At 44.1% G+C, this 71,340-nt stretch overlaps 3 protein-coding genes, 3 long non-coding RNA genes and 1 pseudogene across 8 annotated transcripts; all 7 read right to left on the reverse strand.

The window, feature by feature from the left end:
• Positions 1-5,132: 5,132 nt before the first annotated feature.
• LOC133900912 (DEAD-box ATP-dependent RNA helicase 40-like) lies at positions 5,133-12,565 on the reverse strand. 2 transcript variants are annotated; one of them, XM_062342196.1, is made up of 9 exons: positions 12,417-12,565; positions 10,783-11,896; positions 10,337-10,686; positions 9,839-10,051; positions 9,076-9,144; positions 8,273-8,542; positions 7,407-7,757; positions 6,847-7,124; positions 5,133-6,703 (listed from the first exon to the last, which is right to left on the reverse strand). In XM_062342196.1, exons 2-9 carry the CDS (start codon positions 11,819-11,821, stop codon positions 5,362-5,364), a joined length of 3,912 nt encoding a protein of 1,303 aa, XP_062198180.1. In that variant the 5' UTR covers positions 11,822-11,896; positions 12,417-12,565; the 3' UTR covers positions 5,133-5,361. The 2 variants fall into 2 exon arrangements, with proteins under 2 accessions (XP_062198180.1, XP_062198179.1); XM_062342195.1 differs by having other exon boundaries at positions 10,337-11,896.
• A 4,742-nt stretch (positions 12,566-17,307) lies between these two features.
• On the reverse strand, positions 17,308-20,578 carry LOC133900865 (uncharacterized). The gene is made up of 4 exons (XR_009906602.1): positions 20,489-20,578; positions 19,521-20,299; positions 19,229-19,333; positions 17,308-18,401 (listed from the first exon to the last, which is right to left on the reverse strand). It is a non-coding gene; the product is annotated as an uncharacterized LOC133900865 (long non-coding RNA).
• Positions 20,579-21,227: 649 nt separating this feature from the next.
• LOC133900862 (putative disease resistance protein RGA3) lies at positions 21,228-25,860 on the reverse strand. The gene is made up of 2 exons (XM_062342124.1): positions 25,588-25,860; positions 21,228-23,432 (listed from the first exon to the last, which is right to left on the reverse strand). The coding sequence occupies exons 1-2, from the start codon at positions 25,801-25,803 to the stop codon at positions 21,369-21,371; spliced, it is 2,280 nt and encodes a 759-aa protein (XP_062198108.1). The 5' UTR covers positions 25,804-25,860; the 3' UTR covers positions 21,228-21,368.
• Positions 25,861-29,496: 3,636 nt separating this feature from the next.
• On the reverse strand, positions 29,497-37,404 carry LOC133900860 (disease resistance protein RGA2-like). 2 transcript variants are annotated; one of them, XM_062342120.1, is made up of 3 exons: positions 37,022-37,404; positions 35,820-36,781; positions 29,497-32,113 (listed from the first exon to the last, which is right to left on the reverse strand). In XM_062342120.1, the coding sequence occupies exons 2-3, from the start codon at positions 36,498-36,500 to the stop codon at positions 29,699-29,701; spliced, it is 3,096 nt and encodes a 1,031-aa protein (XP_062198104.1). In that variant the 5' UTR covers positions 36,501-36,781; positions 37,022-37,404; the 3' UTR covers positions 29,497-29,698. The 2 variants fall into 2 exon arrangements, with proteins under 2 accessions (XP_062198104.1, XP_062198105.1); XM_062342121.1 differs by lacking the exon at positions 37,022-37,404 and adding an exon at positions 36,868-37,013.
• A 16,660-nt stretch (positions 37,405-54,064) lies between these two features.
• LOC133900867 (uncharacterized) lies at positions 54,065-55,795 on the reverse strand. Its single transcript, XR_009906604.1, has 2 exons — positions 55,330-55,795; positions 54,065-54,300 (listed from the first exon to the last, which is right to left on the reverse strand). It is a non-coding gene; the product is annotated as an uncharacterized LOC133900867 (long non-coding RNA).
• Positions 55,796-67,396: 11,601 nt separating this feature from the next.
• Positions 67,397-69,142, reverse strand: LOC133900866 (uncharacterized). Its single transcript, XR_009906603.1, has 2 exons — positions 68,662-69,142; positions 67,397-67,632 (listed from the first exon to the last, which is right to left on the reverse strand). It is a non-coding gene; the product is annotated as an uncharacterized LOC133900866 (long non-coding RNA).
• Positions 69,143-70,582: 1,440 nt separating this feature from the next.
• LOC133900863 (disease resistance protein RGA5-like) overlaps positions 70,583-71,340 on the reverse strand; it is a 4,588-nt pseudogene continuing 3,830 nt past the window's right edge.

The following is a 71,340-nucleotide window of genomic DNA, read 5'->3' on the forward strand; positions in this document are numbered from 1 at the left end:
CTTTCGGGCCTCGACGCCTGTTCTTGGGCTTGGACTTGGAGCTGCCCTCACTGGCCTGCCTCTCCTTGGAGCGCGCGAGCCACTGCTCCTCCGTGAGGAGCAGCTTGCCGGCGGTGTCGACCTCTGGCGTGTCGGGGCCCCGAACTTCCGCCGCCTTTAGCCTACTGGTGATGTCGTCCACCGTGAGCTCAGAGATATCAAGCAGGGTCTCAATGGAGACGGCCACCTGGCGGAATCTCTTCGGCACGACGCGGAGGTACCTCTCCACCACCTTGTTCGGTGGCTCGGGGTCGCCGAGGACGGCGAGCTTCGTCACGAGCCCCTCCATCCTGACAGCGAAGTCGTCCACCTCCTCGCCGTCGCGGAAGCAGAGCTGCTCGAACTCCCTCCGCACGTTCTGCGCATTCGATTTGCGCGTGCGTTCGTCTCCGATCCGCACCTTCCGGATCGCCTCCCACGCCTCCTGCGCGGTTGGTTTCACGGCGATCGGCGCCTGCATCTCCAGCGGGAGCCCGAGCAGAATTGCTTCCAGGGCCATCCGATCCACCTGGTCGTCGCAGTCACCGAATTCCACGGCCTCCCATAGGCCGCGGGCTTGGAGCTTCACCTTTATCACCAAAGACCAGTCGCTGTAGTTCGCCTTGGTCAAGATTGGGAACGTTCCGGCGCCGCCAACCTCCTTGATCACCCTCTGCATGACGGAGCAGCGGCCGCCGCGTCTACGCCTGCTTGGAGAAGGAGATTGCGACCCTTTCCTCATCCTGGTGGGGGAGCGAGAGGGACGAGGGGTCGTCACCGGCGTCTTATCGCCGTTCACGCCCTTGTTCCCGTCGTCGCCGCCCTTGGCCGGAGGAGGAGGAGGCGTTACTACCATCTTGATTCGATCTACAAACCTAGCTCTGACTACCAATTGTTGGAACTGAAAACAGAAACAGGATTTTGGTGCTGCGGGAGCTGCAACTTTTCAGGTATGTATTAGCTAGTATTTATAGCCTAGTACAAACTAAATCAGGCCTTACTTGCCCGGCACACAAAGAAAACTAAAGATAGAAAATCTAAACTTGCTAAATCTTCTAACCGAACTAATCAAAGCTATCTGGTCCATCTAAACCAACCAAAAATAGGACACATGTGCAGGGATTTAGTAACAGATCCCTGCCAGTCTTCTTATCCTCCCGGCTCTCAGGTTTAGTTACAACCTTGTAGAAGTTGAAGTAGCGAGTACTTCTTTATCATGACCTTTAATTTCCAATTTGGATATTGACAAATTATCATAAGATGTTGTGTGGTTCTCTGCCGGTAGCATTTGCCTCAGATTCTGCAGGGGCAGCTCTTTGTATACAGGCTTATGGGCATGCCTCTCCATTCATTTCTTTTTGTTGGGACCACATTCTCCCAAACAATGCTCTGATTTCCAGATGGCTGAGTGGGAGCAGGTACTGCTGTGCAGTTCAGCCCGCCAGCATCAGACTGTTCTTTCTTGCTTGGCTCTTTAACTGGAGTGCACATGATACTGTCATTCCCATGGGGATCCTTGACACCATGCTGATTCTTTCCTGATTGCTTTGTCTGCTGAGGACTTGCACAACTATGTATTGTATCATGTACTTCCTTGGCCACTGTGTTCTCCTGATTCACAGATGCAAGTGAAGCATCTCCAAGCATTATACTCCCCACAGTAAAACCTCTAACAGAAGTAACCTGCGCTGGGATTATAGAATTGTTGATAACGACGCCTGATATACAGTTTTTACGCACATTTGAGGATTCTGTATTCTCAGTACAAAACACACGTGGTGATGCTGGTATCTTGTTGCTTTGGGTTGAGAGGTTCACATAAGGTTTAGCTTCAGCACTTCGCGTGTCCATAAGGATCCCAGCAACAACAACGTCTGTAATATATTCTGTACTTTCAGCAATGTTTGACCTATCTCTTAAAATTCTCTCCCGTGACTGAACTTGCCTTCGCCTATTCTCCATCAGCAAATGCTTTGGAGAACTGGTGTCATGAGACTGTGACGCACTTTTCTGGGCAGTGCGTTCCATCATGTTAATGTCAGTTTTCTTGGATGAAGGCATGACATTATGAACCAAAGGACCTCCGTCGACACCTGCAGTGTCTGACGCTGCAGTGGAGCTGATAGAAACTGTAGTATTCTTGACTCCATTCTCTGTCAAAGGCACATTGAGATTCTCAGCATAGACAATACAACATGTATCTGATGTTGAAGTTTCATGTTTAGTAGTGCCACTGCCTCCAGCTTTTTGTTTACGATGAATTTTGTCTGCTTCTATAGGTGCATCATTTGACCTCTTACTCTGTACAAATGAACGTCTGTTCAGTTCTTCCAGTTCTGCAATAGATTTTGCCTTTTGTTGAATTTCCCCCCTCTCCTCTTCCTGCAGTTGTTTTGCATGCTGGGCAGACGACTCTCTCCTTGAATGCTGAATGCACCAAATAAACACAAGTTAACAACAACAAATGAACAAATACAAGATTCATGGACACGAGACTTACTTAGCCCTTTTGCACTGCTTCTTGCACACTTTTAACATTTCATTTATGTACATGCGCAGAAGGATGCGCCTAAATAGAATGTATGTTAGAATCACACTGTACAGAGAAAGAGTGCAACTTTTGAATGATACGCATCTATCTTAACATGGATATAGATGAATTTATAGAGTAAACTCCATTCCTGGAATCAACAGAAACATCCCTTTATATTTTATGTTTGAGTACTAACTATGGCATCTCAATGTAAGTCGGTCTCGTAATTAACAAAACAGTTCAGTGATCTTGATAATGTTAGAGGAAAACAAGTCCTCCTGGTCATGTACAAGACATCATTTACTTGACATTGGCAGAAAATTACATTGCATCATACAAAATGGCAATCACGTACCTGAATTTCATAATCAGGAGACTTCAGCATATCATCAGCAGTCCTCTCATGCACCTGCTGAGAGCTGTTCCCAGGAAATGATTGATCTTGATGAGTATTTGTCATAACCGGCAAAGAGTCAACTGTAGAGTGCTCTTCCCATCCATGTCCACCAATATCAGATGGAATGTCCTTAGCAGAACTACCATGCCTGTTTCTTGAAGTATTCCCTCCTTCATATACATGATAATCAGCAGATTTACCAGGCTTTCTACCTTCACTGAATTCAGTAACATGTCCTTCTGACAGATCAACTATTGCACGATTAGCAGACACATTTGATGGACCATTAGGCACAAAATTACTACTTTCAGAAACAGAATTAGCCCTGTCAAAGGCAGAAGCAATATCACTGGTGATAGCACTGAAGGGAATATCCTTTGCCAACTGATCTGCTTTTACATCAATGTTGTTTGGGTGTTCAACCTTGGATTCCCTGCATGAAGATACTTCAGACACGTTATGGGCACAAAGATTTCTAGTTTTGATGTTTAAACACCTTATTTTCTCTAACAACACCACATCCTTCTTGATGATAGGTTGCTTCTCAAGTGTATCTGATTGGTTATCTTTGACCTTTACAAGTATGTGATGAGGTAGACTTATGCCACAAGCATCAGCAGGCACATAAGCATAACATGAATCCCTGTTTTCTGGGTGATAACCACCATGTACTGGACGATGCCTTGCTTCTCCCTCATGGTTAGATATCAGTTAACTGAAAATACAGACCTGTCCCAACAAGAAAAACGCTATCAGTTATCTGTTTTATTCCATATAACTTGGTGATGCACAAAATTATGAGTTTAGATATGTGACTGCATGAACACCTATAAATAAACCTTATGCAAAACAATGTGGTATTGCATGTAGTCACCTTGTTGACTGTTTGACTCTGAGTTCTTGGAAACAAGTGTTGGGAAATCTTCTGCGCTTAGGGTAAATCCCTTTCTGTGTGATGTGGGTCCCTGCATTGGCAAAATGAATTATTGGATTATACATATGTATTCAGTTACCAGCCAACTTAACTTATATAAAGAGTGCGTACCCTTTTGGCAGCAGTTCTTAGTGGTGCTTTGAGAACTTCGGAGGAGAAGTTTGAAAATGCGAAAATTGAAAGCTTCCTGATATTGACTCTGTGCTTTGATGACAACTTATCGCAGTTGTAGAATTATACGGCGGTAATACATCTGATGCTGACACTGGATGTGAATTTCCACCCCTATCAAGTGATGAGTCAAGCAAGTCACTTCCAGCTGTCCCTGACCTTGAGCTTCCTCCAGAAGGAGGTCGGTCAGTGATGTTGCTAAACGAACCAGAACATCCACCATTGTTGAGAGACAGAAGCGAAGACGAACCCCATACATTTGATGCTGGAGGCATCAGTTTGTTGCCCCTTCTGAAAGCGCCCCTAGCATCCATGCCAAGATCCCATCAGATAGCAATAAAAGAGAATTTTATAATCAAGATAATAATAACATCCCGGCCTCCTACGGCAATTCATAAGGCTAGATGATCATAAGCACAATTAACACTCGACCCAATTAAGGATTTTATCTGCAGATGCTCATCATTTAGGTTGGAAAAAAAAAGGTCACCTTTGGCTCGCAAGTTGGTGGATTTCAGGCCATCCTCGAAGGATCCGGATCCCCTGATGTCACGGTGACTTCGTCGCTAACATGCGTCAGCAACGACGTGCGACGTCAAGGGATCCTCGTCCGTCCCCAGAACTCCCACGCCTGCAACAACACGGGACACCTCTTGTCGGCGGTGAGCACGCACACCGCAGCCATGGCTTCCCGCTTCGGCGCTCTGAGCGGTAGCTGTGGATGGCGAATAGCACGCGTTGGGTATGGGTGGGTCACTGGAGACGGAGAAGGCGACAGAATGGAAGCATGGTCGACAGTGGGCCGGCGAAGAAACTAGGAAGGGGAGCGGAGCGGGGGAAGAGGAATTGCTTTGAGATTCAAATTCGAACAAATTTAAAACAGTATCTAATTCAAAATCAGAGTAATATCAAAACAATGTTGTTTCCTTCTAATTTGTCGTTACCAACAGTTCAACCAAGAACTAGTGCAACCATTCATGCCAGATTGGTTGCAGCGATGATAAGCTCAGAAAGTTTCAAACAGAATTTGATTGAATCGAAATAATAGAATTAAAAGAAACAAAATGGAAACCAAAAGATGAACCAAAGATTACGGTTGCCATAAACCACTTCCTTTTTCTTCTCAGCACAAACAAGACCATACAAAACCATGTCATCTCCAAGAGACCACAGAAAATGCAGCAAGGATTTAATCATCGAAAACAACCGGGATCTAACATGTTCGGCAGGAAACTCATTCTTTCTCCATCGTACACCGGATTAAAGAGGGGGTAAAAAAGGGCAGTACACTAGTGATTATTAATCCCATTATACATCAGGTGCTGCCTGCTGAACTGCCGCACCAGGGAATATTTCGGCTGCAGGAAAACTGGGCATTGCGGCGTCAATCCCTTGGAAAGGTTGGTCCGTCTGTGCACTGCCAAAGTTGCTGCCGTTCCCCGCCATTAACAGTGTAGCCTCCTGGACCAGGCCACCCGGCGACATTGGCGACATTGCTGATGTATCGGCAAGTGATTGTGCAGGTGCAAGTGCAGAAACAGGAGGCACGGCTGGTCCTGGTACAGGTACAGGTACAGGCACAGGGGCAGGGGCAGGTCCGGGTCCAGTTAAAGCAGGTCCTGCTCCAGTCGAAGGTGGAAGCACATCAAAACCGGATCTTGCCCGGGGCCTGCGTTCCGATCCCGTGCCATGGTCACGGCTCCTGCTCCTGCTGCGACTCCGGCTGCTGCTGCGACTCCTGCTACGTGACCAGCTCCTGCTGCAGCTTCTGCTCCTACTCAGGCTCCTACTATCACTTCTTCTGTCATAGCCTCGCGACCGGCCTCTATCTGGGCTACGGCTGTAGCTCCTATCCCTACCCTTGTCGCCAAATCCTCTACGGCCATCAAATCTTCCCCGTCCATCTGAGACGTACCGATCATGTGGGCCTCGGTCAGAACGTCCCCTCCCACCAAATCCACGCCCCCTCCCACCACGTCCACCAGAGAAATCTCCCCGACCTCGTCCACCAAAACCGGGAGAATCACCCCTGCCACGTCCACCAGAACCAGAGAAATCACCCCTGCCACGCCCACCAAAACCAGGAGAATCACCCCTGCCACCACGACCACCAAAGCCACCAGGGCTTGCTCCACCTCTCCCGCCAAAACCACCAGATCCTCGGGCCCCTCTTCCTCCAAAACCACTGGACCCAGGACCCTCCCGTCCACCAAAGCCACCTGGACCCTTCCTGCCACCGAAGCCACCAGGACCCTCCCGGCCACCAAAGCCATCAGGGCCATCCCGGCCACCAAACCCACCAGTGCTCTCCCGACCGCCAAAGCGCCCAGGGCCCTCCCTGATTCCACCATAATTAACAGGGCCACCAGCACCAGGTTCAAAACGACCACCACCAGCACCATCCCAGCGGCTCATTCCAGAAGCCTGGTTTCTTGGACCTCCAGGCGCACCTCGTGCAGCCATATCTAACAGCTGTGGAGGGACCTGCTGGTTAGCACCTTCCAAGACTTTCACCAAATCACCAGCATATTTCCAATCTTGTTCAGAGAAGAAAGTGTACGAGACTCCAGTTGCCCCAGCCCTTCCTGTGCGCCCTATGCGATGCACGTAGTCCTCTATCCCAGTTGGAAAGTCATAATTGATTACCACTCTGAAAAAGCACATTATGGTGTGGCAATGAGTAACGGAAAGACAATCGACAAAATAAGCAGATCATAAAGCAGTTGTGAGTGTTCAGCGAGATAATATTAAACACCAAAATATTTTAAACCTCTGGCAATCAGGCAGCCTAACCTGATATCTTTGATGTCAAGTCCACGAGCAGCAACATCTGTGGCAACTAATATTGGAGCCCTGCCAGTTCGAAACTGATTGAGAACATGATCTCTTTCAGCCTGCGATTTATCACCATGAATACTTGCAGCACCAAAACTGCGACCAATGCCACGAGCAAGCTGGTCGCACATTTTTTTGGTTGAGCAGAATATGATGACTTTTGAACCCCTTTCTTGGTTTCTAAGAATCTGCTCTAGGCGTCGCTGCTTGTCCAAAGGCAGAACCACCTCCACATACTGCATATATGCAGGGGGGGGGGGCTTAGAAATGGCCACATAGTACAACAGATAAAGGCCAAGACACTGAAATTAGGTGCTAAAGAATGCGATTTCCGAACTACTTAAACATTAAAAGAATTATGAACGCTAATCAGCAGTGCCACTTTAAGAGACAAGAGTAGAGCATTCTTAACGCCAAGAAGCAGTACCACTTTAAGAGACAAGACTAGAGCATCCTAAATGAAGGCAATCATCCAGTATGAAAAAGAAACAATCATATGATTTGACTAATATGAATACCTGTGTGATGGATTTGTTGGCAACAAGTTCATCAATGCTGCCAATGTTGACCTGGATGGGATCTCTCAGTAAATCCCCAGCTATTTTTGTAACCTCCTTTGGCCATGTGGCAGTGTACATCAGAGTCTGTCTACTAGGAGGAAGCTCATCCACAATCTTCCGTATCTGAGGCTCAAAACCCATATCAAGCATACGATCAGCTTCATCAAGCACAAGTAATGAAACTTGATGGAGGCTAATCTTCTTCATCTCTAGGATGTCATTAAGACGTCCTGGTGTTGCTACCACAATATCTGCTCCACGCTCAAGTTCTCTTAACTGGGGGCCCTTTGAAGCTCCACCATACAGGCACTGAGTAAAAAGAAATAAATGATGATTTCAATGTAAGAAATCCGGCATGTCATCACGTAACAGAATACAAGAAATAATGCACATATTCTGCAAGGCAATTAAATTTTTAAAAAATCTTATTTGATGCACAGGTTCATGCAAGGCCATTCCATGGACTTGCATTTATAGATTTTTGTTCTTCCAAGTTTCAAGTATGCTGAGTTGCTAACTAATTTTCCAAAAAGCGCTAGGTGATAGGCAGGCAGACAAGGCCAGCCTAGCGACTAGGTGACCGCCTAAGCCACACTGCCTTTTAGAAAGGTGAAACTAACATCAACTTTGTTAAGAACCAGACTTGAGTTTAACTGTGAAGCCAATAGCAAGCATTTTTATTTTTGTATTAAAAAATTATTGACTATGCATTTTCCTACAGTGTAAACATTACACACCTACAGAGCTGCGATTCAATGGTTTTTCTCTGCAAGACAAGCAAAAAGCAGATGCATTTGTATAAAAGAGAACAGGCCAGAACTTACTGTGCAGGAGACTCTAGATGATCGACCAAACTTCAATGCTTCATCTTGTATTTGTGAAGCAAGCTCACGAGTAGGGGCCAAAACCAACACTGTAGGGCCCAATATTGGATTGTTTTGGCATCTTCTAAGATGTATAAAAGCAGGAATTAGGTACCCCAGAGTCTTCCCAGACCCTGTCTTGGCAATAGCTACTATGTCCCGGTTTTGCAGCGCAACAGGCCATGTTTGAGCTTGAATTGGAGTGGGATTTAAGAAACCAGCTGCGCGGATCTGAAATGACAAAATGAATAAGCATCATAAGTGCATGCACATCTGCAGCAGATAATGCATAATTGGTAACCCACGCCAAGTAAAAAATCGGCTATCTACAATGAGAAAGATGCAAAATGCTACCCTAAGTGAATATGGCTGCTTACTTAAGCAACTCAAGGCATGAAGAAGGGGCTCTTTGTTGATTCACAGTGGCAGAGACAAGGATGAAGCCTCAGCCACATTTTATAATCTGAAAGAACATCAATCCTCCCAATACTTGTCAGCAGAAAATAGCCCCAAGTATATCATCACAATGCCCAGAAGATGAGAACTAGTCGTCAAATTAAGGCATGCAGCATCACAGCATGTCACATGTGCTACATAATGAGCAATACCACATGATGTGCTTACTACCAGAAAAGCTAACTTTGACTCCTAAGTCCTAAGAATTTTTTTTGGTGGCCCATGCTGACAAGAATTTCTAGGTGAAGAAACAACAATGTTGATGATGCGCCCACCAGTAGCAAAGTGCAACTGAAGAGAAAACATACCTCTTGCAGGATCTCAGGAGGGAATCCAGTGGCCTCAAATGTCATAAAAGGAGCAGGAACGTTCTCACCCTGGATTTTTAAAGAAATAGGAAGGTATGTGACAGCCTTATAGAAACTGATGGGGAAAAACATAAAACATTGGTACAGACGTTCAACTAGAAAAGAATCAATAGATGACAGCATAAATACAAAGCATGAACTTGTACACCCAAAGAGATATTTTGAGCTCCTCAGTCCTCACCTAGTCAACTTTACCAACTTGTGCATAAGGAATCATGTCACACTATGACACTAAACTATGAAGAATTGCAAATCCCATGTTTTACTGATACCGAGAAGTCAATCACAGCATTGAGCTTGCATCATTTCAAAAGTATTTCTCTATGCATAACAAATTAGAATATCTGGATAGGATTGGAAAAGTATTTCCTTCTCTTCCATTTTCTCTAGTGGCAATTTGGATGCTGTGATTAATCATAGATGTATGCATCACATATGAAATGTCAATCGTATGCGTGCTATAAAGATAATATCTCTCTCTTTTCTCGTAAATGTTATTCTTGTCTCGTAAATGTTATCAAACAGGAGCAGTGCGTCCACAATGCACTAAGTATTAAAAAATATGTTAAATCACATGTGGAACAGTTACTTAGAATCTTTAACAAGCAGCAGTACAATGAAAAACAGCATCTGGAGAATATTTGAAGTTGTCAACTGAGTTTTGGTTTTTTTACATAAAATAGCCATGCAATTAACTCCTTACCATGGCAGTGACTTCATGGTGTTGACGATATGCATCAGCTGAGGAGATGCTCGGGAAATCTTGGGGAGCAAACATTCTGGATGGCGGCCGCATTGAAGCTTCACTGGGAAATGGACCATGGTTATGTAAATTTGGTACTAAATGTGGAGGTGCCATGTTATAACCACCACCAAAATTGTCTGGCTGAGGATACGGTGGGCCATTACGCATGTCCTGCAGCACAATATTATAAGAAAAAGAGAGTGAATGGTAAGAACTTCAGAATTGAGGTAACCGGCGAGAGAACAGATAGAAAGCATTGAATACATTACAAAACAATACGATTATTTCCATTCAAATACCAGTCATAATAATATATTGGGGGAAATATAGTTTCCACGATGCCTCATAATGTAACAGGAAACTTTATAATTTACTGGTGAGATATGAACTTCAAGTAGCACAAAGAATGGAGTTGACTTCATTACGATTTAACATTACTGTATGATAGATTATTACCAGTGGATTTTGTGGAGGTGGGAGAACAGCGAGCTTTGGCTGCTGCTGGAGAGTATTTGTTCCATCAAACCTTCCATAAGAGTGAACCTCGTCTCTTTCAAACTGACCCTCACTATTACCCATCTCAAAACCAACTGGAGGTCTAACTGGTGATGGACCAATATGATTTGGAACTGCATGGCTGCTAACCAGTTGTTGCCGGTAGTTTGTATCAACTCCGCCTTGATGCATTTGTGCAGGCGAGCTCATGAAACTCATGTTATTAGACTCAGCAGGGGTTGATCCACCAAGAAGATGCTTTGCTGGATATGATGGCCCTCCAACTCCAGGTATATTTAGCTGAGTAGGAGCTGCAGGATGTTGATGACTAGAAGGTAACTGCTGGTTTGAAAGAGGGCCTTGACTGTGCTGCTGATCAAGTGGTAATGAAAAGCCAGTTTGCTTACCTTCCTGACCTGCGTCACCATCCTTCAACAATGAACCTTGTTGCCCATGTGACACTTGGCTTAGCTGGGCACCTGCATGACCATAATGTGGCTGTTTTCCATGCTGAGGGGTGAACTGCAAGCCATGCTGGAGTTGGCCTTGTTGAGGGGGCATTTGAAGTCCTTGAGATTGAGAAACTTGGGGCAGTTGTGAAGCCTGGGCAGGTTGGTGAAAGCTCGGTGATTGCTGAGGGTGTTGCACTTGACTCTGAGGGGTCCTTATTCCCGGTGGCTGCTGACCTTGATTGTAAGCACCATGTTGCATTTGTGGCTGCTGACCTTGATTGTAGGCTGACTGGGGAATTGCTGGCTTCTGACCTTGATTGTAGGAAGGTTGCGGCATCGGTGGCTGCTGACCTTGATTGTAGGAAGGTTGCGGCATCGGTGGCTGCTGACCTTGATTATAGGCAGCCTGCGGCATCTGTGGCTGCTGAACTTGATTGTAGGCAGTTTGCGGCATTTGTGGATGCAGGTTGGCCTGATACGAATATGGTGGGCCTTGCTGTTGTTGCTGGGGTTGCATGTAAGGAACATGCTGGTATGGCATTTGTCGAGAATGTGTGTTGGGGTATTGAGGTGGCTGCTGCGGGACCTGCTGCTGCTGATATGGCACCTGTTGTGATTGCTGAAAGGAAGATTGATGTTGAACTATGTGCTGAAACGGTGGTTGCTGTTGCCCGAGCTGGCCAACCTGAGGATAGCCTGTCTGTCCAGGACGTTCCTGGTGCGCCGTCTGCCCAAATTGCATGCTAGGCTGCGAAAAATCCCCTGGTGCCGATTCTAGAACCTGTGTAGGAGTCGTCGGCGGAGGACCCACCGGCAAGGGAGGTGCAGCTGCAGCCGCGGCCGGCTTCTCGTACTGGGTCACATTTGTCTCAGGGTTCCAGTAGTACAGCGTTGTGCCATCGATTAGCCCTTTCCAGGGCGCAGGGAGTGTTGGGTCATCAGGAGCAAACCGAGGACCTGATGAATCGGCGGCGGCAGCCTCTAGAGCCGCCATGTCCAGCAAGGGTCTTCTTCTTGACTCTCTTTCCCAATGCCTCCCTTCCTATGCCACGACCATAATGCGATTGTCCTGCATATAAGTAAAAGACTTTTGATTTATTTATGTATTACCTTGCCCGAAACAATAACACTGACCAAGATTTCTTCTTTGTACTTGCAACCAACAACAACAAAGTCTTTGTCCCAACCAAGTTGGGTATGCTAGAGATGAAACAATAAAGGTACTAGTAATAGTAATAACAGTAGAGGAAACTCGTGCATAAGTTATGGTTGTGGCACGTGGATTTTCTAACTTCCACGCGCTTCTTTACACTTGCAACAAAATCCGTAAAATCCTAAATCCAAAAGCGACTAAATTTCCTATCTGAATCGATACGCAGAAAAACCTACACCCCGAATCCGAACTAAAAGCCAACCCTAATCACAAGGCTACCGCACCAATGGTCAATCGAACTCACCAAAAACACCAAATCCAAACCTGTGCAGAACCGAAACCACCAAAACCCTCGAGAAAAATCGACAGATGCTCGAAAATCCCAACAAAAAAATCGCAGCCAAATACGCGGGCAAGAGATTGGGTCGAGGATTACCAGATTGATAGGCGGAATCGATGGGCCGCGGAGGGCAAAATCGACTCCGCCGGGAGCAGCGAGCGAGAGAGGGATAAAACCCTAGCAGCAGGGAGAAGTGAGAAGAATCGTTTCTGCTTGCCCACGATTTTTTCTTCTTCCCCTCTAGATCGTCCCTTTTGCTAATTACACCTTTACTTAGTTGTTTTTATGGTTCAGGTAAGGACTTGCCCGATTATTTACGAATAAGCCCTTGGGAGATTTCAAGCTCTCTACCTTTTTTTGGTATAATATAACGGGACTGGTTTGTGTCACACCGGTGCCCGCCGGCGGTGAACCGGGACGTGAGAAAATCGACGAGCTCACCGGGATAAACTTCGACACGAAGAAGACGTCCAAAAAAGAATAAGCTTTTACTTTTTTTCTTATCGTTTAGGATATCGATACAGTTTTTAACAAACACATTTGACCATTATTTTTTATAACTATATTTTAATAAAAATTAGTATTTTTTATAACAAATCCACTACTATTATTTTTATATACCAAATTCGAATAGCTTTGTATATATTAGTGATTAAAATTTAATAATTTAACTAGATATATTTTAAGATAATATCTATTTAAGAATAGACATAGTAACTTATTTCATTCCTACCTCCGTGCAAGGAGCTGGGCTCTATAATCCCAGCGGTTACACCGTCCAATGGGCCCCACACACCCCAACTAGCACTACACAGCCCAATCGGCATTTGAAAGCATCTTCCTTTGCTATTGCTTTGTCTCAGGCGATGCTGCTCCTACTGCGTGCGTTACATTTTAAAAATGGAGAGGACAGGTCATCCAATTCGTGTTTGATTCGAATATCCATAAAATAATTATTCATCGCATGCCTTGCACCGCTGCTAAATGCAGCAATATGTAAGGGAAAGAAACCGATGTCTTATCGCTTATTAGTGTTTTGTTTGTTGTCATCACTCCTTCCCAACCTATTTCTATCATATATGACATGTCTCGTTAGACTATCTCCAACTATATTCTCTCCATTTTGTTTCTTAAGAAATCAAGTTGTAATGTGCATTGATTTTTTTGTGATGAGTGATTGATATTGTTATTTATTTAGTTTGATGATCTTCGGTTTTGCATGAGTTTTGATGTGATTTGAATTGATTTGAGATTTTATTTTAGTATATTGATTATGGACTAATTGGAATTGGAGTTGGAGATATGTGTTTGCTTGTCTCATAGTGTGTAGGTGATGGATGCAACTTGGCGGTCGATGGCGGGATGATCGGGGCCAAACGGAATGCTTGGTGCCAGACGATCAAAGAGGCCAGGCGGAGTCAAGGGTGATCCTAGCTGAACACATGTAGGTCAAGCAAAGCATTGAAGGCGGATGGAGACAGCATGTCGACAAAGTGAAGAGAAAGGGATACCGATGCAAGTGACAAGGCGGCCTAGAGGATTGGGAGCGGGAGAGACTTTCCGGCGGTCAGGATCGCATAACGGAGTACACGCGTCGACATCGAAGCCCTTGCTTAAGGTGTAAGCAAGGCAGTGAGTCACGCTTTGAAAAGCGTGCAGGCGGTTTTGCGGTTTGGTCTCAAAATCGTAGGAGGACTGGAGGAGTATGTGGCACCATCGCGAAGCTTGCGTCGAGGCGAAGCTAAGTCGTGAAGGCGCCGCGGCCGTTCGATGAATAAAAAAGAAAATGGATCAAAATACCCTCGGTGGTAGGTAGAAGTGCACTACAAGAGAGGGGTATTTTGGGGAAACGCTAGAAAACTTAAGGGTCAAGTTTTCTAGGCCTATAAATAGAGGGGTAGGGTTAGAAAGAGCTTTGAACCAACCACTTGAGCCCCTTATGCCACTCATTTGAGAGCTTTAGAGTTAGATTTTTAAAGGAGAGAAGGATGAGTGCTTAGCCTATCTAATAGGTGAGAGTTTTGAGAAATAAATCTTTGTAATCCGCCTAAAATAGGGCTGATCTCTTTGAGTAATTTAGTTTATGTTTTTTGCATATGCTTGAATTCCCATTCTTCTAGTTTCCCTCTATTGGTTCCCTTGCAAGTTTGCATGTTTTTCGATTTTCAGTTTTGATTTTCGTTTTAGTTTTTGGGCTAAAATTTCAGCACCTTGTGAGATCATTCTTCTTGTTGCTAGAGGCTTAAAAACTCACATACAAGTGTATGCTCATGGGTCTTGAGTAATATTGCCTCTAGATCATCAACTTGGAGAGGTTTCTTACCCGATGATCTTTTTCTTTGAGCTGCAATATCTCACCTTTGCAGGGTTATTTTTCTTGATGTTAGTGGCTTAAACATTCACATACTCATATATTTGAGCGAATTTTGAGTCCCCTTACCACTAGACTATCATCTTGGAGGATAACCTTATCCGGTGTCCATCTTATCTAGTTTCTTTGGAAGTTGCGAGTTTTTTTAACACAAAGACACATGGAATGGTCCTGAATGAAACCTATGGTTCATATTCCATCTGTGGAGTTATGTTCCTATGGAAGTAGTCTTCTTGCTTTGTCTCTTTAATTATTTTGCTTTCGCTTGAGCGTTTTGAGGTGAGTTGGGTGAGAAATAGGAAAAAGTCATCTATTTCAAAAGAAATTTGTTGAGGCGCCTATTCACCCCCTCTAGTCGTCATTCTCGTTCCTACATTTCCTTTCTGATTTTCTTTCCCGTTCTTATTCCCTTTATTTCCTCTCATCTCCAACAGCTTCCCTTCGAGGGGAATCGCGAAGGGAAAGGAAAGAAAATCCCGTCTTAGAGAAAATGACACTGGGAATCCCTTCGTGACGGAAACCGTTGGAACGCTGAAAGGAAAAAATTCTCATCGTGAAAGAATTCTGGATAAAAAAAAATCGTTGGAGATGATCTTATGATAACATGTAATATTTAACTTTATATCTCTCGACAACATCCTACCCTGTGTACGTTTTTCCGCCCTCCCTAGTTGCCAACATGCCATTGATTTTCTAGTTGTGTACCTAGCAAATATAAACTCTAGGTTAAATCTCTAAACGTGACTTCTTTTTTGCGTACAGCTCCCCAGCTCTCTTTGGCAATTGATCCTCACGGAACTTGGAATTTTTAGTATTTTGTTCCTAACATTGGTGGACTTCTTGTTTTTTAAAGAAGGAACAAGCATTTGATATTTGGATGATAAGATTGAAAATAAAAGATTTTGCTTAACCTTACTCCAAAATACAAAACTCAATGATGTCGAGCTCAAGTCAATGCTAAAATACTGGCTTAAGCAGCTGAACAGGCTCTCATTGCAGCTAGCGCTCAGAAGCTCTCCAGGGCAGGGTTCACGTTACCGACCGGAGGTCGGTTACCGACCGGAGGCGGTAACCGAAAAACCACGGTAACCGCGATTATCGGTCAAAAATTCAAAAAAATTCGGAGAAAATTTATTCGGCAAATTTTGAATTTTTGCGAAAAAATCGTGTTTTTACCCTCTCGGTAACCGCTCGGTTTTGGTCGGTAACCGCTCGGTTTTGGTCGGTTACCGAGTGGTTTGGGTCGATTACCGAGCGATTTTCTCGCATTTTTTATTTGGTCGGTTATCGAGCGGTTTGGGTCGGTAACCATTTGGTTTTCTCGATTTATCGAGCGGTTTTATCGAATTTCAGCGCAGTTCAACAAAAAATCTAAAAAATGGTTCAATCTTGTAAAATCAATAACTAATTCATCTGAGCTTCAAATCAAGTGAAACAAATTTTGTTGGCTTCCTTGTAACATGATCTACATGATAAAAGTATTTATACTCATAAAAAAGTTCAAAATTTTCTGTGAGAAATTTTATTTGTTAAACCAAGGTAAATGCATAGTTTACTCTTTGCTAATCCAAAAATCATGAAACTAATTTTGTTAGTCTTATTACATGATCATATATCTTTTAAAAATATATGAACTCATGAATTAGTTATCGTAACATGCATGATTGTGTAAATGTGTTGCGACTAGATTAATTCATAACTGACCCATCACACCTCAAAAATTAGTGAAACCACTTTCATTAGCTTATTTATATTATGATTTACGTAGAAAAATAATATTAGACATGAAAAAGTTAATTATAGTGCTGTTTCTTAACATATTCACTTTATGCTTGTGAACTTTGTAAAAATAATAGAGAATTTAATAAAACTCTAAATAAAGTGAAATCAATTTTAAAGATTCTCTTAAAATATTTTTTATACAAAAAAATATGTGTTTGCATGTTACACTTTTCCTTAACGTGAGTTAATAATTGAGCCGCACGCTTCAATTTTTTTCATTTTTTTTAAAATTTCTCCCTATAGAATATGATGCAAACGACATTATTTTTGAATATTTTTTTTCATAGAAGATCTTAGAATTGTGTCTAGTTTTTTTTAAGATTTTTTTTGAATTTTTTGAATTTTTTGAATTTTTTTGAATTTTTTGAATTCAAATTTCGGTTACCGTTCGGTTTTTGAAACCGGACCGGACCGGGAAGGTCGGTAACCGCGATTTTTGGGCGGTTACCGACGGTTTTTTAACCCTGCTCCAGGGTTGGTGTTAACTAGTACTGCAAGTATAATTTGTGCCACCTCATCAAATGAAGTTCAGGTAACTTTTGAGGTGTAGCTTGACAGTCCCCAACTCCCCATGCCTCACTTGCCCTCTGTGCTGCCCTGTCCCTCTCCTAGCAACTGTCCTTTTTTCTTCTTCTTAAAATAAAATTTGGCATTTGCCCTTTTCGGTGAGTAGATTTTGGCATTTTTAACACACGTACTCGTAAAAATATATTCAAATAGAGATGATGATGTTTTCCTTGCACGATAGGTAACATAATCAACACTCTGGTTTTCTTATGTTGTCACAGCTGCTTCATTGTTTCTGCTTGCCAAGCCATGCATCCCTTGGGAACGAACAACAATTCATCACAATACATTAATAATCCCTGAATTTTAATACCATAAAACAATATGTTACAACCAAACAAAAAGGATTACAATGGTTTGAGAACCGACAACCGAACAAAAACTGTAACACCGTGATAGACCAGTCAAACATGACAGAAACACCAAAAAAAAAAAAGAGTCGACCACTTGTATTATTCCATTATTGAATGAATGGAAATGAAGTTGATTCAGATTCCCAAAAACAGTCAACGACCGCACTTGAGACAAGTTTACGCCTTTTGTTGAATTTCTGTGATTGGAACCACTGCTCTGCATGGAGAGTCGACGGACTTTATTGCTAGGCGCTGGCATCATCCAGTGGCCACCAACCACAGTAGTAATAAAATTTTCTTCGCTTGACTTGGACACGGTATATTCAAGAACCATGTCATGAACTTGAAAGGTTTTTACCTTTCCATTGCTGCTGTGCTCCACAGGGCGTACTATCTTCCTTCTCATGAGCTGATTAAAGTAAGTTTATGCGACATCCTCCTTTGTCAAACATTTCTTCTCACTAACAAAACCTTCAGCTATCCATCGCTTCTTGCTAATTTTCCAACCTTTTGGAAATATACTCATGTACAATGAGCAGGTCTTGAGATCTCCAGGCAAATCGTTGTAGCAACAGTCGAGTATCCTTGTAACCCCATCCAGAGTAAGACGATCTACTGGCTCAGGAAATAGCGATCTACAAACTTCACACCTGCTTGGATTGCAGGCAACAAATCCAGCTATGGTAACTATGGCCAAAGGCAGCCCCCCCCCCCCCCCCGGCGCATATTTTCCATATCTCCTCAGCGACTTGGTCACGTACTTTGTCACTATGTCTGCTGCTTCAGGATTCAGAAACACTTTGATCAAATAACCTCTTGGAGTCATCACCATTGAGAAAATCAATTGTATGCAGAAGATCAATTCTGTCTCCTTGGGAGCACGTCGCACCAACAGCTTGAAATCTTGTTGTCACAATTATTCTACTGCCTTTGTTATTCGCTGGCAAACAAATTCTGATACTCTCCCATGTTTTTGCAGACCACATGTCATCAATTAAGAGGAGATACCTAGCAAGAAAAAGGAGAGAAAATGCAGATGAGAAAAAATGAACACTGATCCAAGTTTATCTTCTGTGTGAGACATATCAATTGTTAGGTGAGACTCCTCTACCGGTAAGCTTATAAAGTTAAATCTATGAAGATGAATCCACATCAAACATATTAATATATTATACAATCAATAGTGTTAAGTGGTGGTGCCGTGTTGGTCTAAGAGGCTAGAAATCAACATATTAATCGGGAAAAAGAAAAAAAAGTTGCATCGCTTAGTAGGTGGTGGTTCTCCCCCATCAAACTGTGATTTGTTTTCCTTATGGATGTTCTTTATGCCCTGATCCTGTTTCACTTGACTCGCTTGCTGCTTCAACACAATGGGCATCAGTGACTAGTGAAATTGAAGTATAAAATGGAAAACTGAATACTGCAAGAGATAGGTGATTATATTTAACAAAGAGATACATGCCATCCCTTAATTAAAGCAATTAGCCACACTTATTAAAAAAATGCATATGGGTCGAGTAAATTTTCAAAGCAATAAGGGTCCATACAAATATGCAGGAAAAAAAAACATAATATACATTGAAAAAAAATATATCGATTTGCCTTTTCAGCATAGGTACTCTCATTAGCATGGGCAATTTCAACATGGTAACAATCATAAGAGAAGCAAGACCTAGATCTGCGATCCCCTCCCCTTGAACAAGTCCGTGAGCGAGAACGCTATTTGTATCACTGTGCTATGAGTATCGATTATTTAACATGGTGGAGGATTAATATGTCTATCGTATCTGAATACATAAATAATGGTGGATTATTCAGGACCTTCACTCTCATACCTTCTTGAACGAGAGCGAGACCTAGATCTGCAATCCCTTCCCCTTGAACGAGACCGTTAGCGAGAACGATGCCTCCAATGCCCATCTCTTTCGCAGTCTCTTCTCCTGTTTGTTGTTACGTACACCAAAGGTCAAAATTTGATACATAATATAAGCAAAATACATGCGAGTCTCTCACTAACAATCTGACATGTCCAGAACATAATTGAATAACTTCTGATGTACCCACAAGAACCAAGTTGCAAACAACACTTTTTCTGCAGTGTAATAAGGTGGATGTAAACAGACATACCTTTCAGAATTAAGGCCTCTGTAACGATCCTGATCATCAGGATGGTCTGTGTTCCTTTCTTCCACGGTGATGCCTACTGTGGCGATCCCGATCCCTGTCCCTTCCTCTATCTCTGTCACGGTCCCTGTGATGATCCCTGTCCTGGTCTTTTTCTCTATCTACGTCTCTATCCTTGGATTTTGACAACCCATTATCACGTGGATGTGTTTAGCATTTTGACCAAAAAAAAAAATGCAAAACACTACCAGCAAATCTTCGTCATGAGCAATCGAAATAGGAAAGGCCAGCGGTCAGTATTTCCATGCACATGAGTTTTTGGCACTGTCAAGTAACTTGGATGGTTGCATCAAGTGGGCAGGTGAACGGTTAAGGAAACATAGGTTCACATCTACAGCATATAATAAAGTTGCACTTCCCCATTCAGTTTTGAGTTTCAAAGCTCAATGTACCTTTATGACTTCATGTGTTAAGTCGTGCTATTTTGACACATTAAAAACTACAGATGAAATGAGTTTTCGCAAAGAAAACACTAATAACATAATCAGCACATCCCAAGTTATAAAAAGGAGCTAATCAAATACTGCCATTTCAAGCACTGCTATGGATCTATCAGCACCATTGAAAACCCTGCCTTGTCCGTAATCTCCACAACGCACAGTGGCTGCTCAGTCGTCACACCATTGAATACCACAGCAAGCGGAAGGTACCGGTCCGAAAGCAGCCACCCGCATCAAGATCGAAACCGACGAATCTGGAGGAATCCCCCAAGCGATTCGAGGCTACACCAAAGAGCTCCAATCAGGTCCACCGCTCGAATCCACGGAACCGCAACGCGTCGCCACCGAACTCCCCCAGCCCAAACACCACTCGAAACCCAACGAGGCTCGAGGCGCCAGCGCGGGCAGATGGAGCCGACGCGGAGATCGGGTTCCAACGCAGCAAGGAAGGAGGAGCCCCAAGATGCTCACCTCGGTGCGGTCTGCATCGCCGCCGACGTTGGGGTCGTCGGCCATGTCGCGTCGCTGGAGGTTCAGGTTGGAGGGTTTGGCGGCTTTTCTTACCCGACGGCCAAAATTGAAATTTGTTTTTTATTATTTATCATTAAAAAATTGAAGAGCATTGAAATACTGTATTTTTATTTTAACATATTGCCTAGTTCTGTATTTTTTTTTCTTCAAACGAACTTCTATTTTTATAATTTTTTAATTTTCGAAACATATATTAAAAAATCAGCGGAAAGAGGTTCAGAACCGTATGCATATTTATGGAGAAAAGATGTATGCAAATTTGTATTCGCGACATTATTGACCCAGAGTTAGTTCGCGATACACATAATATAGTATTATCTGTTTGGTTCATGGATCACGACAACAAATCATTTTAGTAATTATAAGATACACACAACGAAAGGCGTGCCATCGTCTTTCCGAATTAGCAAGGAAGAAAGAAAAGCACCCATCTACACTAACGTATCACAATTCACAACCATATGTCCATAACGGTCGTGATATTTTCCAACTGCCATTTTTGCTTACAGAACCTCCCCAGGTCGTCACCAGCATCAACGAGTCGAATGTGCTTAAGAAACTGGGGCAGTGTCGGAAGGACCTTGATATTAAGACAATCAATGATTTCCAATTCCTGGAGCGACGTGAGCCGCTCCAGATGATCAGGCAAGGCGTTCCAACCGCACTCAACAAGGCGGAGGGAACGCAGGTGATGGAAGAACACACTACCTTCGGGAATAGGTTCCAATTGGCTGCTGCATGTACAGAGCGCAAGTGTGTGTATGTTATTTGGGCCGCTGTGATGACCCCCCAACATCCAACTAGGATACCAGTTACCGCTCTAGTCCGAGATACACAGGTACTCAAGCTGGTTCGGTGGGCAAAGGCCCTCGAGAACCTGTGCTTGGACGACTTTTTCTTCTTCCGAGTACTCTGCTAAAACGTCAAAGAACAGTACCAGTGTTGTGATCAGCTTCTTGCCAGATACGTTGGCTTCAAGAGCCTCCTCTTTGCTTTCAACAGTTTCAAGACCTTTGATACGCAGGATGCCTCGAAGCTTGTTCAGGTGCTTCAGCTGTTTCAACTCGTACCCAGCTGGTTCCTTCCTTGTTCTGAAGAATGATTTCGTGTGGAGTGACGTCAGGTTGCCAATGCTGGGAATATCTCCAGGGATTTGCCGCAAATGGGTGAGGTTACTCAGATCTTCACGGGATAGTTTGCAAAATGGAACATCGATGATCTGCATATGATAAAGCTTGCTCAATGTGCTTGGAAATACCAGATCCACGTAGACGTTGTAATGGACCGCATCAAAACTAAGATAACGTAGATGCTTCATCTGGCCAATTGATTCTGGGACTGAGAACACTAGATCTTTGTTGGTTTTTACTCGTACTGTCAGCACCCGCAGTTTCCTCAGCTTCTTGAACATACCCTCAAAGACTTTTTCCTTAATCAGGTCGTGCCCTTCCTCGACGTCCCCTAGTGGTATACCAAGCATATCCTCAAACGACTTGTACTTCTCCTCAATGATCAAAGTGCGCAGATTTTCCAATTCCAAAATTTTCTCCGTGATCTCTGCTCTATTATAGGTCTCAATGAAAAGGTGGCGAACATCTGGTGGAATAACTTCTGTCGAGCCATTCACATCAATCCTAAAAAAGTGACTTCCAGCAACCCTCTCTGCTAACTCGTGCAGCATATCATGAATTGTAAGATAACCTGTTCTTTCTACTTGCAGAAATGAGCAATTCCGTAACTCGTGAATGTAGGACTGACCTAAATCTTCCGTGTCCTCTGTTGCATTACTATTTGTCTTTACAAACCCTTGGGCTATCCACATGCGAACCAACTTACATGGTTTCAACTTGTGTCCTCTGGGGAAAGTGCTGCAGTATTCAAAGCATCGCCTGATGTCCGCACCAAGTTGCTGATAGCTCCACCAAAGAGCTCCAATGGTCTCATTCAACACGTCAAGGTTCGCTGTTGTTCTCCAGAACTCGATATCTGGGTTCATCCCAAGCCGTCTTGCCACTGTCTCTGCTGCAATAGGCGATTTGTGAAGCTTTTCCGCAATCTCTCTCCCAATCCTTCCATATTCCAAATCACCACTTTTGCCTGCATAGTGCATGAACATTGAAAAGTACTCATCTGCTTCCAAATCAGATATTTTAATAGGTTCCTGAGCACCTAGAGCTATAACTGCTTCTTCTCTTTGAGCTGTCACCAGGATTCCGCTTCCACTCTCCCCAGCATCGAGTGTGCGAAGTAGAATGCGCCGTTCCTTTTCATTATCCTTATTGACCCAGAGATCATCCAGTACTAACAAAAAACGTCTGCCTTTCAATTTTTCCTTCAACTCATTGCATAGACTTTTGGTATCACGCAATTTTTCCTTTTCATTATCGGAGGTCTGGTCTTGCGAGGGCCGGTCTTGCGTCATCTGCTTCAACATATCAAGCAATATATCATCCAGTTGGAAAGTCTTAGACACTTGAATGAAGATGACAGGGTCAAAATATTTGTCTTCGTGATCTTTTTCATGGTCACAAACATATTGCGCCAGGGTACTCTTCCCGTAACCTGAAATGCCATATATGCCAACCACAGAATATGGTCTACTGGTACGGGAAGCATCTGTGCCCTTACGAAGCATACTACATATACGCTCACGCTCCTTCTCCCGACCAAATACGTCCCCTTTAATCCCGCTGAGCTGATGGTCAAAATCCTTCTGTTTGCTGCGGCTTTCCTTGTCAGAAAGTTCGTTGCTGCTGCTTCGCTGATTCAATAATAGATCTGATTTCTTCGAGTCAATGGCAATATGTTCTATGTTCTCTATTCTTTTCCTCAAGCTCTTTCCATCAATAGTAAGCAGGGGAAAATCTAATCCAATGCCGTCCTTCTGCAAGAAACAAGACTTAAATGATTATCCTAGCCACATATTCTGCTGGTACTCTATTCCTTAAAATGTAAATATGTTGTTGTAGAATGTGTGAATCAATTTTTTTACATGACAGCGAAATGCACACGATACTGGGAAAATTGACCAAATCGCAACAATGTAATCAACTAAAATTAGAACAAGAACAAGATGTCTCTTGGCTGGTTGGGAAGTTGGGAACCGTCTCTTGCCAAAAACCATCACTTCGAACGCACTCGTAGCTAAAGTTGTTAAAGTACCAGTGTGTTCTAACAACACACAAGTATCGAGTACCATGGCCTGACACGTTTCCATTCTCTTATATAGGTCAATATGGATTTTTGTCCACTTCCAGCGACCTGACTATTATGGATGTGCCCGTCGAATGTGCCTCCAAAACGATTTAAATGACCTCTGTGGATTGATATCTATTATATTATTATTTGAATGTAAAAAGAAACCACCAAGTTCTCTCTCAAGGTAACAAAATTGCCATGTTAATCGAAAAAAAAAAATCTAGATCACTCATTGTTGTGAATATATAACGGTCTAGATTAAAACAAAAACTACATATCAAATACGATTAATGAATAGCTAAATTCGGAAACCAAAAAGTACTTATCAAATACGATTAATAAATAGCTAAATTCGGAATAAAAATTATAGAAAGGTAGCAGTTCGATTTCCTTATGGTTTGGAAAGCAAAATATCTAAATAAAGAGTCCAAATAAAATAAAATAAATAATAAATGAAATTGGGGTCATAATAGAAAAAAAAGATCCATATCAAATATAGTCTTAGAAAAAAAAAATCAAATTATTATAAAAATCAAATACCTAAATAAAGAGTACATGTAAAATACAATTAATCAATAGCTAAAATTCGTAATAAAAAAAAATCTTACTAAGATACTCCAAAGTGTAATGAAGGAGGCAATGAAAATAGGAGGAGGAAATAACTTTAAGATTCCACGTATGAAGAAAGGGACCTAGAAAGACTGGGCACCTGCCTTTGCAGATAGGTTGCGAGTCATCAATTGTAGGCGAGGCTATGACCCAGCTTGCTGAATAATTTGACAAGAGAAAATAGTGTTTTGTTATTGATGCCAAAATGTACTGGTATGCAAGTATGCATGGAACCCTTTAATTTGAAGAGTGAATGTCGCAACCATTTTGCCACAGTGTGGTGCAACATTCATATGAGAAAAAAAAGTACACGAAACGGTGCAATAAGTAGAAACGGCGCGAAGCGATGGGAGCGACGCGCGAGCACTCTCTTTTCTCGTGCTCTTTTCTCCCGCTGAACGTTTTTGCATGTGAGTAAACATAGGGAGACTGAACGTTTTTGCAAAACGAAGAGCCTGCATGCCGCAGTAAATAAACAAGCATTAACAGCAGGGGTACGATAGTCCAAATGACCATCAAATAGCTAAAACGACTTCTTTTCACATGCAATCAATCAAAGCCCAAAATAACTACTTTTAAAGACTGGAGGGAATAATAGATTAAGAAGCACCGTATAGCTCAAGGACGTCGCATCAAGCAGGCAGTAGGTAAAGCACAACACGCAAGCAAGATAAATCTATTCTGATTTTGGTTGGACTGCTACACCTGATGCACGATTTTAACAGTTGATCAAAACATATACGAATCAAACAAATACATATGTACGTTTTGGGTCAAGTTTGGAGCATAAATAAATTTCTCTTCCACTAACATAATTTTTATCTCTTCTTCTAATTTTATGCATTTTATAACTAAATGACACTAACCTCATAAAAAAAAAGATAAAAAGACTAATTTGTAATCAAAGGTTACTGTGACAAAATATTGCAACGATACTAGCCACGCTATTTACGTGAGCCACTTGCTAGTTTGAAGCTATTTTTAGAGACAAAGACCGCTCAAAATTTTAATATTAAATAAAATGTTAAGAGTGAAAATATTCCAATAACAACACTCTTGACTATCTTAATGGACCGGAAAATTGGGGATCTTGATTTCATTAAGGCGGAGGGGGGGGGGGGGAAGGCTTATTTTGCGGAACAAAATGACAAGATAAACTTTACCAAGATCACAGTGCATGCACTGCTCCTAGAATGCTGCAGCTGGAATTCGACACGAGGATCAGACGGTACCTTGTTAACTTCGATGCCAACCACTTGATATGACCAGTCCCGGTAAGAACGGGCAACCGTATACGCATTGGCTAACCAGCTGCGTATGGATTGCCAATAGTTACTGATGTCGAGGTGCCTGCACCAGCCACGGAGCCTCTGGACTCCGGAAATGGAGGTTGCGCCGCCGGAAATCGGTAGTGGCGCACTGGCACCTCTGAAATTCTCCGGTACCATCTCTGCAATTCTCCGGTACCATCTCTGCGCTAATTGCTGGGTGGAGTCTACGCGTCGTCCAAACCAGGACGCCCTGCAGCGGCCAATGTCAAGATTTAGGCAGCTCCCCAACATTTGTCTCCCTTATGTCAAGAGTTTCAAAGTACTCGAGTTTCTCAATCTTCGAGGGGATTTTGGCAATCTCTGTTCATCATAGGCTGTGTCATGAGCTGCAGGAAATGTTGAAGCCATGGCTTGCGGGGGTGGTGCGTCGAATCCACTAACTCGCTTGCTGCTTCAACACAATGGGTATCAGTGACTAGTGAGAAACTGAAGTATAAAATGGAAAATTGAATACCGCAAGAGATAAGGGTCCATACAAATATGCAGAAAATTAAAGCAATTAGCCACACTTACTAAAAAATGCATATGGATCAAATAAATTTCAAAGCAATAAGGGTCCATACAAATATGCAGAAAATAAATAAATAAACATAATATACATCAAAAAAATATATCGATTTGCCTTTTCAGCATAGGTACTCTCATTAGCATGGGCAATTTCAACATGGTAACAATCATGAGAGCAACAAGACCTAGATCTGTGATCCCCTCCACTTGAACGAGACCGTGAGCGAGAACGCTATTTGTATCACTGTACTATGAGTAACGATTATTTAACATGGTGGAGGATTAATATGTCTATCGTATTTGAATACGTAAATGATGGATGATGGATGATGGATGATGGATTATTCAGGACCTTCGCTCTCATACGTTCTTGAATGAGAGCGAGACATAGATCTGTGATCCCTTCCCCTTGAACGAGACCGTTAGCGAGAACGATGCCTCCGATGCCCATCTCTTTCGCGGTCTCTTCTCATGTTTGTTGTTACGTACACCAAAGATCAAAATTTGATACAGAATATAAGCAAAATACATGCAAGTCTCTCACTAACAATCTGACACGTCCAGAACATAATTGAATAACTTCTGATGTACCCACAAGAACCAAGTTGCAAAAAACACTGTTTCTTTAGTGTAATAAGGTGCATGTAAATAGACTTCTGATGTACCCACAAGAACCAAGTTGCAAACAACACTGTTTCTGTAGAGTAATAAGGTGCATGCAAACAGACATACCTTTCAGAATCACTGCCTCTGTGATGATCCTGATCGTCAGGATGGTCTTTGTGTTCCTTTCTTTCATGGTGATACCTACTGTGGCGATCCCGATCCCTGTCTATGTCCCGATCCCTGCCCCTTCCTCTATCTCTGTCACGGTCCCTTGGATGATCCCTGCCCTGGTCTTTTTCTGTCTCTATCCTTGGATTTTGACAATCCATCATCACGTGGATCTGTGTCGCCATAGAGATAGGAGTATAGGACAATATTAGGTTGAGTTTACTGAAACAGAAACAAGACAAGAAAAAAAGAAAAGTAGATTTTTCTGAATGACAAGAGCATAAATCCAAAAAAAAAATGCAAAACACTCCCAGCAAATCTGCATCATGAGCAATCGAAATAGGAAGGGCCAGAGGTCAGTATTTCCATGCACATGAATTTTGGCACTGTCAAGTAACTTGGACGGTTGCATCAAGTGGGCAGGTGAACGGTTAAGGAAACATAGGTTCACATCTACAGATCAAAAACTACAGATGAAAAGCGTTTTTGCAAAGAAAACACTAATAACATAATCAGCACATCCCAAGTCATAAAAAAGGGGCTAATCAAAGACTGCCATTCAACCACTGCTATGGATCTATCAGCACCATTGAAAACCCTGCCCTGTCCATAATCTGCACAGTATCACTGGAACCAAATCAGGTCACCCCATCTATCTACTACACCCAAACCACAAGGCGATCAACATATCCACGAAGCAAAACCAAAACCATCGTTGCATGCACCAGCAATTAAACAACCCCGGCTGCTCAGTCCTCACACCAACCAAGTCAGCCAACGAATCTAGCACAGCAGACGAAAGCTACCAAAAGCAGCAGCCACCCGCACCGCATTCATCCCATCAGGATCGAAACCGACGAATCTGGAGGAAATCCCTCAAGCGATTCGATCCCGATCAGGTCCACCGCGTCTGCACCGCTCGAATCCACCGAACAAGTGATTGTTGAATTGATTTTTTTTAAAGCTAGATTATAGAATCATCTGCATCATACATTTTTTTTATGACTATTTCGATAGTATTTTGAATTTTAAGAGTATTGGAATGCTGTATTTTTATTTTAACATGTTGCCTAGTTCTGTAAAAAAAATTTCAAACAAACATCTATTTTTACATTTTTTTATTTTCGAAATATAAAAATAAAAAATTCGGCGGAATGAGATTCAGAACTGTATGCAGATTTATGAAGAAAAGATGCATGCAAATTTGCATTCACGACATTATTGATCCAGAGTTGGCGATACACATAGTACAGTATTATCCGTTTCGCTCACGGATCGCAACAACAAATCATTTTAGTAATTAAGGTACACACAGCGAAAGACGTGCCATCATGTTTCCGAATAAGGAAGGAAGAAAGAAAAGCACCGATCCACACTCACGAATCATAATTCACAACAATATGTCCATAACGGTCTTGATACTTTCCAACTGCCATTTTTGCTGACAGAACCTCCCTAGATCGTCACCAACGCGATTGAGTCGAATGTGCTTAAGAGACTGGGGCAGTGTTGGAAGGACCTTGATATTAGGACAATTAATGATTACCAATTTCTGGAGCGACGTGAGGTGCTCCAGATGATCAGGCAAGGCGTCCCAATCGCAGTCCCAAAAGCAGAGGGAACACAGGTGATGGAAGAACACACTGCCTTGAGGAATAGATTCCAATTGGCTGCTGCATCTAAAGAGCTCAAGTCGGTGTATGTTATTTAGGCCGCTGTGATGACCCCCCAACATCCAACTAGGATACCCGTTGCCGCAGTAGTAATAGATCCACAACACCTGCCGAGCAACCCTCGCCGAAGCACGATTCCGCCGCTGATTTGTCGAGGATCGCGTGAATCTGATACCACTTGTCACACCCGTTGCCACCGACGAGATCGCCGGGACGTGAGCTATACACGACTCTCAGATAGGGGAGGAAACTTGGAGAAGAAGAAGAAGAATTTGAGAACAGAGGGAATTGGTTCAATCCATTTTTGTCTTAGTGTTTCACCGAGTACACGGCTGGGTTATAAACCCCACAGCCAGACACTGGCCTCCGGGCCCCACGCACGCTATTTGACCACTCCCAACCCGACAACTCTTCAATTCAAACTCGCTTCGTTCCCACGTGCTCAGGTCGCCACCACATCTTGCGCTAGTTAAAGGCCGGCCTGACACGACGTTGGGGTCGTTGGCCATGTCGCGTCGCTGGAGGTTCAGGTCGGAGGGTTTGGGGGCTTTTCTTACACGAGGGCCAAAGTTGAAATTTGTTTTTTACTTATTTATCATTGTACAAATAATGGTTCGTGTTGATTTTTTTAAGTTAGATTATAGCATCCTTTACACCATATTTTTTTTATTTCGATACTGTTTTTGAATTTGAAGAGCATTGAATACTGTATTTTTATTTTAACATATTGCCTAGTTCTGTATTTTTTTTTCTTCAAACGAACTTCTATTTTTATAATTTTTTAATTTTTGAAACATATATTAAAAAATCAGCGGAAAGAGGTTCAGAGCCGTATGCATATTTATGGAGAAAAGATGCATGCAAATTTGCATTCGTGACATTATTGACCTAGAGTTAGTTCGCGATACACATAGTATAGTATTATCTGTTTGGTTCATGGATCACGACAACAAATCATTCTAGTAATTATAAGATACACACAACGAAAGACGTGCCATCGTCTTTCCAAATAAGCAAAGAAGAAAGAAAAGCACCCATCTACACTAACGTATCACAATTCACAACCATATGTCCATAACGGTCGTGATATTTTTCAACTGCCATTTTTGCTTACAGAACCTCTCCAGGTCGTCACCACCGTCAACGAGTCGAATGTGCTTAAGAGACTGAGGCAGTGTCGGAAGGACCTTGATATTAGGACAAACAATGATTACCAATTCCTGGAGCGACGTGAGGCGCTCTAGATGATCAGGCAAGGCGTCCCAACCGCACTTAAAAACGCAGAAGGAACGCAGGCGTTGGAAGAACGCACTACATTCAGGAATAGATTCCAATTGGCTGCTGCATCTAAAGAGCTCAAGTCGGTGTATGTTATTTAGGCCGCTGTGATGACCCCCCAACATCCAACTAGGATACCCGTTACCGCCGTAGTCCCAGATAGTCAGCTCTTCAAGTTGGTTCGGTGGGCAAAGGCCCTCGAGAACCTGTGATTGGACGACTTTTTTTTCTTCCGCTACGTTTCCAAAGTAAAGTTCCAGTGTTGTGATCCGCTTCTTGCCAGATACGTTGGCTTCAAGAGCCTCCTCTTTGCTTTCAACAGTTTCAAGACCTTTGATACGCAGGATGCCTCGAAGCTTGTTCAGGTGCTTCAGCTGCTTCAACTCGTACCCAGCTGGTTCCTTCCTTGTTCTGAACACTGGTATCGTTTGGAGTGACGTCAGCTTGCCAATGTTGGGAAGAAGATTTCCAGGGATTTGCCGCAAATGGGTGAGGTTTGTCAGATCTTCAGCACAAGATAATTTGCATTTTCGTACCTCTAGGATCTGCATATGGTAAAGCTTGCTCAATATGCTTGGAAGTACCAGCACCAAGGGCGAATTATAGGTCGTATGAAAACCAAGATAACGTAGATGCTTCATCTGGCCAATTGATTCTGGGACAGAGAACACTATATCTTTGTTGCATTTTACTCGTACTCTCAGCACCCGCAGTTTCCTCAGCTTCTTGAACATACCCACAAAGACTTTTTCCTTAATCAGGTCGTGCCTTTCCTCGACGCCCATACTATTCCCCTTGTACTTCTCCTTATTCGACTTGTACTTCTCCTCAATGATCAAAGTGCGCAGATTTTCCAATTCCAAAATTTTCTCCGTGATCTCTGCTCTATTATATGTCTCAATGAAAAGGTGGCGAACATCTGGTGGAATATCTTTTGTCGAGCCATTCACGTCAATCCTAAAAAATTCACTTCCAGTAACCCTCTCTGCTAACTCGTGCAGCATATCATGAATTGTAACAACACCGGTTCTTTTTACTTTAAGAAATGAGCAATTCCGTAACTCGTGAATGTAGGACTGGCCTATATCTTCCATGTCCTCTGTTGCATTACTACTTGTCTTTACAAACCCTTGTGCTATCCACATGCGAACCAACTTACGTGGTTTCAACTTGTATCCTCTGGGGAAAGTGCTGCAGTATTCAAAGCATCGCCTGATGTCCGCACCAAGTTGCTGATAGCTCCACCAAAGAGCTCCAATGGTCTCATTCAACACGTCAAGGTTCGCTGTTGTTCTCCAGAACTCGATATCTGGGTTCATCCCAAGCCGTCTTGCCACTGTTTCTGCTGCAAGAGGCGATTTGTGAAGCTTTTCCGCAATCTCTCTCCCAATCCTTCCATATGCAGAATCATCACTTTTGCCTGCATAGTGCATGAACATTGAAAAGTACTCATCTGCATCCAATTTAGGTATTTTAATAGGTTTCTCAGCACCTAGAGCTATAACTGCATCTTTCCTTTGAGCTGTCACCAGGATTCCGCTTCCACTCTTCCCAGCATCGAGTGTGCGAAGTAGAATGCGCCGTTCCTTTTCATTATCCTTATTGACCCAGAGATCATCCAGTACTAACAAGAAACGTCTGCCTTCCAATTTTTTCTTCAACTCATTGCATAGACTTTTGGTATTGGAGGGTTGGTCTTGCGAGGGCTGGTCTTGCGTCATCTGCTTCAACATATCACGTATTATATCATCCAGTTCGAAAGTCTTAGACACTTGAATGAAGATGACAGGATCAAAATGTTTGTCTTCTTGATATTTTTCATGGTCACAAACATATTGCGCCAGGGTACTCTTCCCGTAACCTGAAATGCCATATATGCCAACCACAGAATATGGTCTACTGGAACGGGAAGCATCTGGGCCCTTACGAAGCATACTACATATACGCTCACGTTCCTTCTCTCGACCAAATACCTTCCGTTCATTTATTCTGTCCAAGTCGTCTATATCCTTCTGTTTGCTGCGACTTTCCTTGTCAGTATCCTTGTCAGAAAGTTCGTTGCTGCTGCTTTGCTGATTCAATAATAGATGTGATTTCTTCGAGTCAGTGACCATATGTTCTATGTCCTCTATTCTTTTCCTCAAGCTCTTTCCATCAATAGTAAGCAGGGAAAAATCTAATCCAATGCCGTCCTTCTGCAAGAAACAAGACTTAAATGATTATCCTAGACACATATTCTGCTGGTACTCTATTCCTTAAAATGTAAATATGTTGTTGTAGAATGTGTGAATCAAACTTTTTAAACATGACAGCGAAATGCACACGATACTGGGAAAATTGACCAAATAGCAACAGTGTAATAAACTAAAATTAGAAGAAGAACAAGATGTCTCTTGGTTGGTTGGGAACCGTCTCTTGCCAAAAAAACATCACTTGGAATGCAGTAAAATTGTTAACGTACCAGAGTGTTACTAACAACACTCAAGTATCGAGTATCATGCCCTGACACTTCCATTCTATTATATAGGCCAATATGGATTTTTGTCCACTTCCAGCGACCTGACTATTATGGATGTTGTTGGAGAACGGATAGGCTACAATAACGCAAAATAAAATTTTCTATCACGTTTAACCAGGAAACCATACGAGTACGGGATCGTAGATTATTACCACTTGACGCGCAGTGTAGCGGAAGAAGAGTTGGAGTAGGCCGATCCAACATTATACACGTCAAAGTAGAGGAAGCAGACGAACTCAGTAGGGTTGTCGTAGACGATCGACCTTTTAGTCGGGATCAACCTCTGGGTTCGACTTCCTTGTTAGGATCGTTCCGACTACCTAGTCTAGAGTGTTCCGACTAGTCATGGCCGCCTTGTCGGGAGCGACGTTGAGCCGATCAACGCCGCACTAGCAGCAGCGTCTCTATGATATCCACACGTCTTGAGCTAGAACGTCGAACGCCGGTGTGTTAACACCACACGTATAACTAGGGTTTCAAGAGGTCGGGTGGAGAGGACGCAACTAGGGTTTCGGAGTGGCTCAATTGTGCGCCCCCCTCCCCACGCTTCCCTTTATATAGATCCTGGTATGGGCTCCCACAGTGGACTCACATTAGGACTCTAGTCCCTCATGGATCACAATCCGTTTAAACCCTCTTATGGATCCAATCCACATGTCATGTTCTAACTCATTAAGTGTGTGATCCGTTAGGTTCATGTACAAACGGCTACGACTCGAAAATCACTTTCCGAATTGAAATCAACAGTGGTCCCTAACAGGGCATATTGACTCCCGAGTATACATAAAGATCATATTAGCTGAACCTTGATATACACATGCACCAATCTCTTTACCTCACGATATCAGTCAAGCTCAAGGCGAGACACGTGTCATCCTTGTGATAGCTTGACCATTCACTCAATCTTATAGCAAAATACTCAACTCGTGATTAACTCTTTAATCACATTAGCGTGGCCATGCACTTTCTAATCTAGCCACATTGAGGGGTCCAAAAATATCTCTCCTATTATATAGGAGAGACAAATTTCATCTTGATCGATCACACCCCATGACATGTTTCATGTCAAACTCGAAAGTTACCTTTATGACTACCCAGTTACGAAGTAGTGTTTGACAGCCCTTAAATATGCCATTACAAATTCTGTGAATCAATGACAATTTCATGTCTAAGAATCCTATTGATACACCATTTGAGATTACAACTGATGTCACATTATATAATAATCCCAGCAGTATCTCAATTCGAACGCAAGTTTCGAATCCGCGAAACACGTATATTTTGCTAGAATTGAATAGCATCTTTATCACCCTAAGATTTTAATCTTTCACAATTGCTTTAGAGGGTTAGTGTACTAGTTGAGCCTAGCATATTTAGGTTTTTTACTTGTGCAAAATTTGTTGGTTTATTTCCGTTGAAAGTTAAGGCCAACTATTGAATAATGGGGCGAAGTTTTTAAAATGCCTATTCACCCCCTCTAGGTGACATCAAGGTCCTTTTAGTTGGTCTTTTAATCAACTAGTCTTGAAGTGCTTCTCGACATCAAAGATCTGAAGGTGTGGCTTGCTTGTGTTTCGATTTGCTCAATGTAAGAATCGATGGTTTGGTTGCTTGATGCCTGGAACGTACTCCTCTCCCCACGTTATATAGTCAGGGTAACCCCATGTGTGATCCTACTCAGATACCTCAGGCATATTCGACTCTAATTGTGGAACTTCTGAATATTTAGGATTTCTTGCTGAGCAAGAGATAGTTCCCTAATTTAGAATCACCAGCTTCCTTGTATTTTATCTCTATACCTTACACGTGGCAGTTATGATTAGCCCCTTATCGGGTAAGATACATATGATCTGTCGTACTAGTTGAGCCCCCAATGCATTCTATTGAAAGACCACTTTGGCCTACCGACTTGGAAGTCGATCTGTCGTACGTTCCCTTCGGAGATAGGCTAATTTTTGGTAATTCTTCCAGTCGGGCGTATATATCAGAGCCAAAGTCATCAAAAGACTCAAGATCCGAATACTCCATAGCGGGTCGGGCGATAACTTCAGATATCGACTTTTTTGCTTGTATCCCCACAGATGGCGCCAATTATCGAGAATTTGATACTCAGTCGTATATTGTTGTAGTATTGAAAGTAGGAATACATGCGAAGTTGACAAAGTGTACTGCAAACAGAGATGCATAATTATAAATGTTCATGTTCCTAAGTTGGATAATAACCCTATGTCATATCCTGCCTTAATTATTCTTCATATCACAAAGTGCAATGTAGATCTGGATGAGTCTAGTCCTAAGAACTAGTTAAATTTGGATGTGTCTAAGTCTTAAGATCTAGTCGACTAGGGGTTTGCTCCTACAATGGATCTTCAATGGGTGCTGGTCTTCTACTCGACTAGTCTTGAAGGGTTCCATGACTTCGAAGATCTGAATGCATGGTTTGTGATTGTGGACTATGATTGTCTGATTGCCTTGCGATTAGCTTGAGATCTGATGATGATGTCTTGGACGTGCCCCTTTCCCTGCCTTATATAGGCTGTGTTTGGTTGGGCTTTTGCTGGCTTCTACTTGTTAGAAGCTAGAAGCCCAACCAAATAGATGGTTGTTGAGTTGGCTTTTGAAAAGCTAAAAAGCTAGTTTCTAAGGGAATGAACTAAAAACTAAGAAGCAAGCTGAGTGGAACTTTTCTATCTTTTGGTGTGCTGAGAAGCTAAAAAATTGTTACAAAAGCCAAAAGCCATATTTTCAGGCCAAAAGCTAAAAGCATTAGCCCAACTAAATAGGCTCATAGTTGAGGGAACCCAGTAACTTGTTTGAGTCTTACTCGAATTGTTGGGCTCCGGCAGATCTAGGAATACTTCTCGAGTAGGGGATATCTTTCATATCCAAAATAAGTAGTTTGCAAGTATATCCTTGGCATACCTTACTCTGTAATGGCCACGACTAGCCCTGTATCGAGTAAGATATATTCGATCATCATATACCTTTTTATAGATATACGAAATATATAGAATATATAATATTAATTATATATCATCGTCGATGAGATATTGAACCTCTTCTACGATATTACGGAAAATGTTATGAGTGAAAGTACAATAACAACACTCTTTACTATCTTAATGGACCGGAAAATTGAGGATCTTGATTTCAATAATGCACTAGCATCGTGAAATAAAATGCGCTTCCTAAGAAAACGGGCTTATCCTTAAAAAAAGGGTCTTATTTTGCGTAACAAAATGACAACAAGATAAACTTTACCAAGATAAAAAAAGGGGGGGCTTGCTACGAAAAAGGAGCTTATTTTGCGCTTCCTAAGAAAATGCGCATGCACTGCTCCTAGAATGCTGCAGCTGGAATTCGACACGAGGATCAGACGGTACCTTGTTAACTTCGATGCCAACCACTTGATATGACCAGTCCCGGTAAGAACGGGCAACCGTATACGCATTGGCTAACCAGCTGCGTATGGATTGCCAATAGTTACTGATGTCGAGGTGCCTGCACCAGCCACGGAGCCTCTGGACTCCGGAAATGGAGGTTGCGCCGCCGGAAATCGGTAGTGGCGCACTGGCACCTCTGAAATTCTCCGGTACCATCTCTGCAATTCTCCGGTACCATCTCTGCGCTAATTGCTGGGTGGAGTCTACGCGTCGTCCAAACCAGGACGCCCTGCAGCGGCCAATGAAAGCGCTAATTGCTGCACCCAGCTGGTAGCCCCTTATAACTTCCTTCTCGATCTTGTGATAATCGATAAGGTCCAGGATGTCTTCCGCTTCATACAAGGCAGACCTGAGATCCTTGGTCAGTTTGTCGAGTATCTTCAAATCATATTCACTCCCCCCGTCGTCCGCTGCTTTCAGCACCTTCCGCTCCGTTGCACGGCTCAGCGTCTGCTTCAGTGCTGGGATAGTGTGGATCTCCAGCTCCCGGAGCTTCCGTGATACGTCAACGCTGAGGTAGGAAAAGAACTTGTTCACGAGGAAGACGAAGATGGGTGACAGCAGCCAACCTATTGCCGTCAAGCTCCAGGTCATCCCTGCAATTCTCCATGGATCTGCCATGGAATGATTTTCGGAATGGAGAGTTGGGGCTGAGGGAAGTAGGAAGGATCGATGGATCTAGCCTTGGTAGCTCTCAGAAATATGCCAACATGCTGCCTAATGAGAACTCGGTGCCGTGTAAGACTTCAACAGGAAGCTTGTTCGACGCAATTTCTGATGAACCATTACTTATCGGTGCGAGCTATAATGATGCCACAAGTAACCATGCAACTTGCGACTTAACAACGCGGAGAGACGAGAATCGAGATCCCGGAACCGAAATTCCTCTTTCTCGATGGAACCTGCAAGAAGAGTAATCGGGCCGCTTATTAGATTCCACTCCTAGTCTAGATAAATCGCAACAGATGAAGGCAAGAACCGAATTTACTTTCAAGAAAGAAGCAGAAGAAGAAGGCAAGAACGGAAGAAAACAATATACTCCTATAAAGCAGCAGCTAAAGCTTAAACAAACAGTGGTTGGATGGGGAAGCGAAGGCCCAAGCAGAGGAAGAGGATAAGGGAGGAGGAGGAGGAGGTGGTACCAGCGAGAGGACGGCGGCGATGGGGATCGGGCGGCGGCGGAAGGGGAGGTTTCTTCGGGAAGCTGCCTTCCTCCTTGTTTAGCTTTCTTCTTCTTTTTTTGAGCGCGTGACAAAGAATTCTTTGCATGGCAAAGGAAATTGCAGTGATCCTTTTGCATCGGCTAGTTGCTGATTAGGTGTTGACGGGTTAACGCTGTAGGTGTTGAGGAAGAAGGGAGGCCGTGCAGGTTGTCGATCAACAGAGGGGTAAAATGGCGATTACAGTAAAAAACTGGCGATTACAAAGGGGTAAAGCATATATTAAAAAAGTAAATAGGTCTGAATTATTGGATCTGTGCAGCATCTTTGTTCTTTGGTACAATTGTTATTATTCTGAACCAATAGTTGTGGAAGCAGACCTTCCGATGCAACGAATGTCGCCGACAAATTAAAGCTTATGCTCCTTCGGAGAAGGAATCGATCACATTCATGCCGTCAAATCGGGGACCACTTTGGATGCGCGTGATTGTCAAGCAGTAGGCGTGTATGCATGTGTATGTTAGACTTTATAACAGGAATCGATCATGCATGCCGTCAGCTAATAATCGATCGGAGACTGCTTTGGATGTATGAATGTGCGTGATTGTTAAGGGTCTGATTGATTGCGCATGAGAGTAATCTGAATGCGTATAGTTTTATTTAAAAATAGGTTTAATTGATCGTATGCATTATTCCACTTTAATCCAATAAATACAAATTTACATCCACAATCTGGCATGAAAAACAGTGCTGCACAGTACGCCCGATGGCCTCCGACCTCCAAATCCGTCCATGTTAATATGCACTCCCTCGTCTCATAATACATGACGTTTTAAATTTTTTAATTTTGTTCAAAATATATAAAGTTCTACAATTTTAAGATAACCTTATATTTTCCAGTCTCACCCCTCCATTAAGTCTCTTATTCCCAATATAAATATTATTTTTCAGTCATGCTACATCATTATTACTTATAATTTAATGTGTAATAAAAAAGAGTAAGATGGTCATTTTACCTTTTATTTAATATCTATATCTAAGTCTAAAACATTATATATTATAAGACAGAGGAAGTAGTATATATGTACTAATGGATTGAGGTGCGTTTTCTGTCGATGCACGTGGAGAGAGAGAGCGCGAGGTCAAATATCAAGACAAATTAATTAAGGTAGATCGATTACGTGCAAACTATGCTATCAGAGAGCGTTAATATTTACGGAAGTCAAATTCAAATTTTAATTTATATTAATAAAAAGCTTAATTTAATCTCGTATTTAGTTCAGTACAGACTGTTATCACATCATTTTATAGAAAAATCTAATTGTACGATTGCCCTCAAATTTTAATAGTAGAAACTAGATAATGCTATAAAATTATTCTGATAAGAATCAAGTCGATCGGATATCTGGATCAAAAGTTATGATCTTCACAAACAAATTGTGATAAATGGTGACGAAAATAAATTAAACCTTAATTTTGTGATTATGCAAGAATCACAAAAATTAAACCAATCACTTTTCATAACTTTATCTTGATGCTAGGGTTCCCTTCCCCCTTGTGTTCAACCTTAATTTTTCCTTCCCTTTTGTTCAAGCTTAATTTTTCCGACAAGTGTGACCGTAATTACTTGTGTTCCTTTCCCCCTTTACATACTATTCGTATTTTTTTAACATTTTAATATCTATGCGTTGGGATCAATTTAGGTTAATCTTACTGTTTGTTTAAGAAAGAAAAGTGTTCACTTCTGGTCACATGCATATTAATTTACTTGCTCATTACAAATTAAGTGATCGCATCGCTATGCTGCCTATGGAAGTTAGTTCAATTTGCTTATTCCCACATGGGCATTGGAAAATTTCGCGTCGAGTCAGAGCAAGCCCCTTACTATCTGCTTCTCAATTTCTCCTCCTTGCTAAAACCAGTGCATCTTTAGATATTGCTTAGAATCCTTCAGCAACGCGCGGTGTATCTTCTAGTTAACTTATAAGATGAAAAATTCAATCTATTTTTTTAATCAGGACCCCTTTTATCCGGCCTTCATTGTAGGCCTTACAGGGGAATGTGTGGGACGGAGTATCTATCTCCGGCCGGCTCTGCTCCCATCTCGCAGTTTTGCCACTGGGCTCCTTGCCTGTCCGTAGATATGTGTTAGATATCTGTCATCATCTCGATTACTGTAACAATGCTACACAGATGGTTGAAAAAAACAAACTAAAGTGACGGCACATTGTTTGTGAAAACAAAAAGTAGACAGAGAACAACTTATATGCGCGGAACATGTATTTCATTAATTCCTTTTGAATATACAAAATACATGACTTCATATGAATCTGTCTATTCTGTCTTTTGCGTTGATGCTTATGGAAATTATCTGACTAGAGAGATTACGTAGTTCGTCAATTCTCGGGGTCTAGTTAAGCGCATCCAATTAATTACATATGTAGTGCAAGCCTACAGAAAACCTTCGATTAAACTACGCTTTTGGTCGTCCTCATATAGAATATTGCTCATCCATATGCAGAGTATGTTGTAATTGTAGGTACAGGTGGCTTTCGCTTCACCGATGCTCGATCACGACTATGCCATTGCCACGTCAATTTGTGAACGAAAAGTGTTGATGAAAAGGATGACTTTTGCCTCGTCGGTGCTCAGACATGTGTACGCCTGCCTTCATCAAGTGTGGACGGATGTGTCGCCTTCGCCTCGTCGGTGCCTGGCAATGGAGTGTCCGATCCCGTAAACTTGGGACGTGTCGATAAAATAGTAACCTCGCCTCATCGGCACTAGGTCAGAGTTTCGCCTAGCCTCGTTGGTACTAGACATGGGATGATTATGATATGGAAATGTGCGCTGCAGTTAGCAATGTCAATATGATGTTTGGACGATGCTTGCTTGATGGAAATTTTGACAGCATTTTACTCCTCGTGCGTTTACCATGGCGAGGGTGCCTTCTTGATGCAGAATTAATCAATTTGTCGGTGCTTCCATAAGTTGTGGCCGTCCCATCGCATTGGACGGACGGCTTAATCTTGCACCAACGGGGATAATCGTCTACACCACTATTGATCGTAGACGTCTCATCGCATTGGCGGATGGCTTCATCTTGCACCAACAGGGATAATCGTCTGTGCCACTATTGGTCGCAGCCGTCCCATCACATTGGGCGGGTGGCTTGATCCTGCACCAACGGGGATAATCGTCTGCGTCACTATTGGTCACAGCCGTCTCATCACATTAGGTTGATGACTTGATCTTGTACCAACGAGGATAATCATTAGCGTCAGTATTAGTCGCAGCCGTCCCATCGTATTGGACGGATAACTTGATCTTGCACCAATAGGGATATTGGTTTGCACCACTATTTTAGTTGCAGCCGTCCCATCGTATTGGGCGGATAGCTTGACCTTGCACCAACAGGGATCACGCCTGCATAGGTCGTGGCCATCTCATCCATTGGGCAAAACTATACGTAGATTGATCGTCGAATCGCTCAGAGCTTCGCTTTGTTTATTCTGCTTCTTCTATCTCTGATGGGTTAGGCGTCATGGCAAGCATTATGTGCTGATCTCCTTCGCATGGCGATGAGTCGACCGGCAAGCCAATCTCTTTTCATGGCAACATGTAGATCGGCAAGCCAATGATTGATTCGAGTCCACAAGTGGCTTGATCGGCGTACCAATCTAGCAACCGAGAAGGAGGAAGGAGAGATGCAAGAGTCAGCGTGGAACCTCACCATTCAGTGACGCGGCCATGGCGAACTCCGGCGGACAGCGACGACCTCCGGCCGATGAACTCGTGCGGATCTTTCTATCAATATGTATGTGCTTCTCTCAGATAGATGGATGTACGTGTTGTGTATGGCGTGAGGGAGAGGATGTGCGTGAGCGCGTATAGATGGGAAAGGCCAGCAGGGCCTCCGGCGGCTGTTCTGGTTGTGTGCGTCTGGGCGTCGGCGTCGGCGTGCGTGGATGAGAAAGGCAGCAGGGCGGAGGCTAGGATGATTGTGTGCGTCCGTCCCTTGAGCCAGATCTCGGTGGCCTTATATAGGCAGGGCAAGTCGGTGGATATAGATATGCAGGGACGTTTAAATTTATCCAGGCTCCATCGACAAATCCTTCTTGGACTCTCTATCTCCAGCAGACCATCCCGAGCAATCCAACCGGCGTATTTGCATGGGCTGTGCTGAATTTTGTATTCACAAAACACTATACGTACCCGCGTGGACTGTACTCAACATTGGAAGGAATCTCAATGTCTCATTGACCAGGACTTCGTGCAACAATCTGGTGCAAATCTACACGTATGTACGTTTATTTCGTTGAGCCCAATATGCAAGCTATGTTCCGCTCGTATGTGTTTTGTTTTCGGTATTTTTTTTTCGGTATTTCACTACGTTCCCTCGTGTAGGCCCACGTCTTGCTCCTGTGCGCTACCACGTGCTCTTGCATGGACCTGCCTGTATTGCACGCTCTTGCGCACACTCCCCCATGGATCCGTCTGCTGCACGCTCGCTCCCGTGCGGGCCTGCACAGGCCTACTTTCTATGCGTGGCCGCACGTTACGTATGAAGCATACGCATGTAACTAGTTTATCTCTAATCTGCATGGGCCTTTCTATCTCGAACCAAGTTTTCGATTCGAGATCAAATTGAATCGTGCTACGTGCTCTTTTCCAAGAAAGCTACTCTTAGTCTTATATCAGATTAATTCAGGACCTTCTAGAAACATTTGAGGATGTGGGGCCCATACATCATGGACTCTGCCACAATATAATTATGTGAGCAGATTTGAATTAACATGCTTTGACAAAATATTGTCCTGAACGTTATTCCAATCTCATTTGTTTATAAAAATATTCACCACACAAAATGCCCCTTTTATGGATTCAGGGGTGGACCCACATATAAGATGCACAGTATACCAGATAATTTTCGTTTTCCAATGATCAATGATATGTACCAAACCTATATGACATCTTTTAACTTGATAAGTGAGACATTCGGATCTCTAGCTCAACAAGTGAGAGACCTGATTATTCTTATTTTGGATCCACCACTGCATGGCCATGCGATCTGGATCCCTTTACAAGACCATCACCACCGCAGTGCGTTCCTTGATTTCATTTGGAATACCAGATGTGATTTTCATTATGGAGACCGCAGTGCAAGGAAAATGCAACAATGCTTTAATCACATGTGTTTCCAATCATTAGTATTAGAGCAACTACAACTGTCTTTCCAAATCTAGTTGTAACCTGGTCATAGTTGATGATATCTGGCATTGGGAGGACTGGGAAATAATCGGAAAGGCTCTTCCAAAGAATAATCTGGGCAGTAGAATAATCATCACGACTCGCATTAATGCTATAGCTGAGAAATGCGGCCGTGAAAAGATGCATTTATCTACAAAATTTCGGGTATCGCTGTTGATGCTGTCACATTATCAGTCGCAATAGTAAGGAGGTCTGTCGCTCTGGCATGAGAATTGGATTTGGCAATGATAAACCTTGCCATGATATTGTGCGAATGTGCCGTGGTATGCAGCTAGGGCTAATTTGCATGTCATCAGCATTGGCAGAGAAACTGCTGGTGCAAGATGATTATGAAGAGTGGGCTTCCTTGTGGTCTGTGAGCTACGTGCTGGATGGGTTCCTGATTATCCCATCCTTGAAACCACTGGTACAGAGTTTATGCCTTGGCTACAACGATCTTCCTATTCATCTGACGACTTGCTTGTTATACTGTAGTATATACCCTGACGGCCACAAGATTGAAAGGCATCATTTGGTCAGGAAATGGATCGCTGAAGGGTTTGTTTATCAAAAGGAAGCAGCAGAAGCTTACTTTGAAGGAAGAGCAGAAGATGCCTACTGACAGGGAAAAGATACAACTTAAAACTCGAGAAGTCATCAATGTCAGGCAAAGTGAGAGGATACAGAGCCAGTCTCAAAACAACTTGGGGGTGGCAGAGAAAGCTTCTCTGTTAGCTCAGAAGAAAAACTTGGAAGGTACTTTTTTAACTGATTCTAATTCTTTTGCTGCCTTTAATAATTTCGAATTGATGACTAGATCTAGGAAAATGGGTGTTGATGTTTCTGTGAAGGATATGAATAAGTTTGATGTGATTAAGGAGTTTGAGGAAGCAAGACAAAATCTGCAGGCTACGAATGAGATGGAGGTTCAAGAAAGTGTGGTGAATGAACAAATTGAACAAAACACTCTCCCCTTTGAGGAGAAGTTAGCTCTAAACTTAGTCTCTGATGACTCAGACAATGAAGGTTTCCAACCTGTCTCATCATGCAAGAAAAAGAAAAAGCAAAGAAACTTAAGTAAACAGAAAGTGGCTAAAAGTTCCAGACAAGTGAAAAGCCAACCTTGTGATGGTGAAATCACCTCTGAAGGAGAGACATCCACGATTTGTTCTGGGTGGAATCTCAGAAAAAGGCCTACTAATAGATCAAAGTATAAAAAAATGATAGGTGTCTTTTGGAATTGTAGAGGGGTCTCCAAGAAAGGAATGGGGACTTTCCTGAGGGACTTGATTCAAGATCAGCAAGCCGATTTCATAGGGTTGCAAGAAACCATGAGAAAAAGCTTTGGTAATAAATTTTTTAGAAAAATTGACAGTAAAAAGTCTTATGCTTGGCACTGGCTGCCCTCCTCTGGCAAGTCAGGTGGGATCTTATGTGGAGTTAACATGGATATTTTTGATGTGGATTCTTTCTCATATGGAAAATTCCACATCCTTGCTAATGTAACGAACAAAACAACTAACAAGAAATGGAAGATGACCTCTGTCTATGGCCCTGCTCAGGAAGAGGATAAAGATCAGTTCCTCCTTGAACTATCTAGCATATGTCAGACTCAAAACATTCCCCTGTTGATTGGAGGGGACTTCAACATCTTGAGATTCAGCACTGAAAAGAATAAAAGGTTCCAAGAGAATAGAGTCTCTGACATGTTTAATGCCATTATCAACTCTTATGAACTAAGAGAATTATTTCTGTCTGGTGGCAGATTTACATGGACTAATAATAGATCAAATCCAACTTTGGAAAAACTTGATAGGGTCCTCATGAGTAAAGATTGGGAGCAGATGTTCCCCTTAACAACTCTGAAAAAAATTCCTAGATATACTTCTGATCATAACCCTCTTGTTTTAAACACTGGGGCTGAATCTACCAGGAACCCTAAAACTTTTTGCTTTGAGTTGTCTTGGCTTTCACATCCTGACTTCAAAGCAAAAATTGATGAGATTTGGAGTAAACCAGTGAAAGCTAGGTCTAACCTGGATATCTGGTCCATTAAGGAAAAAAGGGTGAAAAATTTTCTAAAAGGTTGGGGGGATAACATCAAGGGGGAGACTAGAAGGAAGAAAAAGGAGCTCAGTGATGAGCTCCTGATCCTTGAAAACCTTGAGGAAGAGGACATGCTAAATGAGGTCCAACTGAGAAGGAAAAGTGAGATTCAACTTGAACTAATGCATATTCTAGAAGACGAAGAGATTTATTGGAATAAGAGAGCCACCTCCAAATGGATCCTAAAAGGGGACAACAATACTGAGTTCTTTCACAGAGTAGCAAATGGCAAAAAAAGGAAAAACACCATCTTCTGCCTCCAGCAGGATGATAGGATCATTGAAGGGGATGCCAACTTACTGCTGCATGCTACTGATTACTATAAAAAATCTTTTTGGCCCTGGAGAGAAACCCCTTTTCTAACTTGATGCTAGCTGTTGGAGGGATGAGGAGAAAATTTCTATCAATGAAAACATTGAGTTAACTATGCCGTTTACAGCAGAGGAGGTGAAAAGTGCAGTATGTTCAATGAAAAAAAACACAGCACCTGGGCCAGATCATTTACCTATTGAGTTCTACCAATGCTGTTGGGAGACCATTGGCCCTGATCTTTTGAGTTTATTTAAAGATTTCTATGAACATGATTTGGATATAGGGAGACTGAACTATGGAACTATCACCCTACTTTCCAAGTCAAAAGAAGCAAATAAGATACAGCAATACAGGCCTATATGCCTTCTTAACGTCAGTTACAAAATATTCACATAAGTGCTGACTTTGAGGCTTGAAAAACATATGCATAAATTGATTGATAGGTGTCAGAACGCTTTCATCAAGGATAGAAATATAATGGATGGAATAATGTGCCTCCACGAAATAATACATGACACTAGAGTTAAAAAAAAGAAGGGCCTGGTTTTGAAACTCGACTTTGAAAAAGCGTATGACAAGGTTAGTTGGGATTTCCTGTGTAATTGCTTGGAGCAAAGGGGTTTCAGTCAGAAGTGGTGTAATTGGATGAGGGCTGTGGTAACTGGAGGCACCCTAAGTGTGAAGGTCAATGGGAAGACTGGTCCTTACTTCTAAAGTAAAAAAGGGGTAAGACAAGGGGACCCTCTGTCTCCCTTCCTTTTCAATATTGTTGCTAACACGCTTGCAAAAATGGTTGAGATGGCTAAACAAAATGATCTAATCGAGGGATTGATCCCTGAGTATATAGAAAATGGGGTTGCTATCCTGCAATATGCAGATGACACTATAATGCTTCTTAAGGATTGTGAAGAGAGAGCTGTAAATTTGAAACTGCTCCTTTATAACTATGAAGCCATGTCTGGCCTTAAAATAAATTTTTAAAAAAGTGAAGCCCTCATGATAGGGCATGAGGAAGGGAAAAAATAGGTTTCTGTTGAGATGTTCAATTGTGCCACTGGAGATTGGCCAATCAAGTACTTGGGAGTGCCTGTTGCTAGCAATAGGCTCCTGGTTGCTCATTGGTTACCTCTGGATGAAAAATTATTGAAAAGGTTAGATGGTTGGCAGGGCAGCTCTCTGTCCCTTGGTGGCAGATCCACTCTGATAAACTCTAGCTTGAGCAGCATGCCCATCTACCACATGTCAATGTACCTACTCCCCAAAACCATCCATGACAAAATGGATAGAACCAGGAAAAAATTCTTTTGGCAAGGAGGTAAAGCTAGAAAAAAATATCATCTAGTCAAATGGGATAAGGTGTGTAGACCAAAAAGAAAAGGGGGTCTGGGTATTCAGAATCTCAGGAAACTTAATCTAAGCTTGCTTTGCAAATGGTGGTGGAGATTGGAAAGTGAAAAGGGTATGTGGCAGCAGATTGTTGAAGAAAAATATGTCAGAGGTACATGTGTTTCCCAGCTAAAGTCAAGGACTAACTGCTCCCCTGTGTGGAAGGACTTGCTAAAGGTGAAAAATCATTATCTAGCTGGCAGGAAAATGAGAATTGGAAATGGGGAAAAAACTGACTTTTGGAGGGATGCCTGGTGTGGTCAAGTGACTTTCAGGGACAAGTTCAAGGACCTCTTTGAAATTTGCAATGAACAAAATCTGACAGTAGCTGAGGTTGCGGCCAAGCAATGGAACCTATCTTATAAGAGATGGCTGAATGAAGACCTCCAAAACCAGCTGAGGAAGATGAGAGATGTACTTATGACTTTTGTGCTGTCTCCTGAGCAAGACAAGCCGGTTTGGCAATGGGGGAAGACTGGGAATTTTACTGTCAAGACAATGTACAAACACTTGTGTAGAACCCAAGATGGCCTGCCTCACAATATTATCTGGAAGGCTAAAATTCCTTTAAAAATCAAAATCTTCATGTGGCTGATGAAACAAAATGCAATTCTTACTAAAGATACCCTTAAAAGAAGAAATTGGAAAGGAGACACCAATTGTGTTTTCTGTTGTGAGGCTGAGACTATTGAACATCTGTTCTTCACTTGCACGATGGCTAAATATGTGTGGAGCCTGATTGGGCTGGTTATTGGTGCCGATTGTAGGCATGAAAACATGGAACAATACTTTGTTTGGGTGCAACATTTCCTCCCTACTGGGGGCGCATGCTATATGGCGGGTTTAGCTGCTGTTATATGGGCTATTTGGACAATGAGAAATAGGGTAGTTTTTGACAAAAAACAGGTTAGATCTCCTACTGAGATTGTGTGTTCTGCTTGCTCTTTTCTTCGATATTGGGCAGGTCTCCTCGACGGTCAGCACAGAGACTCCCTGGAAGCTGGAGCTCAGACGCTGCAAGAAACAGCTCTCCTCTTCCATCCCAAGAAACAAGCTGAAGGCACGATGATGCTCGCCAAAGGCCAAGGAGCTGATGGTGTTCCAAGTTGAAGCAATCATCAATGGAGTGCAGTTGCTGTTTCAGTGCTGTTGGCACTCGGTCCGGAGATGGTTTTTGTATCTGAAACTTGGTGTGGTAGATACCGGTCTAATAAGTTAGGAGTCGTTATACTTGGATTGTGGTTTTTGGCCTTGGACGTACGGTCTATTTTGGCTAATCGGTAGCCCTCGGTGCTGCTCCTCAGACGTCAGATGTATAGATCCTTCTGTTTGCGCACGCTTTTGTTGTAAGTATTACGAACTGATTGATGGGGATGATTGTAATTTTGTTACATTCGTGTAATGAAATCAGGGGTTAATCCAGTTCTGGAAAAAAAGAAGCTTACTTTGACGAGCTTGTTTCTAGGAATTTGTTGCATCCGGCGGAAGAGAGCAAATACGCAGTCCACCCCTTGATGCTAGCCTTCCTTGTATGCAAATCAAAAGAAGCTAATTTTGTCACTTATGGGTCGCGCGTCTTATGGTGGTCATAAATCATCGTCTGATAATCAACGGATCCGTCGGCTGTCTCTTCAGTACCGGAATACTGTGGAGTTTTCAGGAATGGATGAATCCCACACTCACTCCCTTGTTCTTTTTGATGTTGCACGGAAGATCCCCTTCAAGAAGTTGGAACGCCTGCGCGTGCTGGACCTTGAATACAGCAGGGGCCTAGCTGAAGAATGCTGATCTGGTGGATATATGTGAGCTGCTCTGTCTGAGGTACCTGGCTCTCAAGGGGACGCCGATCACTGAGCTTCCACGGGAGGTTGGGAGACTACAGAATCTTGAGATCGTGGACGTGAGAAACACAGGGGTCAGAGAACTTCCCTTGGAGGTTGGTCAGCTTCCGAAACTGGGGTGTGTGCTTGCTGGTAAGGGGGTGAAGTTGCCCAAGAGCCTAGTGGTGTCAGCCGTAACAAGTAAGAAGGGTGTTCATTCGTCTCAGGCCTCTGGGCTAGCAGAGCGCAGCATGGTGACCTGTGATAAGGTCGGTTTGATAACGGAGCCTCTGCTTGGAAGACTCGACGTTGCCGGAAGGCATGTGCACGTCCCGCGGTATTCGGCCGGGCCGTGCGGCAGTTGAAGCAGGCCGGCCGGGGCACCGAGGCCCAAGTCGGTTGACGTATTGGAGTCGGTCACGGTACACGAGCCCGGCGGATAAAAAGCTACAGGAGATCGAGAGAACAGTATCGAGGGTTTTAGAAAATAGATTAGAGAGAGTTTAATCTAGCGAGGGAAATTTTTAGGGATATTTTGTAATACATCTTGTAAATTTATTCATGCAATTAAGATTAAATTTCAGTAAGTTTTTCTTTGTGTTTATTGCTTTCGTCGTTTCGTGATGATTTTCGCTGGATTGTTTATTCGTTATGATTTTTATTAATTTGATTCATCCAAAATCATCATAGGATGTCAAGTACCTCTCTGGTAGATTTGTTGGTTGAATTTTAATAATTCTTATGTTATTTATGTTTGATCTATTTTAGTCACAATCTGTCATAGTTTATTTGTAATTTACATATCTTTAAAACCAGAGATCCGATTGACTTGATTTTTTGAAATAATTTCGTATGATTGTCTAAGTTTCTACAGAAAAAAAATTGAGGGTAATCTAACGGTTGGTTTTTTTTCTTCTGTACATCGCTTTCAATGATATGATAGATGTTCGTCTCGAACTGAATTTCGTGACTAAATTGAATATTTGATTAGAGTAATTAAATTTTAAATTTAACATTAACAATCATTCACCCTTTCGGATTACATAATTTAAGCGTATTCCATCCTACACAAGCCTCACCGCCGCTGGTAGTGGCAACTATGAAGAGATTTTCATGCCATCAATTCTGCAAGCTGCAGAGGGACAAGCGAGATCCAAGAGATTGAGGAAGCCGAAGACTGGCTACGGATCTGAAAACTACAATATGACGTAGTAACTTACTTGTACTCTATGTTATTAAAAGAAAATTCTGTAATGCCTGTTGTATATTTGTGTAAGCTTGTTTGTTCTTATCATCTAATTTATGTTTCTTGGGTGAGGGATTGTAACACTTTGTGTTTGACCTCTTTTAAAAATTCATGATTTATGATAATTAGTGCAGGATAACTAAAAACTCTCAATTATGAATAATTAGTTGGAGAATCAAAACATATTTTAATTGGAGTTTTCTTATCGATGGTAATTTTAGATGAACGATTAATAAGATAGCAAACAATGTAAGGAGCTTTAGCCAAAAACGTATATGCAAACCTGCATTATACAACTTGCAAAGGCCCCTCAAGATGATAGATCTGTTTATACGCTCAACTACACTATTTTGCTGTGGAGTATAAGAAATTGTGTAGTGTCTCATAATTACTTCAGACTTACTATATGGATTAAATTCATCAAAATAAAATTCAATCCCATTATCAGCGCAAAGCTTCTTTAACTTCTTTTTGGTTTGCCTTTCAATCATAATCTTTCACTTTTTAAATACTAAAAATACTTCTAAATTATGCTTTAAGAAATAAGGTCAAACTCTTATCGAGTAATCATCAATAATAGTCAACATATAACGAGAACCATTCAGGGAAGGCTTGCGAGATAGTCCTCATCAATCAGAATGCACATAATCAAGAATATCTTCTGTTGTATAAACTGAAGTATTAAATCTCACCTTCTTATGCTTGCCAAAGACACAATGCCCATAAAAATTTAGCTTGTCAATGTTGTGTCCGTCAAGAAGTCATCTACTGCTCAATTTTACCAAACCAAGTTCAATCATATGCCCAAGACGCATATGCCAAAGATTAGTAGTATTGTAATGGGTAAGGGGGTGCCCTGTCAGGGGGCCTACACCGTCAAATGTCAGCCGATAGTAGATATTTTCAAGACCACGACCTCATCGCATGACCAAGGTTGTGCACATGCGACTAGCCCGCTAATCACAAAAGGAGACCCTGCGACCATCCTTACTGCGACCAGCTCTTGCTGGTCGCAGGGCAAATACTCACTTAACTAGTCAAATCACCTTAAATGCATTCCACTCATGTTTTTCTTTCCCTAGGAACCCACTTTCAGCGAGCATGGTCATGGGCAGGCAAGAAGACGGGGTGACCCGTCTCGGAGCATTAAATGTTATGGAATGGTCTTGCAAGCGAACGTGGCGGCTGTAGCGGACGTGACAAGGCATACAAGGCGACCAGGGCAGGATAGGCGTGCATACCCACCGTCATGATGAGCTAGGAATAGCTAGGCTTCATCAGGAGTAGGTTTGCCACCTATTTTGGCATCGTCCACTTGTATATACTCTTTTTCCCCTGGTATATAAAGGGGAATGACACTTGATAATCCAGAGACACAATCATAAAAAAATACACCAGACGTGAGACTATTATCTCACGGGAGGCCTGAACCTAAATAAATTCTTGTGTTCTTGAGTTCATTCGATACACACCCACAAGAAATACGGATTCACATACCCATCGTCCGGTATACCTCGGATACATTATCAGAGATTATCCCCCAACAAGTAGCATCATAATCTGATAATGTATGTGAACTTACAGCTATATCACCTATAATTATAGTGCCTTGTAGACGATATAAATTGACAGATCTCAAATCACCTTTCATTACGATAAGTGAACTTTTTTCACCTCGAAAGCACCATCTCACGGGTCCATTTATACCCTTTATTATCAAAAGAACTCTAAACTTACCTTACATCTGTCAAGGTTCTAATAATACCATAATAAATCTTTATCATAATAAATCAAATTCCAACAATTGAACGTGGTCTGTCATTACCCATCCTAACAGAACCAACACCTTGAACAGAATGACAAGTGGTGAACCGTTCTCTATGGATGCATATATCAAAAGATGCAGTAGAATCAATAATCTATTCACCCCCACTATTTGCACATCTAGTAAAAGTAACAAAAGTCTCTTCATCAGAATTACCATCGACAATAGCATCATAAACTTTACCTTCATCAGATTTACCTTTACTCTTTTATTGGGTCTTCAACTTGTAACATTTAGATATGTCATGATTATTTTTCTTGCAATACCTATATAATTTGTTCTTGCCTCTCAACTTTGACTGGCCCCTATAACTATTCAAACTTTTACCTATATAGCCATTGTTTGATTTCTTTTCCTTTGTCTAGCCACACGCAATTAGACTTTCTGCACGTGAAGTCGAGTTTTCAATAGACATCATATGTCTCATATTTTTCTTGGCGTGCAAGGCCTCGTAAGCTTCTTTCAATGTTATAGTATCATGACTATATAATATGCTATCTCTGAAGTTTAAAAAAAACTAGACAATGAGCACAAAAGAATAAGACTCAAATCTTCATTATTACATTTTACCTCTATGGACTCTAGGTCCGCAACGATCTCCTTGAACACAGAAAGATAAGTCAACACGGAACAACCCTCTTGTAATTTGTGCGTGAACAACTTCATCTTCAGATACATTTTGCTAGTCCGATCATTGGACATGCGGATAGATTTCAGCTTTAGCCATAAAGCAGCAGCAACATTTCCTGAAGATGAATTTGAGAAAAAAACTTACGATTCTTTCTCTTTTTCTCATTGGACCAAGATCTTCGATCTTTTTGGCCAAAGCTTTCAATCGCACCATCCACATCTAGGGATTTTAATTTTGTTTTACAATTTTTTCGTTCATTGGTAAAAAGATTGAAATTTGCAAAATTTCATCAAAATTTTGAACATTTTTCGTCCTCTCCTCCGTGGGCCTCACATGTCGGTAAAAGAAAGTTTCGGAATTAGATATTTCGTTTCCCACATAAATTCATGAAATTTTGCTGAAATTTTGGAGAAATTTTAATCCATGTCCATATCAGTATGCCCAAAAACTGTTTGCATCTTAACTTACTATAAAGAAAATCTTGTATCAGATTTAGTAGCAAAATATCATACTTTAAGAAGTCATTGCGAAGAAACTCAGGGCGTGATCAGAAAAACAGAAAAAATATTGATATAATTCGTGCGCGAAAAAACAAGGGCTGTTGAAACTTTTCTGGTAGATTTCAGTGTGCACCTAGCAAAATTACCCAAGTAACGATGACACACATGCGCGTTGCATTGTTGGCTTCTTCACGGCAGCAGCAGTAACAACACGTCCAACCTTTTTTTCTCCTCGGGATTAGAAATTATAATCATATTTCAATATTTATATTATACTTTTTGTAAATTTTATATTTATATATTAAATTTACAATCTTATAAAAATTTAAAGTGCATAGTCAACCCAAAAGATCCTAACTCCACGGTGAATAGAACATGGTATGTACTACACTCGGTCCCGTGAAAACTTCTTCTGGCTTGTCGGTTATTGAGTCTAGCTAGAAATACACCTTATGGAATTCGAATTTTGTGCTAGTTCCTATCGAGAAATCTTTTGCGAGTTCACGCAGTCCTGTTGTTAGCACTGAAGCACCAGCGTAGAACACTCCTGCAACATCCAAGAAGACATCAGTGTACATTCAGGAAGAAAACATTACTGTATGCACAAACTAGGATGCTGATTGATCCTGTTGTTCTTATCCTACTAGGTAAAGATATCTTCTTGAAAATATCTTAAAAGCATGGTTCACAAACTAAGATAATTAAGAGTTTGTTTCTTATAGAAGAAACTAGATCTTTAAGCAATCCTAAATGATTATGAGACAATAAATTGATTTGCAAGATCTCAATAAACTAGCAAGACACATGCATACATTAGAAGCTTATTTCAAACATCAATTTCTTACTCTCTCTCATCTTAGACATCACCTAAGAAACAACGCATTAAGAGTGGCCTTACGGACACGTTGGTCGCGGTGGTTGGCGGCAATGCGCTTGAAAGCCAGAAGCGGGTATGGAGGAGATTTTGCTGACTTACGAGGGATGATATTTTGAGTGGTATAATATGCATTATACATTTCATTCATTCAAAAGCCAAACCAAAAATAGCTTTTCCAGCTTTTCAAAAACAACTTTCCATCGACAACTTTTAAAAGCCACCTTTTGAAAAACATCAGTCCAAACAAACATGCACTTAGCCGGTCACTTTATCTTTCCACATCTCTAATGATACAATATGGACGTGCATGTGATTGTTTAGCTGCAAAAGCTAGGTGCTTTCCAGACTCCCAGCTATACATACGTGCAGCTAAACCACACTTGTCAATTGCTAAACCACCTAGCCATGTAGGTATATAACGACGAAATTAATCATGTCTTTTTTTATTTGCTACAAGGATAATGCACACACATATCACACTTACACACCCGTGAGTGCATCTCATATCACACGCCTTCAAATAATACCGCTGAAATCACTGGAGTGTGTGATAATCATGGGCATTAGGATTTAAACCCTAGTGGGTGAAGTCGTATTCTCACGTCTAGATCACACCATGTCACACCCGGTTTTAACGGACAAAACCAGATACGGCTTATGTATGCTCATGATGTTTAACAAACATAAAGACATCACAGGTGAAGTAACAAAAGTAATACTTTTATAGAATAAACGTTTAACTCTTACAACAATTGACATATATTATCTTCTATGTAGATATCTAAGCGGAATAGAAGCACTAGTGCACAACAACACCGCAGACAATCGATTGTTTAGCTAATCACTTTATCTTCCCACATCTCTATCTTAGCATCTTATCATGGACGTGCACGATTGTTTAGCTGCAAAAGATAAGTGCATCCAAGATTCTAGCTATACATACGTCGTTTTATATATTCTGGTTGTGTTTCGCGGATTCGAAACGTCAAGCGTTTGAATTTGTATTTGAAATTATGTATGTAATATTGCGGGCGTGCCGGTATACAGAGTATACAAAAGACAGGATACAATGTAATGGAATTGTAACTTTATTCATTCATATTGAATTCATAAAGTACATTTTTCGATTACACTTGTTTTACTCCTCAAACGCACACGCTATCTGACTATCTTCATGATTTGGCGATTGCTTTGTCTTGGTTCCCGTGGCCTCGTGGGGCTCTCCGGTTAATTACGCCCGTCTTCGGGCTACCTCCGATTAAGTGCGCTGGCGGTCGTCATACCGAGGTCGTCTCCGAGTCTGCAAGGCTGTAGTCACACGCAATAAAGACCAAGCAAAGTGAGCGTTAGAAATAAAAGCAGTAAAGAATGGGATCACAGTCTAGCATAAGCTTTTTGGACTGTTTATGTATCCCGAATCATCATCGGTCACATAGACCTCAGAATTGTGTTTTTATGAAGAGGTGGGCTAGGAGCGCGGCACGACGCGTAGCTTCAACCGAAAGCAGCAGCATGGCCACAACCGGGAGCTCCGACGCCGTGCTTGACTCACTAGCTCCTCTTTGGGCCTCGGACTTGTCCTCATCAGCCACTCCGAAGGCAACATGCCGCAAAGGCGAAAGCCATAGCACCGAACATCCTTAAAAAGGATTAGGTCTCTGGCAATAATTTTATACTGGGGCAACCAAACAAAACCCTCCTTTCGTATTCTTTTGCATTACATGATTATCACGAGGCAGCAGCCATATCACCGAACATCCTATAAAAGGATTAGGTCTCTGGCAATAGCATAAATCGGTATTGGGGCAGCCAAAAGAATACCCACACTCTGAATTTTCTGCAACACACGATCACTGACAAGCAGTAGCCATGTGAACGCAAGCCTCATGGCACGACAGCTAGACATCAGTGCATAGCATCACCATCGTAGAGAAGGGTAGCACCAGGCCACCACCACTCGGCTAAGAACAGGAGGAGGAAAGGAGAGCCTCAGTTTTAGCATCATCGGCGGTCTCCGAGCACGACGGCACGAAGGCCGAGCTATCACAGAACATCATCATGAAGCATAGCGGCCGGGCCTCAGGTTTTCATCACCGGCCTATGGCAAGCATAAACATATGGCAACGCACACAGCACGATGGCCGGCGATCACAAAGCATCAGCATGAAGGCCAGGCACACAGGGCGGCAATAATATGCGCGCGCATCACACTGGACTACCGCTCCCGATTTGCATGCAGGGATCGGACTCGGGCCAACAGCGACGCGGCACACGCACGGCACGATGGCCGGCCGTCACATAGCATCAGAGGGGAAGGAAATCACAACTGGGTCTCACCTCGGGGCGCAGACATGGTGATGATGGCGACGGATCGGAGGCGCGTCCTAGGGGGCGTGGGTGCAGTAGAAGCGGCAGAGGCTTCTATCGATTTCTCCTTGCCGATGGCGAAGCTTGCTAGCGGGGAGGGGAAGGCACAGCTGCTCAGCAAACACACCTAGCGGCACAGCTTCGGCGCAGCAGAGCTCCAAAGATTGATCCCCCTTCCCGGGCACCCCCTCCCTGCCTTTTATAGAGGTGGCCCGGGGTTCCCACAGGAGGAGATAAGAGCATGTAGCCGGCCCAAACTTGCAGAAATCGCGGTGGCCGAGCTTATCTGAAGCAATCCCCAAATTGATTTGAAATCGGGGAAGAGATAGAGATAGAATCCAACCGAACTCGCCTCAATCCGTTGAGGATCAGAGGGTGAGGCTTGGCTTAGGGGCAGCGCAGCTCGGGCGGGCTCGAGCCCAGGGGCATGGCCGAGGAGGAGAGCAGCGGTGCGGTGTGGACACAGGGAGCTAGGGCGGCTCGGGCTGCGTGGGAGAGCGGTGTAGGCCCAAGGAGCAGGGAGGGGAAAGGGGGAGAGCCGACTTGGCCGGCGTGACGCGCGGCTCGAGCGAGGCGGCGGCGCGCGCGAGGGAGAGAGGCGGCCGCTCGGGCGACGCGAGGAAGAGGAACAGCGCCCAGGCGCCCTAGGGCAACCGGCGCGTGAGGGTAAGGTGGCCCGGGATGGGCTGGGCCGGCCTGATGAAGAAAGGAGGAGGGGGAAAGAGCCGGGTTGGGCCGGCTGAGGACCCATGTCTTTCTCTCTTTTTTTCTTTTTTTTTTCTACGGATGCAAATACACGACAAAATGATATCATACAAATGCCCCCCACCAAGTTGAGCTTGCGCGAGGAAGAGGAGCGTGGGCTTGACTTGGTGCCCAGAAACCAGAAGAAAGGAAAACAGCTGCCGAGTATCACCCCGGAGCCTTTCGCTGCGTCCTTCCTCAAAGAAAACATATTAACTCTACTGCGACCTTGGGAGGTGCCAGCCAGTATCGTTGAAAAGAGTTTGACTCCGTTATGACCTTGGGAGGTGCCAGCTAGCGTTGTCATAAAAGACAGAGAACTCCAATGCGACCTTGGGAGATGCCAGCCAGTGAAGACCTCTGAAGAGAGATTTTTATCAACTCTATTACGACCATTTAGCAGCCATGGTGCCAGCTAATAGCGTTGAAGGGTTTTACAGTTCCGCGTGAACCGCACTGGCACGCTTCACTGCTCCCGATAATCCTCAGTTGCGACGAAACTCGGCGCCACTTCCGAGGGGATCCTCGATGCCACTGTGACCTTGGGAGGTGTCAGCCAGTGTAGGTGTATAAAATGATTGAAAATTCCACTGTGACCTTGGGAGGTGCCAGCCAGTGAAATTGTAGAATATGATTGAAAATCCCACTGCGACCTTGGGAGGTGCCAGCCGGTGAAACTGACGAACATAATAAAGACTCCACTACGACCTTGAGAGGTGCCAGCCAGTGAAGGCAGAGAATGATTAAAGACTCCACTGCGACCTTGGGAGGTGCCAGCCAGTGAAGGCGAAGACTTCACAGATCCGTAAACACACATGTGGTGTACTTCTCTACATCATCAAGCTGCAATAGCTATGAAAAAAAAAATGGTTAACTAATAATGAAAGGGAAATGCATACTAACAACCCTGTTTGATGCATTTGATGTTTTGAAATATAGGCTTTTCTTATGTCGCCAAGCTATGATGTGACCCCAAGATACAGCCACAAGAGACTCCTTTCTCAGGAGACGACGAAGAGTCGTGACAGTTGTATTTAATTGTACGACACATCCGTGTACGTGTGAGGCACACATGTCTGAAAGTGCTTCTGAAAACGATGGGGGTTCCCCAAAAGTACCTCGTCGGCTAAAGCACGTTAACAATCCTGTACTCCTTGGAGACTGAATTTGTGCATGGCATGGATCAAAGATGGGTAGAAAGCAAGATGTGGCATTGTTGCCTCTATTTTCTGCGAGGGTGGTGAATAATGGTCACTCTCTGGCATTCGCAGTCTTCATGCCACCCATTGATGGTGACTTTACTTGCACATTGCTGGTACTTCTCCCTTAAATTTGGGAGGACTTTGATTGGATGACACCTTCAAATGGGTGTTTTGAACAATGGTTGACCTTCGTTGGGCCTTTAAATTTGCTTGTACTTGAGCTTGATCTTGGGATTGCGAATGCCTTTGAGGTCCCATCATCCACGCTCTGTGGTACTAAACCTCGCGGGCAACTTTTGGTGTAGCAAGGCCCTTGTTTTGATCACGCCGGGGTGGCAAGAAGCTTCACACCTACCCACGACTTGTGTCGGGAAGGTAGCCCTCTCTTGCTCTTTTCCTATAGTCGTCCCCGGGTGAACTTATGTTGGGGTAGAAGAGTACAGGATTAACAACGGCTAGTCGCTTCAGAGGCAGAATGAGTCAGCCTTGACGCCCAAGCGTAGACAGAGGAACATGTGTCTTTTATGCAGTGTGTGTTTATTATCACAGCTTAAAATTGTCACGACACTTCGTACATCTCTGGAGGCGAGACATGCAAGTAGCCATACCTTGAAACCGCAACTCGGCGACAGGTAGAAAGGCCATGATCACTGTTGGGTGGATCGACACCCTTTATTTTGAAAGAGTTGTACCGAGCCTCGAAGTTCTCCCTTTTCAATGTTGATCCAAGGGGAACGGAGGACGGCTCTAAGCGATAAACTTTTTGAGAAAACGACCATTAATAGGAGGCATTGGATGAACGCCCTCCTGGTTAATGAGTTGGTAGGCACCTCCATCGTAGACTTGTTCTACAACATAAGGCCCTTCCCATTTTGGCTCAAATTTGCCTTTGCTTTTGCCGGTGAGTATAATCGGGCGCCTCAGAACAAGTACTAGCTCTCCCTTCCTGAATACGCGAGGTTTGACAAGCTTGTCATACGCTCGAATCATGTTTTGTCGATAGAATTGTAAATTTTGGAGAGCGTTGAGACGCTCTTCTTCAAGGGCATCCAGTTCTTGGAGTCGAAGGTGAATTCTTTCATCTTGTGTGATTTCATTGTGTATGGCAATCCGGAGCGCGGGAAGCTCCAGCTCTAGGGGTAAAACAGCCTCCGTACCAAAGACAAGTGAGTAGGGCGTCGATTGTGTGGGGGTACGGACAGTGACCCGATACGCCCATAATGCTTCGAAGAGACGGTCATGCCAATCCCTCTTATTTTTCGTAACTGTCTTTTTCAGAATGCCCACGAGGGTCTTATTAAAAGCTTCAGCCAAGCCGTTGGCCTGAGGGTAATACCCTGTGGAATAGTTCCATTGAATCTTGTATTTTTCGGCAAACCTGTAGATCTTACTTGACTTGAAAGACAGTCCGTTGTCGGAGGTGATGCGATGAGGAACTCCGAAACGGTATATGATGTTGCGCTCGAGGAAGTTTATGACGTTGTCGGATTTCACCTCCCTCAAAGGAACTGCTTCCGCCCACCTGGAGAAGTAATCAGTGGCGGCGAGAATGAATTGCTGCCCTTTAGAAGAGGGCGGCTCAATTTTTCCAATTACGTCGATACCCCAAGCGTCAAAAGGCCAAGCGGGTATAGTCGGGTGTAACGGAACTGGGGGACGATGCTTGAAGTCCCCGTGTATCTGGCAGTCATAGCAAGATCGTGCCACTTGAATACAATCGGTCATCATACCGGGCCAATAGCCTCCTGAAAGCTTTAGGCTATGGTACATCTTTGGCCCGCTCTGATGTCCACCACAAACACCTGCGTGTACCTCTTTCAGAGCTTTATCTGCTTCGCTTCGGGACAGGCATCGAAGAGGCATCTCATGCCCATAAGAGCGTCGATACAGGACTCCCGCTTTGTATATGTATGAGGGGAGTCGCCTTTGCAATTGACGTCTTGTGACGGGGTCACTTGGCAGACTGCCGTGCTTAAAATAATCTAAGAAAGGCTTGCGCCAATCTTGTTTATCAACTTCAGTAGTTATCACGGTGTTCACTTCGTGGTCTTCGGGAATGAGTTCGAGTACGGCTGGTAGAAGCCATCTTTCTTCAATTTTCACTTCTGCTTGCCCATCAGGTAATACGAGGGCTGCGGCTAGCTTTGCAAGAGCGTCCGCTGAGGCGTTCTTGCTTCGAGGGACGTGTCTAATTTGTATGAGTTCAAATTTCTCCATGAGTTTGTGAGTGGCTTCCCAATATGGGACCAACTCGGATTTGCGCACTTCATAGACTCCATTAACCTGTCTCACAATGAGCTGAGAATCTCCATATGCGTGAAGAATATGTATCTCCATGGATAATGCGAGAAGAAGCCCAAAGATGAGGGCCTCGTACTCGGCTTCATTATTGGAACATTCCTCCTTAAGCAAGGAAAAAGAATGGTATAAAGTTTCTCCTTTGGGGCTTTTGAACACTATTCCTGCACCGGCTCTCCTACGAGGAGTCCCGTCGGGGTCGTACTCCGTGCGTGAAGCGCCGTCGAAGTAGAGTTCCCATGGAGCCTCCATGTCAATTGTGAATACTTCCTCGTCGGGCAATTCTGTGACTAAGGGCGAATCATCCGGAACGGGATGCGCCGCTAGGAAGTCAGCCAAAGCTTGTCCTTTAACGGCTTTCTGAGGAACGTACGTGATGTCGTACTCCATCATCAATAATGCCCATTTTCCGACCCTGCCAATAAGGGCGGGTTGACTGAGGATGTATCTCACAGGGTCCGCTCTCGCAATAAGCTGGACCTCATGCGCTAGCAGGTAATGCCGTAGCTTCTTGAGTGCAAAGATTAGTGCTAAGCAAAGTTTTTCAATGGGGGAGTAATTACATTCAGCTCCCACCATGGTTCTACTCAAGTAGTAGCATGCAACTTCTTTTCCTTCGTCGTTAATCTGCCCAAGAAGGGCACCTACGGAAGCATGTTGTGCTGCAATGTATAAAATGAGAGGCCGCCCTTTGATGGGGGCCATCAGCACCGGTGGATGAAGCAAATATTGCTTAATGCTGTCGAAGGCGTTTTGGCATTGCTCGTCCCAAATGAACGGCGCACCTTTCTTCATGAGTTTGGAAAAGGGCTGAATTCGCCCGGACAAATTAGAGATAAAGCGTCTTATGTACGCTAGTTTTCCTTGCAAGGACTTGAGTTCTTTTAAATTTTTTGGCGGAGGCATCTTGAGGATCGCCGTTATCTTCTTAGGCTCGATTTCAATGCCTCGGTAGCGGACGATGAAGCCTAGGAAAACGCCGGATTGTACGGCGAAGGCACATTTGAGCGGGTTCATCTTGAGTTGGTACTTACGCAGTCGCTCGAATACGACGCGCAAATCTTCTTGATGACGCTCACGCTCTCGGGACTTGACCACCAAGTCGTCGATGTAGCATTCTACGGACTGGTGGATGAGGTCATCAAAGATGACCGTCATAGCGTGCTGGTATGTAGCACCTGCATTTTTCAAACCAAAGGGCATTACTGTATAGTAAAAATTACCCTTCGGGGTCCTGAATGCTGTGTCGATGGCGTCGTGTGGATCCATCTTGATTTGGTTATAGCCGGAGAACCCGTCCATGAAAGAGAGGGCTCCAAAACCTGTAGTAGAATCGATCACTAACTCGGTGATCGGAATAGGAAAGTCGTCTTTCGGGCAAGTGCGATTTAGGTCACGGAAGTCTACGCAAACCCGGACTTGCCCGTTCTTCTTCATTACCGGAACGATATTAGCGAGCCATCGAGGATATTGCACCTCTCTGATGAATCCCGCTTTAATCAACTTATCGACTTCGGCAATAATGTCATCTTGTAATTCCGGGCGGAAACGTCGCGGATGCTGTTTAATGGGACGAAATTGCGGATCTATCGCTAGTTTATGGGTAGCAACACACGGGTCAAGACCCGGCATTTCTTTATACGACCATGCGAAACAGTCTCGATATTTCATTAAAAATTGCTTATAATCTTCGCGCTCTTTGGGTGAGAGCATAGCACTTACAAAAGTGGGGCGAGGATCATCCTCACTCCCGAGATTAATCTCTACCAGCTCATCTACAGTTTGCTGCCCGCCGTCCTCCAACTGGTAAGGAGCCGGGGCAGCATTGAGGATTTCTCCATGATGAATTGGCGTCGCTTCATGTATCTTGGCCAAGAGGTATTGCTCATCTCTCAAGCCATGTCGCGCGTTTGCAGCAGCGCAGAATGATCGAGGCTGATGAGGGACTTCATATGTCTTGATCAAGTCCTCTTCATCGGATGGCATTTCTTCATCATCCTCGTGCCCCCAGTCTTCACCTGCACAGGTAGTATTACACATAACAAATTCGGAATCATCTTCATATTCTTCATCGCTCTCACACGAGGCGAAGGGACGGTAGCCGAGTCCGTACCTAGTACGAGGGAGACGACCCTTTTTCACGAGTCGTTCTGACTGGCTCCACCACTCTTCACACACGTTGGGCGGAGATGGTAATCGCTGATTCCTTCGGAGCTTTATTCCGGACCTCTCGAGTAAGGGGACCATGTTTGGTTCCACCCTCAAAGTCCCGATGATCTCCTCCTTATCCGATTCAGTATCTGGAAAATTCAACACAAGGTTACAGCACTGAGTATGTGGAACCTTATAGAAAAGGGTCGGGCTTGTGTATCCCTGAGGATCAGGAACAGCCCAGACTTCTAATGGTGTAGCAACTGAAGTGTAAAGTGATGGAAGCGGAAGAAGAGGGGAGCTCGAGGCCACCTTCTCTATTTTAGCGACTATCTTCTTCACTCTCCCCTCTTTATGCTCGGGGGATGTAGAGGTGGCCGCTTTATTAGTCACCTGAAGTGTTTGCGCAGTGGCTGGAGGGGCATCTGTTGAGCCCTCATGCACTGTTATAAGAGGCTTTTCCATATTAGCATTATACTCGAAAAGTATCGGGGAAGGTGTATTCCCTTCATCTTTAACGAAAGGCATCTCTATCCAGGGCCTTGCTTCTGACCTTGTCAGGGTAGTAGTCATTGATGGCGCTGACGAAGAGGCCTCCAAGTTTCCCATGATTAAGGGCGTCGTGGAGGTGGGCGATGCGGAGTTCCAACTCCAGAACGTGCCTGAATTGTCCTCTTTGATTGCCCCCGGTCCTTGTTGTCGTCGAGACACGGGAGCGTACGATCGAGGATTTCCTCGGTCCCTACTGCCACGAACGCGAGGGAAAGAGCTTCGTTGTCTTGAGCATGGTGTGATTAGGAACTCCATCTCGGAACTGGAGGATGTTGGGTCGGGTGTGACCATGACATCCACTGCTGGGGTCGAGCGACCCAAACGCTCTTCTCCACCGGTACTAGGGAAGAAGTACTTAGCATCTGCATGGTGCACTTCTTGCACCGTGTATGGGGACAAATTACCGATGATTCGATGTTGTTCTCCTTTATTATCCACGAACTTGAAGCATTGGTGCAACGTAGAGGGAACAACCTAGTATTTGTGTATCCAAGGTCTACCCAATAGCGCCGAGTATGACGTCACAAACTCGATGACGAAGAACTTCACCTTAAAGCTGAAGGTGGACATTTGTAACCTCACGGTGATGGAGCCCAACGCCTTGCTCCCGTTGCTGTCATAGCCACATATGACCACGCTGGTTGGCTCGAGATCATCCATCGTATACCCGGCTCGTGTCAAACTGCGAATAGGCAGAAGGTTGACTGCCGAGCCAGGGTCTATGAGCACACGACGAAGATGTGCGCTCCCAATGTTTCCTTCAATGTAGAGTGGTCGATTATGGTTATCGGTTTCAACCATCTTATCTTCCTCGGAGAATGATATCTCATTGGCTTCAGCAAGAGTGCTAAGGAGCCGGTGTTTGGCCATAGCCGTCTCGTATATGTGAGGAGTCTGTAGAGCCTTGATTAAGGCCTCTCGCAAGTCTGGCATTAGCGTCAGTGCATCATAGACGCTTAATAGCGCTGGAATGCGCTTTAAATGAGCAATGACGTTATATTCTATGTTGTCTTCTTTAGCCTGCATCTTTGACGATGATGGCTTGGATTCCTGAATGGGGAGCTTTGAGCATTGTAACCCATCGGTTTTATCAGCGCGAGGCTGTCGAGGCTTCACTGGCTCAGGAAGCTCTCTACCATTTCTCAGATTCATATTTACTTCTTCAATCTCTCCCTCTTCGGCGGATGTAGCTTCCGCCTCGAGGGCTTTACGTTCCTCGGGAGTAATAGCGACTCCTAAATTTGAGTCGTCATCATCTTCACTTGCGGCGATGGCATTACATTGCGCCACCTCGGAGGACAGAGTAGTATCGAGAACGTGCTCATCTCTTGACGTCGTGGGCTGTCCCCAGGTCCTAGGGAAGAATTGACCTAGTGTAGGCAAAATGGTAATTCTCCGCGGGAAAGCCTCATCTCCCTCTGACTCGGGAATGAATCGGGGAGGCATACGTCGTTGACTTGGATCACGCCGTGCAATTTGCACCAGTGCTGAAGGAGGATTAACTTGATAGCTTGATCGTCGAGCTCTTGGAGGGCGTCTTTGCGGTACCTGCTGCCACTGTTGCTCCTTCACACGATGAGTGACGGGCGTGAGCCGAAGCCTCTCGAACTGATCTTCTACTTGGGCAAATGGCACCCAATACTCTTCTTCTTTATTTATGTGAATAGATGATGAGCCATTATGTCTTACTGTTACCACATTAGCGGTATGGTAATCTGGGTTCATGGCTTCAGGCTTTAGGGCCAACCTCTTCTCGTCGACCGCTCTTTGTAACCACTCCTTGAAAGCGATGCAATCTTCAATAACATGCCCTACGTACCGATGGTACGGGCAATACAAAGGATTTTCAATCATGGCGACCTGCTCAGGTCTTGCCGGAGTAGGTAAATTCACAAGCTTCTGCTCGTTCATCTGTTCGAAGAGACTTTTGATGAGGTCTCGTCGAAAGACATATTGCTTATTCAGCATCTCCCGGACATTAGGACGCATAGTTGGTCTTGGCCGTTCATTCTTCGGGCCGAAGACTGGAACAACACTTGTAGCGTTTGCCTCAGCGGATGCCTTCGCCTTGTTGCCATTTCCGGCCAGCTTACTCGAAGACCCGTACCGTCTAGTGTTGTCAGTGGATCCTGCGTTCTTGTACATCTCCATGATGTGTGGTACCTTCTCGAACTCCAGCTTGGTAGCCGCAACGGCATCTCCAAGTGAACTGAATGTCTTGGGATCACGTCTTGAAACTCCGACCAACCAGTGTTGTAACATGCCGTGGATGCACATTTGCACAGCATCTTCGGGATGCATCTCTCTTGCGAGACGAACGTAGTTGTTTCTAAAACGGACGATGTAATCTTCGATCCTCTCATCCCGTCTTTGTTTAATTTGGGACAACTCTAGAATTGAGATGTCCTTTCTCATAGTGATGAAATGTGACTTGAATAGCTCTTTCATAGCAACCCAACTGGGCACCGAACCCGCAGGCAGACGGCTATACCAGTGGAAGGCGGCTCCCGTCAAGGAAGCTGAGAATTGGCGCAGTAGTAGTGATGGGTTATTTGCAGTGTCTCCACACACCGACTCAAAGTAAACAAGATGTTCAGTGGCATCACCGGTCCCGTCAAACAAACGGAACTTCGGCGGATGCCAACCTGCAGGGAATGCGACTCGATCGTGCCACGCTTCATATGGCTTGTCGAGCTCACTCTCTAATGGTCTTGGAGCCTGCTCGGCCGCCAATTGACGCATTCTTCTGTTGACTACGTCTTCTGCGATGCTGTGGTAGTCTCTTAGCGTCACGGCTGGCGCAACATGTGTGGCTGAATTTGTCGGCACGGCCATGACATGTGGAGGAGTGGCGCCCGTTTGATGAGTATGCGTGCCCCCTGCCCCTATCGGAGGAGGATTGCGCAACTGAGACGCAGCTTCAAACTCAGCAAACTGCGGGTCAACTTGAGGGACCCGTAGTACGTTAGATGGTGGTGGCGGTGCACCTCCTGACGTAAAGTGTAGCATCATGGAGCAGAGCTGGTCTACTCTCGTGGACAACTCGCTTACTTGTCTTTCAAGAGCGCTATTATGCTCATTTTGAGTGCCCAGATGTGGTAGAGGTACTTGCTGATGTTGACTGCTTGTACCCCCTAGGGGTACTATAGATGGTATTGTACCCGCGTCTGGGGGTGGTTCTTCGCGAATGCCTTCATTTTCGTTGGCCATATTTACAGGCGCAACGTTTAGGCCTTCTGGATCTTTTTCGTCTCCGGACAATGCCGAAGGTGCCGCACATCACGATGTCTCCGTCATTGGACTTTTTAGAGCTCTCGGACGTAGTATCATAGTTTGTCGAAGCATCCGAGCTTGGTTCTACAGGCTGTTGGGACCCTTTAGCAGTAGATGGGGGTGTCATTTCCTCGGGGACAGTTACAGGTTTGTCCTCCGTTACTGGCTTTTCATTTTCTTTAGTAGCGATGATTTGGGATAGTTGAAGTGGTTCAACCGTTTGCTGGTGCATGGCAGGCCCTGTTGAAACAGGGATAGTGCCATTGTCTTGTGTTTGACGCGGCTTCGGAGCCAGGCGCTCTAAGAGGAAATTGTATCTCGGGTTTTGTTCGAGATTCGGCGTTAACCGAACGCTAACTCTTCCATCCTCCGGGTGGACTTGGCCATCTGTCCGAACGCGGACTTGTACATGACGTAGAACGAGGTCCTGTAATTCACGGAACCAGGCTTGCCGGTTTCTCTTTCTTCGCTCGCGCCTACGTTGATTCTCGTTGAGAATATACGGGGCCGAGTATCTAGCCGATGAAGCGGGACGACGTGCTGGTCGTGTAGGAGCCTCGTGCCTCGGGGCTTCGTGACTGGAGGAAGCCACCTCATAGGGGGGCCTTCGGTCGCGCCCAAAGGGCCTTCTTGGATATGCGTAGCCTTGATGATGTGACTCTTGATCCCAACGAGTGGGTGGCCGCATTTGACGTGGCCGATATGTTGTAGGCGGAGGGCCTCTTTTTTGAGGAACCTCGGCGCGGCGATCTTGATGTTCATGATGATTTGTAGGACGGGGATTGCCCCCAGTCCGTGGAGTTTCTAACGCAGTTGTACTGCGAAGCTGTCTTTCGAGACCGTTCATTTGGTCTCTAAGTTGCTGTAGTTGTCGTTGTAGCTCATCAGATCGAGGCGCCGGCACTTCACTTGGAAGCACGGCGAACTGGTTTGTGTCTTTAGACGAAGAAGGGTCAGTCGTCACACTGACGTGAAAACAAGGCACCCAGTGTTGGCGGCCGGCAAGACTGGGGTTGTAGAGCCTGTGCCTCCTTCCAAGGCGATGCGACAAAAACTCCTCTACTATGGCCTCTCGAGCGGGGAGTCTGGCTCGTGTCGCATGATGAATCCATGCGCGAGGCATGAGCTCACTCGAAGCTGCTTCTTCATCTGTGATGCAATTTGAAGTAAAACGGGAGGCGATCCGTTGTCGGAGCCTCTGAGCTTTAATGATCTTACGCCGGCAATTCCGGCGTGCATGTTCCTTCCTATCCAGACGAGCAAGGGCGACACTGCGACGCAAGTTCTCGCAAACCGCGTCTAGTGCTACGACCAACTCAGCTTCTGTTTTCTCGGTGAAGGGTAAACCATCCAGCATAGCTTTGGCCTTAGCAATAACGTTGTGGCACTCATCCTTCATATGCGAAAAGGCTCTCTTTTGAGCCCTGTTTGTTACGGGAGCTTGAGCTGGCTCCTTCGTCATTTTGGAATAGATGGTACCCTCGTGTTGGATGATGACCACCGGCGGGAGTGTTCCGAACTGCAGGATCGTGGGAACCGAGTTGCGGGCAAGGGTGAATCCACCTGCAGCCACAGCGTCTCTTGGTTAGTATTTTCCCGACGATTTTTTTTTTTTGCAAGCAGCACTTGTAGACTCGGGAGACTATCTTGACGACCAGCGCAGCGCAGCAAAGATGGGAGGAGAACCAGGTCCCACTGGGCGTGCCATTTTGTTTCGCGGATTCGAAACGTCAAGCGTTTGAATTTGTATTTGAAATTATGTATGTAATATTGCGGGCGTGCCGGTATACAGAGTATACAAAAGACAGGATACAATGTAATGGAATTGTAACTTTATTCATTCATATTGAATTCATAAAGTACATTTTTCGATTACACTTGTTTTACTCCTCAAACGCACACGCTATCTGACTATCTTCATGATTTGGCGATTGCTTTGTCTTGGTTCCCGTGGCCTCGTGGGGCTCTCCGGTTAATTACGCCCGTCTTCGGGCTACCTCCGATTAAGTGCGCTGGCGGTCGTCATACCGAGGTCGTCTCCGAGTCTGCAAGGCTGTAGTCACACGCAATAAAGACCAAGCAAAGTGAGCGTTAGAAATAAAAGCAGTAAAGAATGGGATCACGGTCTAGCATAAGCTTTTTGGACTGTTTATGTATCCCGAATCATCATCGGTCACATAGACCTCAGAATTATGTTTTTATGAAGAGGTGGGCTAGGAGCGCGGCACGACGCGTAGCTTCAACCAAAAGCAGCAGCATGGCCACAACCGGGAGCTCCGACGCCGTGCTTGACTCACTAGCTCCTCTTTGGGCCTCGGACTTGTCCTCATCGGCCACTCCGAAGGCAACATGCCGCAAAGGCGAAAGCCATAGCACCGAACATCCTTAAAAAGGATTAGGTCTCTGGCAATAATTTTATACTGGGGCAACCAAACAAAACCCTCCTTTCGTATTCTTTTGCATTACATGATTATCACGAGGCAGCAGCCATATCACCGAACATCCTATAAAAGGATTGGGTCTCTGGCAATAGCATAAATCGGTATTGGGGCAGCCAAAAGAATACCCACACTCTGAATTTTCTGCAACACACGATCACTGACAAGCAGTAGCCATGTGAACGCAAGCCTCATGGCACGACAGCTAGACATCAGTGCATAGCATCACCATCGTAGAGAAGGGTAGCACCAGGCCACCACCACTCGGCTAAGAACAGGAGGAGGAAAGGAGAGCCTCAGTTTTAGCATCATCGGCGGTCTCCGAGCACGACGGCACGAAGGCCGAGCTATCACAGAACATCATCATGAAGCATAGCGGCCGGGCCTCAGGTTTTCATCACCGGCCTATGGCAAGCATAAACATATGGCAACGCACACAGCACGATGGCCGGCGATCACAGAGCATCAGCATGAAGGCCAGGCACACAGGGCGGCAATAATATGCGCGCGCATCACACTGGACTACCGCTCCCGATTTGCATGCAGGGATCGGACTCGGGCCAACAGCGACGCGGCACACGCACGGCACGATGGCCGGCCGTCACATAGCATCAGAGGGGAAGGAAATCACAACTGGGTCTCACCTCGGGGCGCAGACATGGTGATGATGGCGACGGATCGGAGGCGCGTCCTAGGGGGCGTGGGTGCAGTAGAAGCGGCAGAGGCTTCTATCGATTTCTCCTTGCCGATGGCGAAGCTTGCTAGCGGGGAGGGGAAGGCACAGCTGCTCAGCAAACACACCTAGCGGCACAGCTTCGGCGCAGCAGAGCTCCAAAGATTGATCCCCCTTCCCGGGCACCCCCTCCCTGCCTTTTATAGAGGTGGCCCGGGGTTCCCACAGGAGGAGATAAGAGCATGTAGCCGGCCCAAACTTGCAGAAATCGCGGTGGCCGAGCTTATCTGAAGCAATCCCCAAACTGATTTGAAATCGGGGAAGAGATAGAGATAGAATCCAACCGAACTCGCCTCAATCCGTTGAGGATCAGAGGGTGAGGCTTGGCTTAGGGGCAGCGCAGCTCGGGCGGGCTCGAGCCCAGGGGCATGGCCGAGGAGGAGAGCAGCGGTGCGGTGTGGACACAGGGAGCTAGGGCGGCTCGGGCTGCGTGGGAGAGCGGTGTAGGCCCAAGGAGCAGGGAGGGGAAAGGGGGAGAGCCGACTTGGCCGGCGTGACGCGCGGCTCGAGCGAGGCGGCGGCGCGCGCGAGGGAGAGAAGCGGCCGCTCGGGCGACGCGAGGAAGAGGAACAGCGCCCAGGCGCCCTAGGGCAACCGGCGCGTGAGGGTAAGGTGGCCCGGGATGGGCCGGGCCGGCCTGATGAAGAAAGGAGGAGGGGGAAAGAGCCGGGTTGGGCCGGCTGAGGACCCATGTCTTTCTCTCTTTTTTTTTTCTTTTTTCTTTTCTACGGATGCAAATACACGACAAAATGATATCATACAGGTTGCTCAATCAATTGTTTAAAAACAAAGGTTAGGTCCCCTTAATCATATGTACTAGCCAATCAATTTACCTTTCGATATCATCGATGATACAATATGGACGTGCACGATTGTTTAGCTGCAAAAGCTGGTGCCTCCCAGATTCCCAACTGTGCATACATTGCTTTATATATTGTGGTTGCTTAACCAATTTTTTGAAAACAAAAGTTAGGTACAATTAAATAAAATTGTCCATGAACTGATTGAAAGGACACTATCAGGAAATTGAAGAATAATTGGACTAGATGGCAACTTAGACACACGGTAGATGCCAAATAAACTAGTAGGCTATTAGCAGCCAAGCCAATAATTCTGTCATTTTTATCTTAGCCGTTGCTTCTCCCGATCAAATTATTCTCAAAGTCTTGTTATTCTATCTTTCGAATATAAGTGAATTGTCTATATTTCTTCATTAGCTTAATTAGGTTTCTATCAATTGCCTATTGTATAGCAGCTTAATATGATATCAAAGCTACAAGTCTTGAATTTGAGTCCTTACTGGCACAATTCAAATAAAAAATTATTGTCCGCTCTTATCAATAGCTACAACCACCTACCCATAACAAAGTTAGTCATATTTTATAAGGATAATTCACAAGCATACTACACTTATACACCCAGGAGTGTATCTCCTATTGCATGCCTACAAATAATACCGCTTAAATCACTGTCAACGCTGTTATTTGGGTTCTCCTACAGGATTCATCTACATCATTCTAAGATACAGTGTATGCTCGTGCCGTACTCGTAACATCCTATCCGGATCCGGGGGTTGCTACGCATAATTTTCCTACCTGAATTTTGAGGGATCCCTGCTAGACTACATTTTTTTCGAGGAATCTACGGTGGGGCTTGCCTACCTGAATTCCTAAAAGGCTCGGAGGGCAAAAAAAAAAAAAAAACCTCTCCTAAAGATAAAGCAGTATAACGGATTCAAATCCCAAACAACCAAATATAGAGAGATGCCAAATATACTCTAACAATTTGACAGCATCATAGAGGCACCGGTCTTCTTGGAGTTGAATGGTCTTTCTTATTTAGGCGAATACTACTTCACTATTACATCACTGATCTACCGGGCCATCTGCAACTCAAGCATCCGCACCAGCTTTTCCTTGTCTGCGCCACGAAGCGTGTCCTTAACGTGGCCCCCCTTCATGAACAGGAAGAGTGGCGAGCCGTCAACTTTGAACTCATTGACAATATCCCTCATTTCATCATTATCGACCTTGAGGAACATGACATTTGGGAACCTCATGGCGAGATCAGCAAAAAGTGGAACCATCTTTACGGATGGTCTGCACCACGACGCGCTGAAATGAATCACCACCAGCTTGTTGGTGCTATTGGCCTCTTCGATCTGGATGCTCCACTCGTCCAGGCTGTGGATCGCGATCACCGAACCGTCCGCTGGCGCCGGCGCTGCCGCTGCCTTCACAGTAGAGCGCTGCCCTCGATGCGGTGTCAAATGGCCTTGACGTTTTCTGCTCAATTCCAATACGGGATTGTTGGGGTTCTGAGATACTTGGTCTCTGATGTGGGCCTCCGCGTCCTTCACTTCCGAAGCTGCTGAAGTACGCCAGTAGATGGTGGCACGGACCCGTACGAGGCAAGAGAGATGTTTGATACCAATCACAAAATCTGCTTCCGATGCATTAAAATCTAGCAGAAGCCTTCGGAGGTTCGGCATGGCTCCTACTTCAAACTGCAGCCCCATCGCACCACCATACTGACAGCAGTAGTAGAACACCTTGAGGCACTGAAAGCCATCCTTGCTGCTCACGGTGAA

The sequence above is a fragment of the Phragmites australis genome, chromosome 19, assembly GCF_958298935.1.
Source record: "Phragmites australis chromosome 19, lpPhrAust1.1, whole genome shotgun sequence".
Taxonomy (NCBI): domain Eukaryota; kingdom Viridiplantae; phylum Streptophyta; class Magnoliopsida; order Poales; family Poaceae; genus Phragmites; species Phragmites australis.

Bases quoted from the DNA above. Each gene is read 5' to 3' on its own strand.
- LOC133900912 (XM_062342195.1), bottom strand. From the start codon at position 11,821: ATGGCGGCTCTAGAGGCTGCCGCCGCCGATTCATCAGGTCCTCGGTTT. The intron at 10,052-10,336 runs GTAATAATCTAT...ATTGTGCTGCAG, and splicing joins CACCTCCACAAAATCCACTG to GACATGCGTAATGGCCCACC. The intron at 9,145-9,838 runs GTAAGGAGTTAA...TTAAAAATCCAG, and splicing joins ACCATGAAGTCACTGCCATG to GGTGAGAACGTTCCTGCTCC.
- LOC133900862 (XM_062342124.1), bottom strand. From the start codon at position 25,803: ATGGTACCGGAGAATTTCAGAGGTGCCAGTGCGCCACTACCGATTTCC. The intron at 23,433-25,587 runs GTACCGTCTGAT...TGTTTCTTGCAG, and splicing joins TTGGCATCGAAGTTAACAAG to AAGGACGGCATTGGATTAGA.
- LOC133900860 (XM_062342120.1), bottom strand. From the start codon at position 36,500: ATGGCAGATCCATGGAGAATTGCAGGGATGACCTGGAGCTTGACGGCA. The intron at 32,114-35,819 runs GTACCGTCTGAT...TGTTTCTTGCAG, and splicing joins TTGGCATCGAAGTTAACAAG to AAGGACGGCATTGGATTAGA.